At 40.2% G+C, this 54,649-nt stretch overlaps 2 protein-coding genes across 2 annotated transcripts; both read left to right on the top strand.

Moving 5' to 3' along the window:
- Positions 1-111: 111 nt before the first annotated feature.
- Positions 112-10,660, top strand: LOC124264979 (zinc finger protein 114-like). Its single transcript, XM_046699760.1, has 3 exons — positions 112-293; positions 8,984-9,224; positions 9,344-10,660. The coding sequence occupies exons 1-3, from the start codon at positions 261-263 to the stop codon at positions 10,561-10,563; spliced, it is 1,494 nt and encodes a 497-aa protein (XP_046555716.1). The 5' UTR covers positions 112-260; the 3' UTR covers positions 10,564-10,660.
- A 24,178-nt stretch (positions 10,661-34,838) lies between these two features.
- LOC124264974 (pyridine nucleotide-disulfide oxidoreductase domain-containing protein 1-like) lies at positions 34,839-49,772 on the top strand. Its single transcript, XM_046699755.1, has 7 exons — positions 34,839-34,941; positions 37,155-37,235; positions 40,891-41,010; positions 41,765-41,836; positions 42,396-42,452; positions 48,885-48,958; positions 49,581-49,772. The coding sequence occupies exons 1-7, from the start codon at positions 34,873-34,875 to the stop codon at positions 49,702-49,704; spliced, it is 597 nt and encodes a 198-aa protein (XP_046555711.1). The 5' UTR covers positions 34,839-34,872; the 3' UTR covers positions 49,705-49,772.
- Positions 49,773-54,649: the final 4,877 nt, after the last annotated feature.

Genomic DNA, 54,649 nt, shown 5'->3' with positions numbered 1-54,649 from the left:
GCTGTAGGACGCAAAACTTTTCACATACATGCATGTGCAGCCTGCGTATACCAGCGACTTAAAACGGAACAGGCTCTGCTGTACACATCAGTTGGAAACTGGCAGCAGCAATGTCGTTAGAAGAAGTCTTAGAGAGCGGTGCCGTTCCTGTATACCCCAGCTCCATCAGGGGCAATATTACCGTGTTTGCTGGGACAGATATCCCCACCCACACCAACGCAGGTCCCTACCCCACGGACACTCTTTTAGGACTGCACACCATGGATTCTCAAACTATTGGGCATGTTCTGGAGGTAAGGGCACAGGACTTGTTTCCTTATAAACTATAAGCATGTAAATTGACTTGAGGATGTACAATAAAAGCATATCAAATAATTTTCGTTACTTACTCCATGAACGAAAGTTTGTTATGAAGGGTTTCCAATGCATCTGACCATTGAAAAGGTCAAACTAAAGGTTCATGTTGCTCGTGTAATATAACTGATTTAGTCAACATTCAATGTTTAAAAAAGATCTCCAAACACATTTGGGGCAAACCCCAAAGGCTATACTATAGAATTAATTGATTGTTGAGTCCGTTAATCCTATGTTCTACCTGAAATTATGAGTTAAATCCAGGAATTTTCTCGTTTACAAACGGAGTTACAAAACATTCGATTGACAAATATTTTTGTGATACCCGCATTCGATTATGTTAAATCTTGCTTACATGCTCACCTGTTTGTTGAAATGCCATCTAAATCCAATCATCTTTGTTTTCTATCATTTTGAATAAGAATTGAAATCCTAGTGTGAATTAGACAAACATCAATAAAAATGATCTTTATAAGGAACAACAGTGTACTGCCGTTTAAACACGCTGACACAGCCGGCCCTTCCTTATGTTGGCAGTGTGGTCTAGGATTTTGTTTGAACCCCAACATGCATTTAGTCAGTGCCTAATGTCATACAATTTTTCATCTTAAATGAGACAACGTTCTGGTACTTAAAGCACAATATTTGTTTTCTGATCGCCCAGTAAATGATATATTTCTTGTGTGTAAAAGTTTATTACAATTACACTTTTCAAAGATATTTAAGCTTCGATCTTCGATATATGTAAACCTGTTACCGACTTCCATGGCAGTAGATCAGATATTGATGCATGTGCTCCCATTGCAGACAATCATGTTTCTATATCACACATCGATAAATGTGCATATATTGACGACTTTCCTGTTTATATATTACGCATCGATACATGTGCATCTATTGCCGACTTTCCTCTTTATATATTACACATCGATAAATGTGCATCTATTGCCGACTTTCCTCTTTATATATTACACATCGATAAATGTGCATCTATTGCCGACTTTCCTGTTTATATATTACACATCGATAAATGTGCATCTATTGCCGACTTTCCTCTTTATATATTACACATCGATAAATGTGCATCTATTGCCGACTTTCCTCTTTATATATTACACATTGATAAATGTTCATCTATTGCCGACTTTCCTGTTTATATATTACACATCGATAAATGTGCACCTATTGCCGACTTTCCTGTTTATATATTACACATCGATAAATGTGCATCTATTGCCGACTTTCCTCTTTATATATTACACATCGATAAATGTGCATCTATTGCAGACTTTCCTCTTTATATATTACACATCGATAAATGTGCATCTATTTCCGACTTTCCTGTTTATATATTACACATCGATAAATGTGCATCTATTTCCGACTTTCCTGTCATATATTACACATCGATAAATGTGCATCTATTTCCGACTTTCCTCTTTATATATTACACATCGATAAATGTGCATCTATTGTCGACTTTCCTGTTTATATATTACATCATCGATAAATGTGCATCTATTGCCGACTTTCCTCTTTATATATTACACATCGATAAATGTGCATCTATTGCCGACTTTCCTGTATATATATTACACAACGATAAATGTGCATCTATTTCCGACTTTCCTTTTTATATTACACATCGATAAATGTGCATCTATTGCCGACTTTCCTGTTATATATTACACATCGATAAATGTGCATCTATTGCCGACTTTCCTGTTTATATATTACACATCGATAAATGTGCATCTATTGCCGACTTTCCTGTTTATATATTACACATCGATAAATGTGCATCTATTGCCGACTTTCCTGTTTATATATTACACATCGATAAATGTGCATCTATTGCCGACTTTCCTGTTTATATATTACACATCGATAAATGTGCATCTATTGCCGACTTTCCTGTTTATATATTACACATTGATAAATGTGCATCTATTGCCGACTTTCCTGTTTATATATTACACAACGATAAATGTGCATCTATTGCCGACTTTCCTGTTTATATATTACACATCGATAAATGTGCATCTATTGCCGACTTTCCTGTTTATATATTACACATCGATAAATGTGCATCTATTGCCGACTTTCCTGTTTATATATTACACATCGATAAATGTGCATCTATTTCCGACTTTCCTGTTTATATATTACACATTGATAAATGTTCATCTATTGTCAACTTTCCTGTTTATATATTGCACATTGATAAATGTGCATCTATTGCCGACTTTCCTGTTTATATATTGCACATTTATATAAATGTGCATCTATTGCCGACTTTCCTGTATATATATTACGCAACGATAAATGTGCATCTATTGCCGACTTTCCTGTTTTTATATTACACAACGATAAATGTGCATCTATTGCCGACTTTCCTGTTATATATTACACATCGATAAATGTGCATCTATTTCCGACTTTCCTGTTTATATATTACACATCGATAAATGTGCATCTATTGCCGACTTTCCTGTTTATATATTACACATCGATAAATGTGCATCTATTGCCGACTTTCCTGTTTATATATTACACATCGAGAAATGTGCATCTATTGTCGACTTTCCTCTTTATATATTACGATCGATAAATGTGCATCTAAGGCCGACTTTCCTGTATATATATTACACATCGATAAATGTGCATCTATTGCCGACTTTCCTCTTTATATATTACATCGATAAATGTGCATCTATTGCCGACTTTCCTCTTTATATATTACACATCGATAAATGTGCATCTATTGCCGACTTTCCTCTTTATATATTACACATCGATAAATGTGCATCTATTGCCGACTTTCCTCTTTATATATTACACATTGATAAATGTTCATCTATTGCCGACTTTCCTGTTTATATATTACACAACGTTAAATGTGCATCCATTGCCGACTTTCCTGTTTAGATATTACACATCGATAAATGTGCATCTATTGCCGACTTTCCTCTTTATATATTACACATCGATAAATGTGCATCTATTGCCGACTTTCCTGTTTATATATTACACATCGATAAATGTGCATCTATTGCAGACTTTCCTCTTTATATATTACACATCGATAAATGTGCATCTATTGTCAACTTTCCTGTTTATATATTACACATTGATAAATGTTTATCTATTTCCGACTTTCCTGTTTATATATTGCACATCGATAAATGTGCATCTATTGCCGACTTTCCTGTATATATATTACACAACGATAAATGTGCATCTATTGCCGACTTTCCTTTTTTATATTACACAACGATAAATGTGCATCTATTGCCGACTTTCCTGTTATATATTACACATCGATAAATGTGCATCTATTTCCGACTTTCCTGTTTATATATTACACATCGATAAATGTGCATCTATTTCCGACTTTCCTGTTTATATATTACACATCGATACATGTGCATCTATTGCCGACTTTCCTGTTTATATATTACACATCGAGAAATGTGCATCTATTGTCGACTTTCCTCTTTATATATTACGATCGATAAATGTGCATCTAAGGCCGACTTTCCTGTTTATATATTACACATCGATACATGTGCATCTATTGCCGACTTTCCTCTTTATATATTACACATCGATAAATGTGCATCTATTGCCGACTTTCCTTTTATATATTACACATCGATAAATGTGCATATATTGCCGACTTTCTTATTTTTATATTACACATCGATAAATGTGCATCTATTTCCGACTTTCCTCTTTATATATTACACAACGATAAATGTGCATCTATTGCCGACTTTCCTGTTTTATATTACACATCGATAAATGTGCATCTATTGCCGACCTTCCTGTTTATATATTACACTAATAAGTATGATATTATAACTGAGGTAGTTAAATCCCAGAAACATTCATGAATTAAAGGGCAATTGCTCTAGGAGTAGGCATGTATCAGTAAATTATAATTAGTTGTAGAAATTAGAAACTATGTACAAACTTTTGATACTGTCAAATTTCGATCATGTTGGATAAACATGCAAACAAGTTTACACACAAACAAGTACACTTGTTTGCGTTTTATGAAATATTAAAAACTTGCTCCTAACAATGTATGTTCAGTCTATAAAGCATCAGAATCTAATGACACTAACTTTAGAGATATCTCTACACTACAGATTTTAAGGCAAGCTGTGCAGATATATTTGTCCCGGATACAAACTCTGTATGTTCAAACCAGGGCAATTATCAAAACTCTATCCTTTATGAAACTTTAATTATTACAGCAAATTTTTAGAAAGACTTATACCTGCTCTGTCTCAGGTAGATTACCAACTTGTCCCCAATATTATTGGTTAAACTCTCATGTGTCTGATTTTGGTTTACGGCATTTTACTTCAGAGTTGGCAACAGTGTTTTTATACCGCAAATGATCTCATGACATACCCTTGACTGTAGGTATAATCGACGTATGATATCTGGACCGGTATTGATATATAGTACTATAAAAATGAAATATTTACCACAGTACTCTTTTGTGAACTAATCTGTTTTTTCCCTTGTACAGCACATATTAAGGTGTGTGCATTATCCCTTTATTGAACTGTAAATATGCACCATAAAAATGAAAGCCTCTTACATACCTAAACTCTAAGTGTAATACTTTATTTCTTTAATATGAAATGAATATTGTGCGCCTGTTTCAGAATTGTCTGGCTGTGTATCTTACATTGACATAAATCCAGCTGCAGTTATTGACGAGCCTCCCTGGCTGAGTAATCATACATCGACTTATATCCAGCTGCAGTTATTGCCGAGCCTCCCTAGTTGAGTAATCATACATCGACATATATCCAGCTGCACCTATTGCAGATTTTCCCTGGCTGAGTAATTATACATCGACATATATCCAGCTGCACATTTTACCAACCCTCCCTGGCTGAGTAATCATACATCGACATATATCCAGCTGCGCTTATTCCGACCTTCCCCGGCTGAGTAATCCTACATCGACATATATCCAGCTGCACCTATTGCAGATTTTCCCTGGCTGAGTAATTATACATCGGCATATGTCCAGCTGCACTTTTTACCAACCCTCCCTGGCTGAGTAATCATACACGGGCATATATCCAGCTGCACCTTTTGCCGACCCTCCCTGGCTGAGTAATCCTACATCGACATCTATCCAGCTGCACCTATGTCGACAAATAAACCGGTGAATCTATTGCCGACTTTCCCTAGCCGACATTACAGTAAACTACGGTTATAGCGAACTAAAAGGGACCATTAATTCAATTCGTTATAACCGTATTTCGGCGACAATATACATAAAGTGGCGGGACAAATAAGCGTGTTCGTCATAACCATATAGTTTAAAGTATACATCGACATATATACAGCTGCATCTATTGTCGACTCGTATGGCGGTGTGTCATACACCAACGTGACTGTCTCCAGGTTTTGGAATGTTTTATGTAGATTTCCAACCCGTTAAAAGTCGGAAATGATCCCTCCCCACTCATAGTAAGATATCTGAACTGCTGGTAGTAATAAGTGTTTTGTCTTGTGACGTTATCGGCTTGTGCGGAAGTGATAAATAACTAACTGTTAACATTGTAGAACACGTAACAGAACGCCGACGGACATTTTTTTATCGTTGGCAATATGAGCGTTGACAATGATGGTTGAGTCTGCTGTGGCAGATGGGAGCGCCACTTGGACGACACCTACACAGGTAGCAAGCCCTTCACAAGTCCACGCCGCATAGCACAACCATCACCACAATGGCCGCCGAGTACCTCTTCACTCTCACAATCAGGGTTGGGCATTGTTCACAAGCCGACAACTAGTAGGAGACATATGACTTTAAAAGCATCAAGTTGTTTGAGTGTAGGAAATCAGCTTGATTGCAAGATGGTCAAGTTTGTATCGGTTGGACAGAGGAACTGGACCACCTGTTGTCTAGGTGACGGGAGGCGCTGGCCTTTGAGTGGCACGTGGCCGCTTTAATGACATGGACACTAGAGCAGCTCTTCTGTTCAACTGAGTGGATGTGTTTAATCCTGCGCGTGTGGGCTCAGATACACCTGTAGGGCGCACAACAAAGATAACGCCCATATCCACTGTTGTAGACGCCGACTTTACTTACATGCATCCATCCTAGTGGTCAGTAAACACTCGGTGCGGTCAGTTAAGTCACTCAGCTAACGAGAATAACACTGGACACAAACACACTGTAACAACAACACGTGGCAGTCTTGTTATGTCCGAGCTGACCAGTGGCTGGCCAGCCCCCGGAGTTAATTCAAGTGTATAACATCGTCACTTACTGGCTATTGTCTGGTGAAGTTACACAACATCTCACGTTCTTCGGATGTTTTGAACAGGCGCATAGTATTTGTCAGAGAGATCACGCTAATCTCGTTAAGTAGAAAGGTGGCAAATAGTAGTCATCTTTGATTTAACTTTGCAGAATCAGTTTGGATAAATCATTCAAAATAACCCCAAACTTACATTAGCGTGAGGTGCCCCAGTTTTATAATGCACTCTTTAGGGTTTGTGTTCTGTTCGATGTCGAACGACTGGGAACAATGCCGTCTTCATTAAATTAATCTACTTGCTATTATATATTGAACATAAGAGTGAAAACCTCATTTCGAGTTTTGCTCTACGAACTGTGTGCCTCTGCCAGGGTGTCGCTGACGTAAGCGGGAACACCGCCCGACACTTGTGTGGGTACACTTACGTGGCACAGACGCCATTAACGACAGACTCAGACATGCTGTAGTATACCACAGGTCCAATTGAAACTACTTGCAGTGTTTGGTGTTAAGCTGGACATTAACAACCATAGAGAGGCCCGTCATATACTGGCTGGCACTGCTACACAAGTGCCGCTTGGAAATGCTCACTTGTCTCTCTAGATATATATTATTTCGAGTATTTACTCTTCAATTTAGGCAGGTTGTATCCAGTAATTAGCTTTTGAGTTTCCAGAACCACCATAACGAGTTTCTGTAACCAATTGTTACTGCTTAAAATATACTAGCTACATAAAGAAACTGTGCGTTGTCATAATATTATCCCAGTTGATAAGTACGATAACAATGTCAAATGTACATATAAACTTTAATGAAGGGATCATGAGACCATAACAAGTCGGGAGAATTTCAATTGAAATGTCAATCACAATGTCGTCACGAGTCCACAAGCGGGACAGGGGTCAAACGACCATGTCACAAGCTCAATAACGGATATGTCCACCATCGGCATTGAGAACAGCAGTGCATCGACGACGCATAGAGCCTATCAAACGTGCAAGGAAGGCTTGTGGGATGTCACGCCAGATTCTCTCAAGTTCTGTTGCAAGGTCAAGGACGTTATCTGGCGGATGAGGAAGACGGCGTAGACGTCGATCCATCTCGTCCCAAACATGCTCTATCGGGGAGAGATCCGGTGAATTTGCAGGCCAAGGCAGTAAGTCAACGTTGTGGTGTTGCAAGAAATCCATAGCAACCCTTGCCGTATGAGGGCGGGCATTGTCCTGTTGGAATGTTAACCCAGGGCCATGACGTTGCAGAAAAGGAATTGCCACAGGTCAAAGAATCTGATCCCTGTAGCCCACGCCAGTTAAGTTGTCCTGAACAATCACCAAAGGAGTTCTTTGGCTGCTGTTATTTTACCCCAAATCATCACGGAACCACCACCAAAGCGATTCCTCTCCAAGACACAGGCCTGTGCATAGCGTTCTCCCACGCGTCTATAGGCACGTTGACGTCCATCACTATGGGAAATGTTAAACCTGGACTCATCTGTAAAAAACAACATTTCTCCACCAACACAAGGGTCTGCGGACATGATGTCGGCACCACATTTGGCGAGCTTGTCGATGACGTTGTGTCAGGATAGGCCGTATGGCGGGACGTCGTGGCCTGATCCCGTGATGACGGTAAACGTTGTCGAACTGTGTTGGGGTGGATACGGCGAAGTCCTGGGATGGTTCGGGCAGTCATCACTGCAGTCTGAAACCTGTGGCGAAGATGGGTCACCCTTATACATATGTCCTGTCTTGGCGTTGTTACACGTGGACGTCCAGAACGTGGCCGATCGATGACGTCAATTGTGTTCTGGTAGCGTCTCACCAGTGCAGAAATGGTGTTTCGGTGGCAGTGGAACTGTGCAGCCACTTGTCGTTGAGACATTCCCCCACAGACCATCCCAATGGCCTCTTGACGTTGTGCAGACGTGAGCCTTGGCATGCTATGCGTTTCAATGGCCGTATAATTTTTTTGAACGATCGCAAGGGCAGGGGTTGAGCTTTCCAAAGTGACAGTATTGTGTGGTATTCATTTGCTCTGTTTCTCTTTCCCGGAATGCACGTGCAACAACGTATTGCACGTCTCAAGGATGAACCCACTGACGTCACGGAACGTGGCACGTTCATGCATGTTGGATACTTGTCACTAATTTCTGAGTTTAAATCCTTATGTGTCTACACAGGTTTGATAAATTTAGATTTTAAATTTTTGTATGCACAGTTTCTTTATGTGCCTAGTATATATATGTTGACATAATTCGGCAAGTAAAACTACTACTTCACTGCCATGGTATTGTGGGAGATATATTAGTACGGTGGATGTCCCTGTTTCAGGTTGTATATAAAGATGGCCGAGTGATGTTGCCGGACCATGTCACCGACACTTGGTTGCTACATGTGCAGCCAGCACGTGACAGGCACGAGCAGAACGTTGAAACGTACCGAGATGTTAAAGGTCATCTGTTCTTGCGCTTTCTCCGACACATCAATAAAGGGGAGCAACTCTTGGTTTGGTACAGCGATGATCTGGCTCGGCAGAGCGGTATCCCAATCCTGTCTCCTGACAATATCAGAGGTGAGTTTCGGATAAGACTTGTCGCAGCTCTATTTTATGGTCCTTCTGTACCCGACTGACAGTCAATTGTCCCGTGTATATTCTTTCAAAACTTCATGTCTATATATATCTGTTGCCAGGTAACCAGCAATACATGTGCACTGAGTGTCAGAAGATATTCAAGTATCCCAATAGTCTTAAAGCCCACATTCGCTTCCGATGTAGTGACAAGAAGCCTGATGTTACAGACAGATTACATACACCTCCCGTGTTCACCGTTAGGTCCATGCTTAACCTGCCCTTGACTGGGGATGTCCCACAATGTGCCTCACTCCCTTCAATGGGAGCCTTCCTCACAAGCAGAAGTAAATCTGGTTCTTCAAAAGATTCCCTAGAAAACTGGTTATTGACAAGGGCCACGACACAGCTGCAGTTGCCAACGACGGAGCTTTCTGCCTTCAGACCCCACTATAAGGTAGGGGACGGCCACGCCGAGCCAGACAGACTGGAATCCACCCACACTGACCAGGGTGTCCTCAATCTGTCGGTGAGGGAAGCGCCAAAACATTCCCTCCCACAGCAAACTCAGACTTCAATGACTGGCGTGTCTCAGCCAATACAGATATTCAACCATATACACCCTCCAGCTTTCCCCATTGCTATTGACCACAGTGCCCTTCGGCTCTACTACCCCTATCTGAACCCCATGCACGAACAAACTAGACTATGTTGTGGCTCTCTACCAACCCACACATCCCTAACAGAGCAAAGGGAGGCGTGCGTGTCACAGTACGGTCGCCATCTGCTCAGGGCTACGTCTAACGCCAAACACGCAGGACAGGCTATAAGCCCACAGTGTTACCAAAGCCACATGGCAGAACCTTCTACAGGGAAAACCAGCGCGTCTTCCGTGCCATTCCCTTTCCCAATGCCGTCAGAAACAGAAGGAGAACCCCTCGACCTGATCCCAAGATCTCTCTTCACTAGTAAATCAAGAAAAGGCCACTTGTGTATTTACTGTGGGAAGCTCTACTCCAGGAAATACGGACTGAAGATTCATCTGCGCACACACACTGGGTACAAGCCATTGAAGTGTAAGGTGTGTCTAAGACCGTTTGGGGATCCAAGCAATCTCAACAAACACGTCCGACTTCACGCAGAAGGAGAGACACCATACAGATGCGAGTTCTGCGGCAAGGTACTGGTGAGACGGCGGGACCTGGAACGACACATACGGTCTCGCCACCCAGATAAAGCAGAGAAACAGCTGGAGGATAAGGTGCTAAGCGACGGAGAGCATGCCGACACCACGACCGTAGACGCTGCCGATACCTTAGACAGGGAGATTGTGGTCACATAAAAAGACGCACATTTGATGCACAGCTGTTGAAGAAAAGATTTGTAATAAAATCCGAATCTAGTCAACTTGTTCATTAGCTAATCACGGCGATGCTAGAGGTATTAACCACACTGTGATACGTAAGTCCGATTTCTCCCTTTTCCCACAGGAAACTGTCGGGAAGTGATATCTTTTTGATATTTCTGATCTTTAGTATTGAAACTAAATGATTTTTCTAATCTAATGCGTTCTGTCTTTCTTATCTGAAATAGATTAGTTGGTTGATATTGAATCACAAGGTGGTAGACACTGTCATGGATTTACTGCATACCTGACAAAGTTACAGAATCACTAGATGGGACACATTGTTAATGAATCACTAAATACAGGACACTCACAGAACAAACTGTCATAGAATTACTAGATAGTAGATATTGTCATAGAATCACACTCACAGAACATCTGGATGTAGAAACTGTCATGAAATCGCTAGATAGTAGATATTGTCATAGAATCACACTCACAGAACATCTGGATGTAGAAACTGTCATGAAATCGCTAGATAGTAGATATTGTCATAGAATCACACTCACAGAACATCTGGATGTAGAAACTGTCATAGAATCGCTAGATAGTAGATATTGTCATAGAATCACACTCACAGAACATCTGGATGTAGAAACTGTCATGAAATCGCTAGATAGTAGATATTGTCATAGAATCACACTCACAGAACATCTGGATGTAGAAACTGTCATAGAATCGCTAGATAGTAGATATTGTCATAGAATCACACTCACAGAACATCTGGATGTAGAAACTGTCATAGAATCGCTAGATAGTAGATATTGTCATAGAATCGCTAGATAGTAGATATTGTCATAGAAGCATACTCACAGAACATCTGGATGTAGAAACTGTCATAGAATTACTAGATAGTAGATATTGTCATAGAATCACACTCACAGAGCATCTGGATGTAGAAACTGTCATAGAATCGCTAGATAGTAGATATTGTCATAGAATCCCACTCACAGAACATCTGGATGTAGAAACTGTCATAGAATTACTAGATAGTAGATATTGTCATAGAATCACACTCACAGAACATCTGGATGTAGAAACTGTCATAGAATTACTAGATAGTAGATATTGTCATAGAATCACACTCACAGAACATCTGGAAGTAGAAACTGTCATAGAATCGCTAGATAGTAGATATTGTCATAGAATCACACACACAGAACATCTGGATGTAGAAACTGTCATAGAATTACTAGATAGTAGATATTGTCATATAATCACACTCACAGAACATCTGGATGTAGAAACTGTCATATAATTACTAGATAGTTGATATTGTCATAGAATCACACTCACAGAACATCTGGATGTAGAAACTGTCATAGAATTACTAGATAGTAGATATTGTCATAGAATCACACTCACAGAACATCTGGATGTAGAAACTGTCATAGAATCGCTAGATAGTAGATATTGTCATAGAATCACACACACAGAACATCTGGATGTAGAAACTGTCATAGAATTACTAGATAGTAGATATTGTCATAGAATCACACTCACAGAACATCTAGATGTAGAAACTGTCATGGAATCGCTAGACAGTAGATATTGTTATAGAATCACACTCACAGAACATCTGGATGTAGAAACTTCCATAGAATCGCTAGACAGTAGATATTGTCATAGAATCACACTCACAGAACATCTGGATGTAGAAACTGTCATAGAATCGCTAGATAGTAGATATTGTCATAGAATCACACTCACAGAACATCTGGATGTAGAAACTGTCATAGAATCGCTAGATAGTAGATATTGTCATAGAATCACACTCACAGAACATCTGGATGTAGAAACTGTCATAGAATCGCTAGATAGTAGATATTGTCATAGAATCACACTCACAGAACATCTGGATGTAGAAACTGTCATAAAATCGCTAGATAGTAGATATTGTTATAGAATCACACTCACAGAACATCTGGATGTAGAAACTGTCATGGAATCGCTAGACAGTAGATATTGTCATAGAATCACACTCACAGAACATCTGGATGTAGAAACTGTCATAGAATCGCTAGATAGTAGATATTGTCATAGAATCACACCCACAGAACATCTGGATGTAGAAACTGTCTTAGAATTACTAGATAGTGGATATTGTCATAGAATCACACTCACAGAACATCTGGATGTAGAAACGGTCATGGAATCGCTAGACAGTAGATATTGTCACAGAATCGCTAGATAGTAGATATTGTCATAGAATCGCTAGATAGTAGATATTGTCATAGAATCACACTCACAGAACATCTGGATGTAGAAACTGTCATAGAATTACTAGATAGTAGATATTGTCATATAATCACACTCACAGAACATCTGGTTGTAGAAACTGTCATAGAATCGCTAGATAGTAGATATTGTCATAGAATCACACTCACAGAACATCTGGATGTAGAAACTGTCATAAAATCGCTAGATAGTAGATATTGTCATAGAATCACACTCACGGAACATCTGGATGTAGAAACTGTCATAGAATCGCTAGATAGTAGATATTGTCATAGAATCACACTCACAGAACATCTGGATGTAGAAACTGTCATGGAATCGCTAGATAGTAGATGTTGTCATAGAATCACACTCACAGAACATCTGGATGTAGAAACTGTCATAGAATCGCTAGATAATAGATATTGTCATAGAATCACACCCACAGAACATCTGGATGTAGAAACTGTCATAGAATCGCTAGATAGTAGATATTGTCATAGAATCCCACTCACAGAACATCTGGATGTAGAAACTGTCATAGAATCGAATCGCTAGATATTGTCGTAGAATCACATTGTCGTAGAATGTAGAAACTGTCATAGAATCAGATAGTAGATATTGTCATAGAATCACACTCACAGAACATCTGGATGTAGAAACTGTCATAGAATCGCTAGACAGTAGAAACTGTCATAGAATCGCTAGACAGTAGATATTGTCATAAAATCGCTAGACAGTAGATATTGTCATAGAATCGCTAGATAATAGATACTGTCATAAAATCGACGAACAATATTCTTACATACCATTTACCTTATCTCAATAGATGACTTTAACTGTGGTTTAAGTTGCTGGCTCCCGAGTGGAGTGGCTGCGTATCAGCTCATTTTGAGTCCAGTTCACATTTGCCTAATACTTCCCCCACTATTCAGATAAAAGATTTGAGTTTTTAACATCACTTGGGGATTACATGAATATTTAAGGCACCTCACAGACAGATTGATAAGTTTATCATTTAAATGTCTATTTCACCCTTAAGCATTGCGTTTCTCTGCATAAAACACGCGTCTCTTAAATTGTCTCTTTGAGTTTAGGCATAAACTAGTGTTCAAAAGAAAGTATACAATGTGTTTGACCAAATTTGAAAAGAAAAGAAAAGCATATATAATAGAACATCTATTTAATTTCAATAGAGTATTCAATTCTACAGCAAATGTACAGAATTTCATTTCATACAAAGTCGAAAGTAGCGTTTGACTGACATTGAAAGACACGTGGTATCATAGTCTGAACTATTACACAAATCAACAAGGCAGTTTTTTTTCTGCAAAATGTCATTAAATGTTGAATCAATAGTGAGTGTGACCACCATTGGCGTTAATACACGCCAAAACACGTCGACGCATTGATGACGTAAGACGACGAATGACGTTAGGCGTGATACGTCGCCGTTCCTGTAGGAGACAGGTGACAGGAGCGGTGAAAGGTGGCGCTGTTAGCCTTCTGATTTGTCGATCCAGGTAGTCCAATACGTGTTCTATCATACACTAAACGCCAAAAGAAACGTTACCCTCCTTCCTAATGACGGAGGTACTTATCTTCAGTTGGCGTTGTGATGCTTGTAGGTCCACTTCTTGGTCTGTCTACGGTGACCCCAGTCAGTCTGAAGCGCTGAATAAGTCTTATAACCGTGATACGGTGGCATCCGAAGGCGCTGGCAACAGCATTGTATATCGACCCCATCTGCACCATCCCAATGGCTCTTTCACTCTCTTCAGCTGTTAATCGTGGCATATTTCTCGTACTTGTGTATCATATCATATATTCTAGGGTCTTTTCATCCCTATAGAAGCATTCTACATGTGAAATGGATGCAAATACTGCTTGAATAATACTGCGTTTTGGCGATTGATATTGCTATGTGTAAACAGAAAATGGAAAAATGTTAGTTTGCAAGCAAAAATGTCAACACAGATAATTTTAGATGTTCCTGAACATTTTTTCACAATATCAAAGACACCTTTTACTTGTTTTCACTAATTAAATCAGCAGAAGATGTAGTTTTAAAAGACTGAAATCATAGGAATGACTATTTCACAATTTTACACACTCTGCAACAGTTGTTTCTTATTTTAATAGTTGAAAAATGGTGACTTTAAAAGGTTTATCATTGTCCCAAAACAGAATTTTATTATAACCTTTCTTTTGGACATCAAAATCACTGTTATTGTTATATTTCGGCATGGACGAATATAGGACAATTTAACTCTTCTGAAAAAGATGTATTTCACCTCAATATGAATGCATTTGAGTATTTGTTTCGTGATTTGCATAAAGCTGTGTTGTTAAACGTCACATGCAACCAAATAATCAAACATAATTAAAACACAATTATCACTTCTTCATGACATATAATATACATGTACATTGCTGATTATGAAAAAACATATCAACAAAACTATAAGCGTACAATCGCAAATCAAAAGTGCCCTACACTATTTCCTCACTTGCCGTAACTATACTCGGATGTATTTTTACACTACCGGTTATAACCTGGATACCATTCTTAAGGGAAACAAAGAACTTACTCCCTGTGTAAACCAGAAAATAGTTGAATCCGTCCACGATTATATAACCAAGACACAACGCTTCAAATTTTCTCAGGAAAATAATTAAATTTACTCAACAACCTTCTCATGATTGATTTATATTTCTACAATGGCTTGTTAGACACACAAAACTGTAACTTTCTAACTTATGACTACTTAGAGAATAGTTATATTTCATGTAACCTGTATATATTTATATATATTTAAAAATATTATATTTATGCAATGGTCAGTATCGATGACGTAAAATCCTCCATTTCATGTTGTATTATACGTTGCATGGGAGCGGTGTTAATATAAGCAGTAATGCTTGTTCACCAATCCCAATTCATCTTCATGAATAAAAATATGTTTAAATCAAATCAAAAGTGCAATATTTTGTACTTGGGTTTACTTCCCAAGAAACGAAGCAGCCGGGATACCGAACCCAGTCAGAGCGGGTGGGTGTGCACTCAAGTGTAACGGCTGGTTCATTTGCAGATTCCCTCACGGCTCATTGTGTGTGTATATATAGAGATGTTGGGTTTTGTAAATACATGCTCTTCTTTTGTGTATAACATTTTGCAATCAACAGACATCATAACATGTCATGTGTACAAGTATCACACCTGCCTGTCTGTGTAAATACATAATGTGACAGAGACCGAACTCGGGCCATAAATCAATGCATTTTGTTTATGGTGTATAGCCTGATAGGTGTTAATTCAAATTGCATGTGGTCATTGATCGAAGTTGTCTATTGAATATTGTCATTAGCAGACAGGCGGCAGACACATAGGTGTCAATAAAACAAGACATTGAGTTTTGTCTGTGACAACGACATATCTATATCACGGTTAGAAATTCTGTCAATGCTAAATAATGACATTGCTTTTAAGTATCGAACTGAGAAAGTGACTCGGTAAGAAAAACGTGTGGTGAAAAAGACAAATGAAATTATATAAACAGTTAAATCGGTAATCTACTGTCATAACATATAAAAAGCTCGCGCCTGTAAAATATCAACAATTTTTTTTTTTTTAAATAGCTCACACCAAAGCCTTCACCGAGTATTCACCGGACAACCCGCTTCCAAGCTGCGCGAACCTATTTCACTGTGCATGTGCTATGAGCGCAGCCCAGCGCAGCGCAGCCCAGCTGTTGAAACCACTTTCCACCAAGCCCTTGGGGAAAATTAGTGAATCATTTGAACTCCGATTTCGCGCGTTTTTTTTCATCGCGTTATTTTTCAACTTTATAAGTTGAATTTGCATTTTTGCATTTGTTTCGGTAAGTCCATACCGAAAGGTATCAGAATCTGCAAAGTTGTGTTTTACGTTGCATGTGACCTTTAATAGCTTTCTTGTAAACTAAAACCTTCTAACATATCTTTGATAGTTTTTCAGTAATTCATAAGGTAGGAGGGTAACGTTTCTTTTGGCGTTTAATGTATTCAAGCTGGGAGAACATGCGTCATGTAGAAAGTCGTTTCGACTCGTTTGTCAGTCTTGCTGTAGAAGGCCTTGCGTTATCGTGTTGGTAGACATTGCCACATGGATGTTGCTGGATAAATGGCAACACAACAGGTCGCAAAACTTCATTCCGTAGCCCCGAGCATTCAGGCTGCATAATCATAATGAATAATCACAAGTCTCGTTTTGAGATCGCTCAGGTGTGAGTCAGTTCTATACCGTCAATATCCACATGCATTTCGCGTTTTATCAGAAAAAAGTCCTTTAATATTGTTTGCGAAGTTCGGGCGATTCGTTAACTTGTTTCGCCGTTTGTTCCCGGAAAGGATGGGTCTGTACGTGTGTGACATGGCTCAGTACGGCTTTATCTCTTCACTTTTATTTGTGTGAAACTTTATGCAATATTATAAGATTTATGACATTATTAATACAGTCTCTGACATCGTGTCACTACTGTACCATGTTTGTTAAAACCGCTGCGCTTAAGTCTTTTCATGCTGTACCGCTTGACATAGGGAGAATTAATCTTTAATTAAGTTGACGAATCAACAAATTATGATTGTTAACCATCCATTGTTTCTTCTTGAACTTTGAATGTACGTGAGGCAGTCTCTCAAATCATAACATTTTAAGTTATAAGTTTGTAAGTGTGGGTTCGAATACCGAGTGTGACTCAACCCAAACCAGTACTAGTATTTGTACTTTATTAAGAAAGTGTAATCCTAAATATAACATATGTTACGTTTGACCACTTTCTAAATGGCATTGTGATACATAGCTTTCGGCCGTGGGAGCCCTGCCAATGTACACTTATCAGAGGGGTACACAAAGTCCGCAGTCTAGACTACCAGCTGCCGCGGTCACGGTCGGGTTGTGCTTGTGACTTTGTGTGCTGGCGATTAGGTGTCTGACTCTGAGGGTGTGGGTTCGAATCCCGGTTGGGACTCAACCCAACTAGAATCTGTACTTAACTAAGAAAGTGTTATCCCAAATATAACATATGTTATAAGTTTTCGTCTTTCAAATGAGGGTTGGGCATGTGTTCTGATTCGTAAACCTTGTTCGAGTAAACTTACCAAGTTCCTCAGCCTGGACTGGTGAATATTGTTACAACGGACATGTCAGATGGACATGACTCTCAGACACATTCTTTATTGCTTCAAGAAGATTTGTACAACTGACATGCCATCTGATGGCACTGAATGAGAATTTCTGTGTACAAACTACAGACTAAACTACCGGGCAAAAGAACTTCACTTGACTATAAATAGAAACAAAGACATGCGTGAGATAGTCCAAGATAGTTAAAGAGCTCTCTTATAGAGCACTCTCTCCCAGTCACGTCGCTACCACCGATGTACAGTTCGTGTCTATTGCAGTCTGCGTTGACGGTGTAGACGGGTCCAGGCCATCCTACGGAAGAGGCCGTAGGCTCGCATACCAGCCATATCAAGTGTCTCAGTGCTGTCGCCGCCGTTGACGTCGCCGTCACGAATCTGTCCCGGGGGTGGATCTGAGGGATGTAGCGGTCTTCGACCTGTGTCGTGATACTTGGTCGTCTCGATCTTGGGTGGTCTTGGGCCTGACTTGACTTGGCCTGTTTGCTGATAGCGGTTTATCAATTTGCTGATGGTGGCCTGGCTGCAGTTAAAGGTTCTCTCCAGGTGACATTGTGAAGCCTCCATATTGGCCATGCCGACCGCCCCGTCTCGTTGCGCTTGCGTAAGTCTTGGCAGTTGCTGTGCGCTTGTTTTGTCCAACATCGGTATTTATGCCACGATCATGCACGTGCATGAATAATGTCCCACAATTACGTTTTCACGTTTTGAAAAATTGCACGATTCGTACAAAGTCTTCGGATAGCTGCTTTGATATCGGGACCATGTTGCGTTTTGGCGAATGTTTTCAACTGGGGTTCAAACCTGTACCAGCGTTTCTTTGGTGTTTCTTTAGACACTTACCTTAAATATAATGACTTTCTTATGGTCGGTAGTTTATAATGTATCACACGTTTGAAGATGCTTAGACACGGGTGTGTAACCTTGGACAGACATGATAGTGTGGAACAACCATGGCAATGTGCACCCTGACATTTACTTTCCCTAACACCAATAATGTGAAAATGCGTCCATCAAATATCCTCTGTGGATGACACTAATTATTGTATTAATGACAGTTGATACAAATATGTTATTTCATGAAAGGGATAATTGGAGTACTTGAAGTGTGGGGGGAAGTAAGATATTTTACGTGCGCTGCAAATGATGATTTTGTGATTGTCGCGAGAGATTTCAGGTAATCTCAACAACAAATACAACCCCCAATGTCAAAGATGTCAAAGATGTCATTCGCGTGCAATTAGCAGCACATTTGTATAACATGCACGTTACCTTTCAGTACTCACAGAAAGAGGAACACATAAGCACACAAACACACATGATTATATTTGGGAATGCACTGTCATTTGATCACTTTCTACATGACATTATGTATTCCTAGATTTCGGTCATGGGAGCTGTGCCAATTTACACTTACCAGAGGGGTACACAACGTATATGATCTAGACTACCAGTTGTCTTACTTCCATTTTTGTTGAAGCTCTGGTGGCTGAGGGGGTTAGACGGCTGACTTTGTGTGCAGGAGATTAGGTGCCTGACTCTGAGCTGGTGGGTTCGAATCCCCGATGGGACTCAACCTAACAAAAGTACTAGAATATGTACTTTACTGAGAAAGTGTAATCCCAAATATAACATATGTTACCTTGTCAAGTGCCGACTTCAAAAAGAACCAATACGTTTACTGCGAAAGCTGAGAATTCAGTGTGAAATTAACAAAGGAATGTTATACAATTAACAACTATATTGTAAATTTACCTAAGTTTACCTACCTACTCCAAATTAAATTAAATGGCAGAGTGAGTGAGTGAGTTTAGCTTTACGCCGCACTCGGCAGTATTCCAGCAATATGGCGGCGGTCTGTAAATAATCGAGACTTGACCCGACAATCCAGTGAAACCTAATTTCAGAAGTTTGTTTACTGTTACTGAGAATTACCTTGTTTATTGCTAGTATAATAACAGATCTTGTACTATATCAACTCTGAATTTGTACTGACCCTCACATTTGTACTGTCACAGTGATACTTTGGTACTGATTTATAGTGTTTGTTTTAATATTTTTAGTATGAAATTATATTACAGAACATTTCTTTGTTGTTTTGATGATTTCACACCTAGTTCTTTTACAGACTGATTGTCGGCCAACTGTTTCGTTTCAGCTTGGGTGTCAACATGTTACAATGTCGTTTAATCTCAGCTTTATATTTAGCTGAGTTCAGAATTTTCCAGAATAATTTAGAGTCTACTTTTCTAAGTTCCCCATTTTTGGTTGGCATTTGTTTTATGAAATTTCGAATAAGTCATGACTGCTTTTTGTGTATGCTATAGTTGCATTTGATTCCAGCTGTAACGGTGCAAACGACGACAGAAATTTTGCGCAAACGGCAAGATTTGGTCGTAACGGCGACAGTATATTTTAGATATGAACTTAATAAAGATATATTTCCGATAAATATTTAAATGAAAATAACGATACTCCTAATATGATTACGCTTACAGCTTAAAGAAGAATTACTCCACCAAGGTTTCTTGCGCCATGACATCCAGCACCGCGAGGAGAGGCATCAGATCTTCGCCACACACACTTCGTCAACTGGTTAGAGCTAAGCAGTGGTACATAGACAGGACTTTCAAGGTGGCGAGGGATCCTTTTCTACAACAGGAAAAGAACCTGAAGAGGGTGTCGCTAGCATATGCCGTGATGTCATGTCGCAAACCGAAGCATGAGACTCATTAACCTATTCAGACAATGACCTTTTCAGCCGATCCGAATTTTCGCGTGTGAAACTGAAAAGAGACACCACAAACAACTATGGTTACACTGAATTCCAATTCCTTGTTTCATAAGAAAATGCTATTTACAAGTTAATTTTAATTTTAAACTTTAATAACACCGTATTTCTATATTTTATGGTGAGGCGTAGGCAGCATGACCTTAACTAAGAATTCACAGACTGCCCCTGTTTGATGAGGTCGTAAAATGATTCACAATTCATCTGACTCACTGGTTACACCTGTTGTGCGTTTTTTGCGCTTAGTCAGTGTAGTTTTGTAACGTATAATGTGAATGATATAATATCAAGTCCGTACGAGACCGCCAAACTTTTCTAGCTGCAGAGCCTCGTTTTGAGATTTCCACAATTTCCAGATATCCGTCTGTCAGAGCACGCTGTACGACAGAGCACGCTGCACGACGTGGTTTGTAAGGATTAGAAGGGGCGTAGTGTTGCAATATACAAGTTCTTAGATGCATCAAATAATACTGATGTATATTTATGTATCCAGTTGAATGAATTGGTCTCAAAATTCTGGACTGGTTATTGTACTATGTTGGGCAATAGGACGAAACCCAGTCAGCAGGAAACGAGACTGTTGTGTAATCAATGTTTTGACTTGTAAGACTATGGACTTTCGTCGCACTTTGCGGCTCCTCCGGGGATCCCTGATCAACCAAGCGTGACAACTATTGTGATGGACTTTGAACTAGCTACTTGGGAGGCCGTCCGTGCTGTGTTTGATGAGCAGGTCCGCATCCGTGGCTGTTTGTTCCCCCTCATCCAAGCTATGTGGAGGAAATGCCAGCTCATCGGGTTGCAGGTATTCATACTGAAACTTATTGATTAATTAAAGACTAAAGATCTCATTATCCTTATCACTCACACCAAGATGTAAATGATTCGAACTACACCTCTCTTCTCAGGTTGCCTACAGGAGACATGGAGGTATCCACATTTTCATCAGGAACATCATGGCCTTGCCATTCCTCCCCGCCACAGACATTGGACGTATCTTCTACAAGTTGTGCGACAAAGCTGAAGGCAACACCAAACTTCAGAAGTTCGTAGACTAACGTTGACCGTCAGTGGATCCAATATGACATGTTAACTCCAACGTCGTGGTCAGTCTTCAAGGTGACCGTCCGCACAAATAGTCATGTTGAACGTAATAGTGTCTTCATATTTTTTTATTACAATTGATAGAAAAAGGAATATCTATACAAAAAGTTAAATGTTTTATACAGTTGATATTTAACTAATAAAACATGGTATCATTATATTCCAGGATGGCACTTGCGACTGAAGACGAAGACCAACTTTCACAAGCGGGGTATATACCAGCTGGCCGAAGTTTTGAACACAGAAGCCGACATGGTGAACCTTCAGACCAGACTAGTGCGGAACGGACTTCCCGCCTGAGGAGGAAAGCTACACAGAGTCAGAAGCGTATCTTTGAAGTCTGGAACGAGTACCGCGATGGCGATCTCAGTCTGATGTCTCTCCTGACAACATGCACACAGATCGACGGTCTAGTGGAGTGAAATGCAAAATAGGTCGTGTATATATTGTATATTTGTGTATGAAAGACAATGCATGCATGTTAGTGACTATAACTGAAAAAAATCTGAAAGGAAGAAGTGTTAATTTGCTATTGTGTGTTTACAATCTCAACAATAGACCAGTGAACCTACTATATACATCATATACGTAAACAAATCTTACTAGTTATTATTTTCATATTGAAATAATATATGTGTCGCCGTTATAGTCAAAATATTGTCGCCGTTACCGCCAATTTCTCTGTTGCCGTTCTACTGTGTCGCCGTTTCAGCTGGTCCCCGTTGCATTTATCCGCCGTTGTTTAATTTCAATTGCTTTCTTTTGAAAACTGTTTTCAGATAATATTTACTTCTTAATGCTTAACAATTTCTACCAAACCAAGGCTTATGACTGTTCCTTTTGTTTTAAAATTTCGTTTTGGATTTACATAACCATACATATTACCTGCCGTGGACAGTATACGTAGTACTTCACAAACTTTACTACTTACACGTGTAATAACATCAGGCATGTACATTGTGTATACAGTGTACAGCTCGTGTCTAATCCACGACTCTGTGGCAAGAGCTTTATTTCATGAAGTAACTTGGAGTCTGGCTAGGTATCTGGTGTTGGTGACGGACGCTCTTCTTACAAAGCTTAAGCTTATTGCTAGGTGAATGGATACCTTGGTCATCATGAAATCTACTATTGAGTGTGTACATAATAATATGATTCAATAAATCAAGTAATTGTATCTGTGTGAGCTGGGTCTACCATTATCTTTACTCACCCGTACTTAATCTATACCCAAGCTTTCTACGCATTCACATCATTCATAAAATTATACCTGTCGTTAAGTAAAATATACTTATCTGACATACTTCTGTCATATTTGACGAAATCAGGCTATTGGCTTGACTGGGCATTACAATCTCCAATTAGACACACAGATATATCATTCATTCTACCTTGTCCTCAAAGACTTAAAGTGTGAAGCCCATTTCTGGTGTCCCCGCCATGATTTTGCTGGAATATTGCTAAAAGCGGCGTTAACTAAATCAACTCATTCACTCACTCAAAGACTTAAATCTAAGTATCATCAAAATATCCCTCGGGTGGGAGGTACACTGTGTCGAGATAGGTACTTTCTGGATGTGAACTGCATAAAAGATCATTAGAGATTTCAACCTTGAAATCTGGTATCAGTGGCCGCCTTTGAAGCCCATTTACATTAAGGTAGAAAATCTTATGTTCAGAATGAGGTCTGCGTTCATTGTGATAGTCTCAGGCTGACTTGGAGTCGCTGGCACACAATCACTGGGGTAATCTGTCACTGTTCGGTCATCATCACATACCGCTGTGTTAGAGTTAGTATTGTCAGTAGTATGGGTAGCACATTTAAGTGGGATTTAGCTCACTTCACACAGCCGCTAATACTGTCACCCTTTATATCTACACTGGCACCTTCTCTAGGCTGACTCTCACCTTCCTTGGTCAAAGCACCGGCGTATACAGGAGAGTGAAGGAGCGTTCCGCCGCTGATATTGTCACCCTTTATATCTACACTGGCACCTTCTCTAGGCTGACTCTCACCTTCCTTGGTCAAAGCACCGGCGTATACAGGAGAGTGAAGGAGCGTTCCGCCGCTGATATTGTCACCCTTTATATCTACACTGGCACCTTCTCTAGGCTGACTCTCACCTTCCTTGGTCAAAGCACCGGCGTATACAGGAGAGTGAAGGAGCGTTCCGCCGCTGATACTGTCACCCTTTATATCTACACTGACACCTTCTCTAGGCTGACTCTCACCTTTTCTTGGTCAAAGCACCGGCGTATACAGGAGAGTGAAGGAGCGTTCCGCCGCTGATACTGTCACCCTTTATATCTACACTGACACCTTCTCTAGGCTGACTCTCACCTTCCTTGGTCAAAGCACCGGCGTATACAGGAGAGTGAAGGAGCGTTCCGCCGCTGATACTGTCACCCTTTATATCTACACTGACACCTTCTCTAGGCTGACTCTCACCTTCCTTGGTCAAAGCACCGGCGTATACAGGAGAGTGAAGGAGCGTTCCGCCGCTGATACTGTCACCCTTTATATCTACACTGACACCTTCTCTAGGCTGACTCTCACCTTCCTTGGTCAAAGCACCGGCGTATACAGGAGAGTGAAGGAGCGTTCCGCCGCTGATACTGTCACCCTTTATATCTACACTGACACCTTCTCTAGGCTGACTCTCACCTTCCTTGGTCAAAAGCACCGGCGTATACAGGAGAGTGAAGGAGCGTTCCGCCGCTGATACTGTCACCCTTTATATATCTACACTGACACCTTCTCTAGGCTGACTCTCGCCTTCCTTGGGCGTATACAGGAGAGTGAAGGAGCACCGCCGCTGATACTGTCACCCTTTATATCTACACTGACACCTTGAAGGCTGACTCGTTCCGGTCAAAAGCACCTGTATACTGTCAGTGAAGGAGCGTTCCGCCGCTGATACTACACTGACACCTTCTCTGGCACTGACTCTCTCTCCTTTCCTTGGTCAAAGCACCGGCGTATACAGGAGAGTGAAGGAGCGTTCCGCCGCTGATACTGTCACCCTTTATATCTACACTGGCACCTTCTCTGGGCTGACTCTCACCTTCCTTGGTCAAAGCACCGGCGTATACAGGAGAGTGAAGGAGCGTTCCGCCGCTGATACTGTCACCCTTTATATCTACACTGACACCTTCTCTAGGCTGACTCTCACCTTCCTTGGTCAAAGCACCGGCGTATACAGGAGAGTGAAGGAGCGTTCCGCCGCTGATACTGTCACCCTTTATATCTACACTGACACCTTCTCTAGGCTGACTCTCACCTTCCTTGGTCAAAGCACCGGCGTATACAGGAGAGTGAAGGAGCGTTCCGCCGCTGATACTGTCACCCTTTATATCTACACTGGCACCTCCTCTAGGCTGACTCTCGCCTTCTTTGGTCAAAGCACCGGCGTATACAGGAGAGTGAAGGAGCGTTCCGCCGCTGATACTGTCACCCTATATATCTACACTGGCACCTCCTCTAGGCTGACTCTCACCTTCCTTGGTCAAAGCACCGGCGTATACAGGAGAGTGAAGGAGCGTTCCGCCGCTGATACTGTCACCCTTTATATCTACACTGGCACCTTCTCTAGGCTGACTCTCACCTTCCTTGGTCAAAGCACCGGCGTATACAGGAGAGTGAAGGAGCGTTCCGCCGCTGATACTGTCACCCTTTATATCTACACTGACACCTTCTCTAGGCTGACTCTCACCTTCCTTGGTCAAAGCACCGGCGTATACAGGAGAGTGAAGGAGCGTTCCGCCGCAGATTTGCCTGAATTTGTCATGTGATAGATCGGCCTGACCAAGATGAACCCCTTTCCGTGACGCATACAGTTTATGTAGAACACGAGCTTTGCTTTATCTCCGTCAGCTAGCACTCGTACTCTCACCCTCTCGTCTGGACACCCAAACACGGCCACTATGCGAGTACTGTTTGAACTATGGGGCCCGGTTCTATGAACTCTAAGGAGAGGAACTGGAGAATCATACTTAAGACCTTTCTAGGAAAAGTTCTCAGGTATGTTCCCACGTGGCATTTCAGGTATTCCGAGAATATTGTGTCTCAAGGGTCTGGTTTTATGACAGCTCTTCCTTTATATCGGGAGTTTGTTGAAGCAGTGAGTCAATATCATAGAAGCCGTTGTCTATATTCTGTTTCTCAACGCACTGTTTTCTTCGGAGTCTCTCATGTGCTCTTGTATCTTGGATGTTTCAGAGAGGCTTAGTTTGTTTTACAGTCTAGTCTTGTTTATTCACTTTTGTTGTAGTGTGAAGGTCAGTTTTCAAAGTTAGTTTCTGATAAAGTTTATCCGTAGTCTGCAGTCGTTGTTGCATTCAATAAACCATGTTGGTCATGGTTCATGTGGTCAAACAATCTTCTATTCCATACGGGACAATTTGAATCTCCGCTGACGCGAGTCCATGCTTAGTGTCCACAAATCTGGTTTGACCCATTATTTTCATTATCAGTTATCTATTATTATCTTTATCAGTATTAAAAATCCATTTGCGAATTATTGGGTAGTCCTTGAAATACCATGTAGGCATTTTGACATTCCACAATACAACAACTAGTCCAAGATGTTAAAATTTGCACCGGTATTGTACACAGATTTCGTTTCGTACGCGAGGTGAGCGGACCTTCTCGAAAACACGTGCGATCAGCTCAGGCCTCGAGATACCACCATTTTATAGTGTAAAGATAAATAATAATTTTCGCCTAAGACGTTGCGGAAGCACATCTATATCACTCTATTTAAATTCCATCTGTCCCGACTGTTTTGGTATCAGAATCAGTGGGTTTCTTTACTGACAAGATTATACTTCGGTCACTTGATATGCAAATTAGCAGGTATAAATACACTCAGGGGCAAAAGAAACGATACCATATTATTGAGGCTAATTTATAAAAGATGACAAAAGATAAACAGAAAATCAATGTTGTAATTTGAGTGACTGAGTGAGTTTGGTTTTACGCCGCTTTTAGCAATATTCCAGCAATATCACGGCGAGGGACACCAGAAATGGGCTTCACAAATTGTACCCATATGGGGAATCGAACCCGGGTAGCGTCACGAGCGAACGCTTTAACCATCAGGCTACCCCACGTCCACGTTGTAATTTGAAGACAAATATGTGAGGAGTATGGAAAATCAAATTTATTAATCAAGGCCAATAATTGTTTGAGATAATTGCAAAAAACACATAATATTCAGATGTCCTGTATTCGATCACTCCAGTATGATGAGATAAGTCAATGTCAGTGACACAGGGACACTCCTGTGAGTCAATATCGAGTATGGTCACCACCGGCATCGATACAGGCTCTAACATGACGTCGAACTGATGAGGTCAGACGTCTGATCACGTGAGGAGGTATCCTGTTCCACTCCTCCCTCAAAGCTTGGATGAGGGTTTGTTTGTTCACTGGGGCGACCTGTCGGGCTCCCAAGATGGTCCCACAAATGCCCAATGGGTGAAAGATCTGGAGAGCGTGATGACCAAGGCAGGACAACAACGTTGTTGGCGTTGACAAAGCCTTGAACACGTTGAGCTGTGTGACATTGAGCGTTGTCCTGTTGAAATACAGTTCTTGGATTCTGTTGCAGGAAGGGTAGAACAACTAGCAGCCGAAGGACTTGGTCGATATGACGCTGTCCATTCAAATTCCCATCGATAACAACCAGATCTGTCTTTCTGTCACCACATATCCCTCCTCACACCATAAAGCCACCACCACCAAACCCAGCAACGTGCCGTCCGCTCTCCTCTGCGTCAATGCACTCGTTTCCTGCCGTCAGGCTTGTTCAGGAGGTATCTGCTCTCATCAGTAAATAAGACTGTCCCATTGTCTGCGCTGCCAACCTTGAACGATACCTTGATCTCACCCGTCGACGTCGATGTAGGCGCCTCAGTACTACACCACTGTAGGGTCTGTAGGCTCGGATACCATGCTGACGAAGTCTCCTGGACACCGTCCGTCGGCTGATACGATGACCCAGCGCAGTGCTGCTGATGCTGTCACAGTGAGGAATCGGTTGCGCAAATGCAGGGTACGCAAGTACCGGTCTTCAGCTGGGGTCGTGACCCGAGGTGTGCCACTCCTCGGCCTGTCCTGTGTCATGCCTGTCTGTCTGTAACGGGTCATCAGCCTGCTTATTGCATGTCGGCTACAGCCGAAGATCCTGGCGACGTGATTGTGGGTAGCGCTAAGCTGGATCATGCTGGCCTTACAGACTTTGCTAAACTGATAATCCCTACTGGCAGGATCTGATATACAAATGTACATTTGGAGTAAATACTATAGGTCTCATTTGACAGATATAAGAGATATTCATGATATTTTAGCTGAAACGATATGGTTTAATCATATATGTACAGACTCAATTTATAGTATTATCGACTTGTTCTGTAAAAGAGTGCATAACATGAGAGACCTATGTGAAGTGAAAGGGTCCTTATCCTTCATAGATTTGGAAAAAAATATCAATCTGAAGGGTACATATTTAGACCACTATCGGGTTGTTAATAACCTTCCTAAAGAATGAGAAATTGCGATAGACAATTCTAATTCTATATGGATCTATGATCTTAGTTAGAATTAATAACTTTCTTATGGAATGGATCAAACCTACAAAGGGATCTCGTAAGATATGTGATAAACCTATGCAAAATGAGTATCTCCTTATTTTTATCTGTAGTAAATGGCAGCAAATGTTTTAACTGACTTAAACTGGAAGGAAACATTTAGTCTTCCTAAACAATGCAGCAGAGATATCAAGCATTTTCAATATAGATTTTTGCATCGCATTATACACTCTTTCAAAACAAAAAGAAACTTGACATAGGAACAATTTGAATTTTTTTAAAATGCTTGGCACAAACCAATCCATGCTGAATCCCAACATGTTGGGGAACGGTTGCCGACGACAAAACGTTTAAGAAAAGAAACGTTGAACAAAAACGTAACGTTACACTTTCGTTTATAGTGAATCGCTAAAACGCACTCTACATAAAATGCACGTGCATCGTGAAATTGTGTATCACTCCGAGCTGAAGCCTATGACTGTAGGCTTTAAAAAGCCACATCAACGTTACTCCACATGCATTGCTTTAAGCCACTATTGATGACAAAAGAATGCCAAGACTGACAGAAGCTCAAAGACACAATGCTATCGGCCGTTTACAAGGTGGGGCATCGCAACATGAGGTGGCAAGGCATATCGGCGTGTCCACACAGACCATCTCAAACCTATGGACCCGATACAACAATATTGGGAGTGTTAATGACAGACCCAGGTCAGGTCGACCTAGAGTTACAACCGCCGCCCAGGATCGCTACATCCGGTTGACACGAACGAACGAACGTTACACTGATAACTGTGTACAGCAGCTCGATAGATTTGGTGGTGAAAGTGTCAATGGTGTGGACAAATATCTGTCATAATGGCCGGACAGCTCTTGTGCGCGGCACAATCAGGATTCGCAATAGAGACGAGATTTTGCAACGTCACGTCGTTCCCTAATTCAACGTCAACGGTGGATCTTTCCAGCATGACAATGCTCGACTTCACGTTGCACGTGTTTGCCAGGACTTCCTCCAGCAAAACAACGTTCAGGCGTTACCGTGGCCTTCTCGATCACCCGATTTGTCCCCTATTGAACATCTATGGGATACTCAAAATCGACGCTTGCGCCAACGTACACGGCCTCCTCAGACAAGAACTGCACGCAGCACTTCAGCAAGAGTATCAAAACCTTCCTCAAGACAGCATTCAGCACCTGTTTACTTTGTTTGGGCCGCCGCCGCCAGGCTGATATCGACGCTCATGGGGGTCACACCAGATACTGACATTTTACTGTGACCAAGTGGCTTTAATAGCCCTCTGTGGTTTTACCAAACACTTTCTAGAGAATCATGTTTTGGAAATTTGTAAAGTGGTGATTTTACTGTAATCGAGCAATAAAGTAACGTTTGAATCAGTTATATGCACTCAGTATATAAACTAAAAAACAACGTGTCAAAGTTCTATTTTTTTTAGAAGAGTATATATATATTACTAAATAGGAATTGTTTAAGATGAAGTTAATCGACAATAGTCTCTAAAAGATGCAATAACGAAAATTAATCGAGTGTAAGTGTCTATTTTGAATGTCCACTGGTTGGTCTTTTCTAGTATGAACTAACAATTTTAAGACAACATTTGTGTTAGGAGATTCAGATACATCTCAAATCCATCCTATTTGGTATTCGGGGAACTGCAACTTCAAACTGCTGAACCACATTCTTTTGGCCGGAAACACACACACGCACGCACGCACGCACACGCACGCGCGCGCACACACACATAGAGGTGTTAGAGATGAATCTTTGTCTTTTAAATCCTTCATTACTACTTTGAAAGATTTTTTTTTATTTTGAGTTGAAAGATATATTGCATGGACTGATGTGTCATGACTCTTCAACGTACAATGTATGACCTTTATGTAGAAATCTATGAATGTACCTACTTATGTGTATACAAAAAGGGGGGCGGTGGGGTAGCCTAGTGGTTAAAGCGTTGGCTCGCCATGCCGAAGAGTAAGACCCGGGTTCGAATACCCACATGGGTACAATGTGTGAGGCCTATTTCTGGTGTCCCTCGCCGTGATGTTGCTAGAATATTGCTAAAAGCGGCGTAAAACCAAACTCAGTCGGTCAGTCAGTCAGTATACAAAAAGCGGGAAAAACCCAACCTATCTTGACAATTCCTATACACTGTCTGACAGTTGGGAGATACGCCAGTTATATATAACCCCCATGTGTCCATCGAATTACCAGAACTGCAACAAATGCACTATGCCGTGTAGAGAGTGGTCAAAGGCAACATAAATATGTCATGTTTGTGATTACACTTTCTCAGTAAAATACAGATTCTAGTACTTTTGGGGGTTGAATCCCATCAGGGATTCGAACCCACACTCCTAGAGCGAGGCACCTAATACTCATTCTGCCAATGTACACTTGGCAGTGAGGTACACAACTACGTGATCAAGGCTGACATGTGTCATACTTGCCATTTTTGGAAGCCTTAGCTGCCGAGTGGGTAGAATCGCTGACATTGTGTGCTTTCAATGCGGCTGAGGGGCGGTGGGGTAGCCTAGTGGTTAAAGCATTGGCTCGTCACGCCGAAGACTCGGGTTCGATTCCCCACATCCGCACAGTGTGTGAAGCCCATTTCTGGTGTCCCCCGCCGTGATATTGCTGGAATATTTCTAAAAGCGGCGTAAAGCTAAACTCAGTCAGTCAATTCGGCTGAAGGGGTCGTTGCCGGCACGACCAAAACAACATGCAAAATTGACGAATAAACACTGAAGTGAATTTCTGCTATGTTTCTTGTGTACTGTTCTCTACTACAAAGTCTAACACGTGAAATATTATGTAATGCTATATATAGATACATATGAACAAATAATTATGCCCACTGTATATTGACCCTAAAGTAAAGAGATTGAGATTGACAAGCGTACTCGTCTTGTCGCCTTTATTTAAAGCGTAGGGGATTGCAGCGCTGTTCTAAGGGAGCTAACTCTATTCTACTGTAGGGCACGTAAAGGTGAAGTTGTGGTCAAAGGGGAGGTAACTCTTGTCCTGACTCAAAATATATTTATGACATAAAATTACACATGACAACGTGAGGCCTTAACGTTGTGAAAAACGTAAATGGGAGTCCACAGAATAACGTTGTGACAACGAAAGTATAACGTCGTGACAACGTTGTGACAACGTGAAATTGTTAACTGGGATAATACTCACTTTTAAATATAGGTATTTTAGCTTAATTAGATGCGTGTATGTATATGTAATTATGTGTAATGTAGGGAATCTGTACCATGACAGGCTCCTCTTAAACCGGTTAAATAATCAGCAAAATACATTTGATGTAAATATTATATTAACGTAAATCCATGGAGGTTGTGTAGTGTGAAACAATGTAATCACATCATATTGGTACGTACGTTATGTAGATATGTATGGGGATGTAGATATGTATGGGGATGTATATATGCATGAGTGTAATATATACACTCATGCTAAGCAATATTCCAGGTGAGTGCATTGACATGAAGTAGGTATAATACAATGTACTAGGTATTATTGTAGCCATGTGTGTTGTGTATTGACTTATACTAGGCGTCATTAATAAAGGATCAAATGATATACAGCACATGTAAAGAACATTTTCTTAGACCTAATAGAACTAAGAGTGACATCATAGTGTTTAATGTGTTGACAAACGTGACACATCGTGACATGGTGTACGGAACTTTGCCCACAGGAACTTTGCCCACAAGGAACTTTGCCCACAAGGAACTTTGCCCACAAGGAACTTTGCCCACAAGGAACTTTGCCCACAAGGAACTTTGCCCACAGGAACTTTGCCCACAATAATAATACAACATGATATCAATGATGTATTATTATATTTAACTACAGCCCAATATAGCACATTGATAGTTAAAAATTAATAGCACTTCATTGTTCATTCTAATATATTTAACGATTCCCAATGAATGTAGGACGTTCTTGAAACCTTTTCAGTGTAGTAGTAAGGTAAGTGTTGATTGTAATTAGAAAAGGAAATACTAACAAGCAGAGAAGCCTTGGTGAAATGCAATTAATGTTTGATCTCTTTTATGAACAACACATCCTGAGCAGGGTTTTAATGTGGGTGAGTATTAAAATTTATATTGTGGGCAAAGTTCGTCCCCTGTAAATTTGTTGTGGGCAAAGTTCCTGTGGGCAAGCTCCTTGTGGGCAATGTTCCTGTGGGCAAAGTGCCTGGATTCGTCGTGACATACAGACAAAAAGTTAAAACAGCACTAGCAAACATCAGTTGTATAGACCAACCCCCCAACATGAAAATGACAAACATGAAGCACTCGGTCATTCAACATCGTGTGTACCTCCTCGCGCGTCCAGGACACAAGTGCACCTTGTTCTCGTGCTCCTTATCAAGTTCATAAAGAAAGCTTGCGGAAACGCATTCCATTCCTCTACTAGAGCTCTGCGGAGTCCTGGGAGATCCACTGGTGCTGAGTGACGTGTGTACACACGTCGACCGAGTTCATCACAGGCATGCTCGATTGGGTTGAAGTCTGGCGAGCAGGCTGGCCACTCCATCCGCTCTACACCCTGCTGCCTAAGGAATTCCGTGACAATCCTGGCCCTATGAGGCCTAGCGTTGTCGTCTTGCAGTAAAGGGGAAAGAGGGTCAATCATAAAAACCATGCATAGCGCAGTGGAGTACGTTCGATAGGAGTTATCCCTGCCCAAACCATGACCGAGGAAGGAATCTGTTATGTAATGCAGTGTTAATCATGTGCCTATCATCTCCGACTGTTGTGACTCTGGGGCGACCTGGTCGACGTGCATATTCCACGGACCCAATGGCTTGAAATCTCTGCCACAGTCTACCAATAGCACTCTGACTCACATTAAAACGGACAGAAACCTGCCGATGAGTTTGACCAGATTCTAAACAGTGAGGTATATAGCCTGACCCCCACTATGGATAGATCGAGTGTCAATAAACGTCTCATTTTAAGCTGCAATTTCAAACAGGTAACTAAACATTTGAACGACAGTGAAAAGCATCAATGCATATTCCAGCTATATGGTGGCGGTCTGTAAATAATCGAATCTGGACCATACAATCCAGTGATCAACAGCATGAACATCGATCTACGCAACTGGGATACGATGACATGTGTCTATTAAGTCAGTGAGCCTGACCACCCGATCCCCTTAGTCGCCTCTTACGACAAGCATGGGTTACTGAAGACCAGTTCTAACCCGGATCTTCACCTGTCAGAATGTATCGAACGTTAAAGAACGTAATAATGACATTTCAACAGCCTGATGTGTTTTTCCATACTGTTAAGGAAGTTTGTAAAACATTCAGTTGTATATATTTCAAACAAAAAACGATGATTTTGCAACTCTTAAGGAATAGTGTTACCAATAGCTTGACCCCTCAATTATGACGCCGCGTATATATTGTGGTACTATGTATATCTACTTAATACAGATCCTTATTTACGGTTACTGTACGACTGACTGCTATATCTTCCAAACCCAGGTCCACACACCTGGTAGGTGCTGTATGTCTTATCTCCTGTAATAGTGTACCTATAATGAGCAGTCATTCCATCCGGATAACTACCGTATTTCGTCTAATAAGCGCGGGGTCTCACTAACAATTACGGTGTCTGATAATTAGACTCAGTAAGCGCAATTTTTAAGCGCGGGGTCTGGAACTCCGTTGAAAAAAACAAAAGCACTTTTCAGAGGAAATACGGTACGTCTGGAAGTCATTATATATACTGTTATGCTCTATACATCCATGGTATCATGTATATGTAGTGATTTGTATTGATTTGATCTGTATTTTATGTTGTAAACATTGCAGCATGTACTTGATACCTTACCTGTGGTACGTGTACCACCTGTCTAAATCTGGATGAATGATGCCTCAGCAGATACCAGTCAAATTGCCCCAGCTACAAAATGCCCTAGCAAATTTGGTCAAAATGCCCCGGATTTTTGGTCAGATAGCCCCAGGTTTGGTCAAATTGTCCCAAGGGGGTAGTCAAAATATCCCAATTTATTTAAAATGATTAGACATATGCAATAGATGCATAGTTTTTGTCAACTTAGAAATATATATTCTTCATATTTATTAAAGTTATTTGGAAGTGATATTTCTGAGCAAAAGGAATATTCCTGAAAAAGGTCCTCCGGGAAATGTATAGAAAATCAATGCTTTTTTAAAGTTATTATTTATTCATTACAGAAAACCCCCAAATCCCATATGTTATTAAACTACTACACAGCAGCGAGTCTATCGTGAAATGATACAGGGATGTTAGCGACAGATTATCTCCCCTTGAATGTTCGTCTGACAAGTATGGCTGTGGAAATATGTACATTTGCTATCGTCGGAGGGGGAATAGCTGGAGTTTCCTGTGCCGAGACAGTAGGTATATGTTATAATCGTACGATTATTGAAGGGCGACAAGAAGCACTTCCCTTCGTCACTGATTCCAACAAAAATTGCCTGTATATTCAATTTATGAGGTTCAAGGGTGGGGTTATAGCTAAAACGGCACCACAGCAGAACAGCACCAAATTTGTGTGGCGAAAACGGCACCATATTGGCGAAAACGGCTACTGATTTCTGGGCTAAAACGGCACAATATATAAAACAAAGTATGACGTTGACTCATGTTTTATTTCATTTCATTATAACATCAGCTAGATTATATCAACATATGAGTCATTCTGAAAATCCGTGCATATTTATGTCAGATGTTTGTATCCGACAAACTTAAGTCAAAATCAAACCAAAAAAATTATGGTAACTAACTTATCACAATATTTTTCTACACTTTACAGTAACAAAAGTAGGGAAACTATATTTTTATATTAACTTTACACCACCCAATTTTACTCAATGTTCATGTGTCACAACTCCAGTGGCTGATGTCACAGATGTGGCATTTGAATTTTGTCTTTTTCATAAGCAATAAATATACAATTTCAAAACTCCATGTTATATTGCAAAAGCTAGATATTTTAATATATATGTACATGAAATAAATATTATCTTTGGATTTTCTTTTCAAAATGATGTTACAAATTTAAATATGGCAGTGACACAATTTCAGGAAATGTCTTATAAAATGGTAAAATATGAAAAATGAAATATCATTATGCTTGCATAATATATGTTATGTATATTCAGAAAAATTATTATGTTATGTATACCCAAAAAGAAAAATCTCCATAAAACCAAAAACTAACAAACAATGGGTTGTTGTTATTTGCTTTATTTAACGTCGCTGCTTCACAACTAAGATATTTATTGATGAAACAATAAGGTACATTTGTCGTTTAAAACAATTTCATTTTGACACTGAGTTTGACACTGGGGCGATTTCAGTTGAGTAAATGTACTTAAAACATCAAAGGTTAGCGATGTTTTCACGCTAAATTCAGGATGCCCTTTCCAATCACTGTCGGCACAGTAGATGTATTTACTATCTAAACATTCTGCAATCACGATTGTCAGCTATGGGATGCCCACTTCCAATCACTGTCGGCACAGTAGATATATTTGGTTTAAGCACATTTTATTTAAGTCAAAAGAAACCTGGATGGTGAACAAGCCTAGTGGCTTATATAGATGCAACTCCATTACATTGTTCCAATAGCTGGATACATAATTGAAATAATTTGACAACAAAGAAAAATACTGTGACAAAATAACAGATAAATGATTGAATAATAAATATGTTAGGTATAGTGTTGGATATGCCTTAGCAGAAATGAGCAGCCATGAAGAAAATCAAATATATAAAACTTGCCTTACATTGAATATATCGTGAGATTTGATAATTACTGTAAGCGGTTACTTTTAGAAATGAACTGTTGTAATGAGTTCAGAATATCACTAATAATTGAGTTATTCAATGCGCCGTTACTGTATAAAGTAGTTTTCACATCGTATCCTTGAATATAAAATACATCCTTGTTCTTAAATTTTGATAGTTCCGACATAGTAGTAGATGTATTTATTATCTGCAATCCGATTATCTTATAACAAACTAGTTTTCCCCATAAGATTTTTAGTTTGTGCCGTTTACGCCATAAGATTTGTAGCCGTTTTCGCCAAGTCGAGGTTCCGTTTTGTCCAAATGGTGCCGTTTTCGCCAGGTGCCGTTTTGCTGTGGTTCCGTTTTAGCCTGCACCCCAAGGGTGTAGCGTATTCTAAGTTCGTGAGTATGCAAAGTTCGTGATGTCAACAAACCCGAAAACCGACTTTTGATGACCTCGAATGATATGAATGATAGCCTGAACTAAGGCCTATGAATAATAGCAGGAGAACATGTCTATGAATAATAGCCTGAAAATAGTTGCGTCTTCAGTTTTTATTTGAATGCAGTTAATGATGATGAGAGTTTTATTTCCAGTCATCAGCGAGGCAAATTGTTTATTGTATTTAAAGTCACATGTAAATTCACTATGGTAATTTCTCATTGCTGTAAGTCCACACTCTGGTTTCATGACTGGTCATAATCAGGTCAAATTCAAAATCACAAGGACAAAATGTACTAATTTCTAATGTCGGTCCACTAAATTCTTTGTAGATATGATGTGATCTTGCTGTTAATTACTATTTCATTGCAGTTGTCTGCATTATGCCCTGATGAGAAGGTGCTGCTTGTAACTGCCACTGATCTTGTCAAGGCTGTAACCAACTTCCAGAAGGTAGGTCTAATACATCATAGATATAGCAGCAACCAACTACAAGAAGGTAGGTCTAATACATCATAGATATAGCAGCAACCAACTTCCAGAAGGTAGGTTTAATACATCATAGATATAGCAGCAACCAACTACAAGAAGGTAGGTCTAAAACATCATAGATATAGCAGCAACCAACTACCAGAAGGTAGGTCTAATACATCATAGATATAGCAGCAACCAACTACCAGAAGGTAGGTCTAATACATCATAGATATAGCAGCAACCAACTACCAGAAGGTATCTAATACATCATAGATATAGCAGCAACCAACTACCAGAAGGTAGGTCTAATACATCATAGATATAGCAGCAACCAACTACAAGAAGGTAGGTCTAAAACATCATAAATATAGCAGCAACCAACTACCAGAAGGTAGGTCTAAAACATCATAGATATAGCAGCAACCAATTACCAGAAGGTAGGTCTAATACATCATAAATATAGCAGCAACCAACTACAAGAAGGTAGGTCTAAAACATCATAAATATAGCAGCAACCAACTACCAGAAGGTATGTCTAAAACATCATAGATATAGCAGCAACCAATTACCAGAAGGTAGGTCTAAAACATCATAGATATAGCAGCAACCAACTACCAGAAGGTAGGTCTAAAACATCATAGATATAGCAGCAACCAATTACCAGAAGGTAGGTCTAATACATCATAAATATAGCAGCAACCAACTACCAGAAGGTAGGTCTAATACATCATAGATATAGCAGCAACCAGTTACCAGAAGGTAGGTCTAATACATCATAAATATAGCAGCAACCAACTACCAGAAGGTAGGTCTAAAACATCATAGATATAGCAGCAACCAACTACCAGAAGGTAGGTCTAAAACATCATAGGTATAGCAGCAACCAACTACCAGAAGGTAGGTCTTAAACATCATAGGTATAGCAGCAACCAACTACCAGAAGGTAGGTCTAAAACATCATAGATATAGCAGCAACCAACTACCAGAAGGTAGGTCTAAAACATCATAGGTATAGCAGCAACCAACTACCAGAAGGTATGTCTAAAACATCATAGATATAGCAGCAACCAATTACCAGAAGGTAGGTCTAAAACATCATAGATATAGCAGCAACCAACTACCAGAAGGTAGGTCTAAAACATCATAGATATAGCAGCAACCAATTACCAGAAGGTAGGTCTAAAACATCATAGATATAGCAGCAACCAACTACAAGAAGGTAGGTCTAATACATCATAAATATAGCAGCAACCAACTACCAGAAGGTAGGTCTAAAACATCATAGGTATAGCAGCAACCAACTACCAGAAGGTAGGTCTAAAACATCATAGATATAGCAGCAACCAATTACCAGAAGGTAGGTCTAAAACATCATAGGTATAGCAGCAACCAACTACCAGAAGGTAGGTCTAAAACATCATAGGTATAGCAGCAACCAACTACCAGAAGGTAGGTCTAAAACATCATAGATATAGCAGCAACCAACTACCAGAAGGTAGGTCTAAAACATCATAGGTATAGCAGCAACCAACTACCAGAAGGTAGGTCTAAAACATCATAGATATAGCAGGAAACCCACTAACAGAAGGTAGGTCTAATGCATCATAGATATAGCAGCAACCAGCTACCAGAAGGTAGGTCTAATACATCGTAGGTATTGGAGCAGAAGGTAGGTCTAATTCATCACAGATATTGCAGTTGTTTATAGAGAATTTACCTGCCAGTCCACAGGTGAAGAGAGCTATGCAAGCCAATTTACAAAAAAACTGGCTAGAGATATATGGTAAAAAGTTATTGACATAATTCGAAATTCATATATCTTATTATTACTTGAAATATATATGTTACAGGGAATGTGTGAAACCACGGATTTCATGTAATCCCTAAGAGAGTAAGTGATTTCGTGAAATCTCTGTGGCCTCCAGGGATTTCATGTATTCCCTAAAATTTCAAGGGATTTCATGAAATTACTGAAATATTGGCTTAGGGATTTCATGAAACCCCTGGCAGTCTTTTTTGAAATAGAGAAGACTAAAGTTATGATGCAAGTACAGAGTATATGCTGATACAATTAATTTATTTGGACAAGATAGCCTGATCACCGGCTATTACTCTTCACTCCCATTTTAAAACATTTACAATGTCTTGATTTACACTGATCAGGAAATCACAGAGGCCCGGAGAGTGAACAAACCTTTGCAGGTACCGGATTTCACGCCTTTCTATACTTGTCATTAACTTGATGGTGTGCATAATAATACCAAGAATGTTCCTAGGGTCACCTCCTTCCTCTGTCCACGTTTGGCATTTCTCATGTCTGAGTAGATACTCAACACACTGGTTGATGAATGTATTCTGTTGTAAAGTGGCTGTTAAAAACAACGCGTCCTTCCTTCAAATATATGTATTTTGTTATTATTATTTTTTGCAAAATCATTCCACTTCATTTTTTAACTGTTTTGTTTCGATGAGACCGAGATACCGCCACACTAGAGTGGTCACTTATAGTTTCAAATCGCTATTATTGTTTATTACAACAGGGGTATATGCATGTAGGTGGAACAGTGAAACGAATGCACGTGCGGTGCGTGATGAGCGTTAACTTAGACTACCGTAGAAACCAACCCTTCTTGTTCTCGGAGTTTCATTTAATGTGCATACCCCCTTGTAATATAAACCAATAATAGCGATTTGAAACTATGATCGTTTGTTAAACAACTTTTATCCTAAGTTGAAAAAAATTATGAGATTTAAATGTTCAATTGGCAAGGTAAATTTATGAGGATTCACATCTTAATTTCACTTTATTTGATTTACTTTTTTGTTTAAAGTGAAATTCATCGGTACGTTTTCACTGCAAACAGACTATAGTGCGTGTGTGTGAAATATGATCCATGTTGGCAATCTATAAAATGTCTAGATATTACAGTCTTTTTATATTCACTAAAACAGATGGTTTACTTTTATGGAGTTCCAAAAATGCGTAAACATATAATGATAAATTCATTAGGATTATAAGACAAAACTATAAAGACGTTCGGTTGACTTCGGGTTTTTTCAGTCCTAACATTTTGTATCACTGGCATATGAAGTTAAACGTGGAATTGTGTTTATTTGTTACCATAATAATGGAGATGAAAGTATTAATGAGTGAAACAGATTTCATCTTTGTTGATCAATGCAAGCAAATACGTATTATACTTATACTATCAATTGTGCTTGCCGGTTTAGAGATTCAACCCAATCAAGAATTCTGGGATATCATCTGGGTAGTTGCAGGGGAAAAACAGTAACAAATGCAATAACCATCCCCGGGGAATGGCTCTGGATCAGTGTCCATTTTAGGTACAAACATTAATTTCACACATTCACTGATATCACAGGGAATGTGTGTAATGGAACACCACGAATATCAGTAATTTCATGAAATCCCTTGAAATTTTAGGGAATACATGAAATCCCTGGGGGTCACAGTGATTTCACAAAATCACTGACTCTTTTAGGGATTATGTGAAATCCCTGGTTTCACACATTCCCTGTAACATATACATGTCCATGTAAAATGGTATTTAAAAAAGAGATGCTATTGTAGTAATAGCAGACATATTGAGGTTGAAGGTTTGACTTGTTGCAGTTATCTCGAACCCTGGAGACATTTGATGTTGAGGAGAAACCATCCAGCACTGTGGAGGCTGGCTGTCCTAATGTGCAGGTTCACAAATCTACAGCTACGTCGCTGGATGCTGTCAGACATGTAGGAGTCAGAGAGTGAATTAATGTTATTTTAAGTCTCCGAGAGCAATATTCCAGGCAGTCATGACAGCTTTTATGCATGTTATATACCGCTACTATAAATCATGGCATCAAAGCAAAAATATGAGTGTACATTACATAACATGGCGACACAATTTTAGCTGGACTGAAATTCGGAAGTTAATTTATATAATAAGCAAACAAACATCAAAATTATTTACCCGTGATCGTTAATACCACTTCAGATGCAAAATCAACTGCCTATAACAAGGAATAGCAAGCGGAATTTCAGTAAGATCATCTGCTAGTGACAGGCAATATATAAATAGGAAGCCACATGATCACAACATGCCCTCACAGTGCGGAGTGAAAAATATGGCTCATCGTCGAAAACCCATACAAAAAATCCCCAGATGTTGAGAGTGGCAACAGTTTTGCTGATAGGATGTCATCGAAGCAATTTTTGGTAGGAAAGACTTGATATTTTTATGTGAAATAGATGAATATATCCTTTATCACTCAAGGTTAGTAAAAAACAACTTTAAATGATATTAAACATAAAAATACGTTTTTATCTTACTTTGGTCGAAAAACCCCAGACACCAGGATACATAAGAAAACACATGTAATGACATGGGAGGATTGAATGTATTTCTTTTTATACAAAAAGAAGAAGTTTCCCAGTATGTGCTAAGAGCTGTCAGTTGGGACTGTTGCTTGCCTCCACTAAGAAATATGTCATCTGTGTGAACCAGGAGCTGAGCTGTGCTGATGGGCTGACTGTCAGGTATGACAAGCTGTGTATATGCTCTGGAGGAAGACCAAAGGTACATCCACTCATCATGTTGTCTACTTACAGGTGCCCAAATGTTATTATATGACACTGGGCACAATGTGTAAGCCATTTCTGGTGTCCCCGTGCATTGATATTGCTGGAATATTGCTAAAAAGCTGGGCGTAAAACTAAACTCAGTCAGTATTATATGACACAAATTGAGTTACCATGGTTACCAGTTTGGTTGTAGACCCACCAACCCTGATTAATATCCATACTTGGCTTTCTTATTCCATACATGATTGATGTCAGATAGCTTATTTGGGAGATCCTATGAAACATGGTAAACATCTCATGTTGCCAGATATGAATGTGGTACTTTTAGTTTATGAGTTTTTTAGTGTACAGAATCCATGTGTGATAATTTGTCAGTTACAACTCCTTTTCAAATAATAAAAAACTGTTGAGCATAAAATATTGGTTTTGAAATTTGTTGTTATTTTGATTTTGTCTGTTCATTATCCCTATCTCTGTATCACTTTTACTAAATGCAAAATTGTTGATGTAGTCAGGGACATTGATAATTTATGTGAGTCCATGTTGTTCATCAGGTGATCAGTAGTGGCAACAAGCATGTCATTGGCATTCGGGATACAGAGAGTGTGAAGGTACGACTCAGTACTACATATTTCAGTACTATCATATATTCCCATATCTTCTATATCTGTGCAAAATAGCTGTATGATATCACTGATCAGATAGCTTAATTCCTATCTCAAAGTTGAAAATCATTAAAACACAATTGTTAAGTGGAATGCATTCAGTTTCTGTCAGAATCTGACCACCACCTTCTCCCCTCTTCATGTAATTGAAGAAATAATGCTGATTTATTACATGGATATCATATTAAGTATATCTCATTTATTGCCCAAGGGATTTTTGTGCGACATTGATCAGTGATGTCAAACGGTCAAGTTGTCCCCATGGTCACAACATGAATGTTACGTGTTTGCCAAGTTACTGTGTGTAAGTGAGGCCTGGTAATGCCATCCTTGAGCTGCAATGTCCCCTGAATATGAGGTCACAGAGAATGTAATTTTCTTGTATGTCATGTTTACTTCAAGGCGTGTTCCTGCAGATGTTTTAGAGTAATACACCAGTATTGGTTGTATCTCAAGGCATGTTCCTGCAGATGTTTTAGAGTAATACACCAGTATTGGTTGTATCTCAAGGCGTGTTCCTGCAGATGTTTTAGAGTAATACACCAGTATTGGTTGTATCTCAAGGCATGTTCCTGCAGATGTTTTAGAGTAATACACAAGAATTGGTTGTAATCTCAAGGTGTGTTCCTGCAGATGTATTAGAGTAATACACCAGTATTGGTTGTATCTCAAGGCATGTTCCTGCAGATGTTTTAGAGTAATACACAAGAATTGGTTGTATCTCAAGGCATGTTCCTGCAGATGTTTTAGAGTAATACACAAGTATTGGTTGTATCTCAAGGCATGTTCCTGCAGATGTTTTAGAGTAATACACCAGTATTGGTTGTATCTCAAGGTGTGTTCCTGCAGATGTTTTAGAGTAATACACCAGAATTGGTTGTATCTCAAGGTGCGTTCCTGCAGATGTTTTAGAATAATACACCAGTATTGGTTGTATCTCAAGGTGTGTTCCTGCAGATGTTTTAGAGTAATACACCAGTATTGGTTGTATCTCAAGGCGTGTTCCTGCAGATGTTTTAGAGAAATACACAAGTATTGATTGTATCTCAAGGCATGTTCCTGCAGATGTTTTAGAGTAATACACCAGAATTGGTTGTATCTCAAGGTGTGTTCCTGCAGATGTTTTAGAGTAATACACCAGAATTGGTTGTATCTCAAGGTGTGTTCCTGCAGATGTTTTAGAGTAATACACCAGAATTGGTTGTATCTCAAGGTGTGTTCCTGCAGATGTTTTAGAGTAATACACCAGTATTGGTTGTATCTCAAGGCATGTTCCTGCAGGTGTTTTAGAGAAATACACCAGTATTGGTTGTATCTCAAGGTGTGTTCCTGCAGGTGTTTTAGAGTAATACACAAGTATTGGTTGTTGCATCTCAAGGCATGTTCCTGCAGATGTTTTTAGAAGTAATACACCAGTATTAGTTTGTATCTCAAAGGCATGTTCCTGCAGGTGTTTTTAGGAGTAATACACCAGTATTGGTTGTATCTCAAGGCATGTTCCTGCAGATGTTTTAGAGTAATACACAAGTATTGGTTGTATCTCAAGGCGTGTTCCTGCAGATGTTTTAAAGTAATACACCAGTATTGGTTGTATCTCAAGGCATGTTCCTGCAGATGTTTTAGAGTAATACACCAGTATTGGTTGTATCTCAAGGTGTGTTCCTGCAGATGTATTAGAGTAATACACCAGTATTGGTTGTATCTCAAGGCATGTTCCTGCAGATGTTTTAGAGTAATACACAAGAATTGGTTGTATCTCAAGGCATGTTCCTGCAGATGTTTTAGAGTAATACACAAGTATTGGTTGTATCTCAAGGCATGTTCCTGCAGATGTTTTAGAGTAATACACCAGTATTGGTTGTATCTCAAGGTGTGTTCCTGCAGATGTTTTAGAGTAATACACCAGAATTGGTTGTATTTCAAGGTGTGTTCCTGCAGATGTTTTAGAAATAATACACCAGTATTGGTTGTATCTCAAGGTGTGTTCCTGCAGATGTTTTAGAGTAATACACCAGTATTGGTTGTATCTCAAAGTGTTCCTGCAGATGTTTTAGAAATACACAAGTATTGATTGTATCTCAAGGCGTATGTTCCTGCAGATGTTTTAGAGTAATACACACCAGTATTGGTTGTATCTCAAAGTGTGTTCCTGCAGATGTTTTAGAGTAATACACCAGAATTGGTTGTATCTCAAGGTGTGTTCCTGCAGATGTTTTAGAGTAATACACCAGAATTGGTTGTATCTCAAGGTGTGTTCCTGCAGATGTTTTAGAGTAATACACCAGTATTGGTTGTATCTCAAGGCATGTTCCTGCAGGTGTTTTTGAGAAATACACCAGTATTGGTTGTATCTCAAGGTGTGTTCCTGCAGGTGTTTTAGAGTAATACACCAGTATTGGTTGTATCTCAAGGCATGTTCCTGCAGATGTTTTAGAGTAATACACCAGTATTGGTTGTATCTCAAGGCATGTTCCTGCAGATGTTTTAGAAGTAATACACCAGTATTGGTTGTATCTCAAAGGCGTGTTCCTGCAGATGTTTTAGAGTAATACACCGAGTATTGGTTTGTATCTCAAAGGCATGTTCCTGCAGATGTTTTAGAGTAATACACCCAGTATTGGTTTGTATCTCAAAGGCGTGTTCCTGCAGATGTTTTAGAGTAATACACCAGTATTGGTTTGTATCTCAAGGCATGTTCCTGCAGATGTTTTAGAGTAATACACAGAATTGGTTGTAATCTCCAAGGTGTGTTCCTGCAGATGTATTAGAGTAATACACCAGTATTGGTTGTATCTCAAGGCATGTTCCTGCAGATGTTTTAGAGTAATACACAAGAATTGGTTGTATCTCAAGGCATGTTCCTGCAGATGTTTTAGAGTAATACACAAGTATTGGTTGTATCTCAAGGCATGTTCCTGCAGATGTTTTAGAGTAATACACCAGTATTGGTTGTATCTCAAGGTGTGTTCCTGCAGATGTTTTAGAGTAATACACCAGAATTGGTTGTATCTCAAGGTGCGTTCCTGCAGATGTTTTAGAATAATACACCAGTATTGGTTGTATCTCAAGGTGTGTTCCTGCAGATGTTTTAGAGTAATACACCAGTATTGGTTGTATCTCAAGGCGTGTTCCTGCAGATGTTTTAGAGAAATACACAAGTATTGATTGTATCTCAAGGCATGTTCCTGCAGATGTTTTAGAGTAATACACCAGGATTGGTTGTATCTCAAGGTGTGTTCCTGCAGATGTTTTAGAGTAATACACCAGAATTGGTTGTATCTCAAGGTGTGTTCCTGCAGATGTTTTAGAGTAATACACCAGAATTGGTTGTATCTCAAGGTGTGTTCCTGCAGATGTTTTAGAGTAATACACCAGTATTGGTTGTATCTCAAGGCATGTTCCTGCAGGTGTTTTAGAGAAATACACCAGTATTGGTTGTATCTCAAGGTGTGTTCCTGCAGGTGTTTTAGAGTAATACACAAGTATTGGTTGTATCTCAAGGCATGTTCCTGCAGATGTTTTAGAGTAATACACCAGTATTGGTTGTATCTCAAGGCATGTTCCTGCAGGTGTTTTAGAGTAATACACCAGTATTGGTTGTATCTCAAGGCATGTTCCTGCAGATGTTTTAGAGTAATACACAAGTATTGGTTGTATCTCAAGTGTGTTCCTGCAGATGTTTTAAAGTAATACACCAGTATTGGTTGTATCTCAAGGCATGTTCCTGCAGATGTTTTAGAGTAATACACCAGTATTGGTTGTATCTCAAGGTGTGTTCCTGCAGATGTATTAGAGTAATACACCAGTATTGGTTGTATCTCAAGGCATGTTCCTGCAGATGTTTTAGAGTAATACACAAGAATTGGTTGTGCTCTCAAGGCATGTTCCTGCAGATGTTTTAGAGTAATACACAAGTATTGGTTGTATCTCAAGGCATGTTCCTGCAGATGTTTTAGAAGTAATACACCAGTATTGGTTGTATCTCAAGGTGTGTTCCTGCAGATGTTTTAGAGTAATACACCAGAATTGGTTGTATTTCAAAGGTGTGTTCCTGCAGATGTTTTAGAATAATACACCAGTATTGGTTGTATCTCAAGGTGTGTTCCTGCAGATGTTTTAGAGTAATACACCAGTATTGGTTGTATCTCAGAAGTAGATGTTCCTGCAGATGTTTTAGAGAAATACACAAGCATTGATTGTATCTCAAGGCATGTTCCTGCAGATGTTTTAGAGTAATACACCAGAATTGGTTGTATCTCAAAGGTGTGTTCCCTGCAGATGTTTTAGAGTAATACACCAGAATTGGTTGTATCTCAAGGTGTGTTCCTGCAGATGTTTTAGAGTAATACACCAGAATTGGTTGTATCTCAAGGTGTGTGTTCCTGCAGATGTTTTAGGAGTAATACACCAGTATTGGTTGTATCTCAAAGGCATGTTCCTGCAGGTGTTTTAGAGAAATACACCCCAGTATTGGTTGTATCTCACAGTGTGTCCCTGCAGGTGTTTTAGAGTAATACACAAGTATTAGTTGTATCTCACAAGGCATGTTCATGCAGATGTTTTAGAGTAATACACCAGTATTGGTTGTATCTCAAGGCATGTTCCTGCAGGTGTTTTTAGAGTAATACACCAGTATTGGTTGTATCTCAAGGCATGTTCCTGCAGATGTTTTAGAGTAATACACAAGTATTGGTTGTATCTCAAAGGCATGTTCCTGCAGGTGTTTTAGAGTAATACACCAGTATTAGTTGTATCTCAAGGTGTGTTCCTGCAGGTGTTTAGAGTAATACACAAGTATTGGTTGTATCTCAAAGGCCACGTGTTCCTGGAGATTGGGAGATGTTTTAGAGTAATACACCAGTATTGGTTGTATCTCAAAGGTGTGTTCCTGCAGATGTTTTAGAGAGTAATACACAAGTATTGGTTGTATCTCAAGGTGTGTTCCTGCAGATGTTTTAGAGTATTACACCAGAATTGGTTGTATCTCAAGGCATGTTCCTGCAGATGTTTAGAATTAATACACCAGTATTGGTTGTATCTCAAAGGCATGTTCCTGCAGATGTTTTAAGAGTAATACACCAGTATTGGTTGTATCTCAAAGGCGTGTTCCTGCAGATGTTTTAGAGTAATACACCAGTATTGGTTGTATCTCAAGGTGTGTTCCTGCAGATGTTTTAGAGTAATACACCAGTATTGGTTGTATCTCAAAGCTGTTCCTGCAGATGTTTTAGAGTAATACACCAGAATTGGTTGTATCTCAAAGGTGTGTTCCTGCAGATGTTTTAGAGTAATACACAAGTATTGGTTGTATCTCAAAGGCGTGTTCCTGCAGATGTTTTAAGAGTAATACACCAGAATTGGTTTGTATCTCAAGGTGTGTTCCTGCAGATGTTTTAGAGCTGGACAATCAAATCACAAGAAGTATATACATGCTGTCTTCCTGTAAGGTTGACCAGTTGATGTGGTAAGGGTTTAGAATTCCACCTGGTGCAGCTGGAATGATCTTTCTGAAAGGTAGTTCTTGGGCTGGTATCACATAGTATCATTTAGGTCAAGATCATTAAACCAGATATGACTTAATTACGTTAACATCAAGGTAGCAAAAGGCATGAACTTGTTGTTTTAAGGGCATATTTCAATGGACACATTTTCCAAACCATAAGTGAAGGACTGGAAATGCAAATTGTTTTTTTTTATCAAGGCAGCCTAGAGCCATTGAACTCATAAATAAAACATTGTGCTTCTTCTGACATGCACTTTCATAGACCAGAAATGCATAGATGTTAGATCGGAAGTCATGTCATTTGATAAACTTTCTTCTTGGAAGTATTGCAGTTAATGGGACTTTCATGTGTTTCCTCAGACCACATGTCATATTTTAGAATGAAAATCTAGTGCATTTAGGTTCTTTCTATATGTTAACTGAAGGCAACATGTACATCTAAAAGGCAAGGTAGTGCAGATTTGTTGTGAAATGGGTTGGTTTCTTTGGCTCTGTGGAAATGGCTTTAAAGGTACTCTTTATGAAATATTGTATGTATAGATTAGCACCCTCCTCAAGGGTGATATGGATTTCAACGCTCGAGCCGTCCAGGCGTTTGAAGCGTTAATCACCCGCGAGAAGGTGCTAACTACTATACCACGTGGGCGCCGAATGGACTTGTACATTGCTTGTTGCACGTGCGTTTCCTGCACCGCCAAGGTTGTTATCCACATATCAACCTCTGCACGTGCAGATAGAAGGTTGATACACAGAAAATCAACCTGCCAGAACAATGGACATAACATACCCTAGTGGTATAAGATCTGAAAAGCCCTTGATCTGACACATGAACTGCCTTAGATCCTCAGACAGGGTATGCTCTCTGTATGCTTCAGGTGTTCCAACAGAGACTTACTGCAGCAAGACGGATTGTGGTGGTTGGCAATGGAGGCATCGCAACAGAACTGGTGTATGGAGTTGTACTTCTGGCCCTGATTTATTCGAAACAAACTTAAGTTTTTACTCAAATTTCAAACTGAGTTTGACAATTTGAAACAGCTGAATTCTTACCTCAACTGCATTTTATAAATAAAAAGCCCAAACAACTTAAGTAATCTATCCACCAAACTCAAATTGTCTACTATGTTTGAGCTTAATATCGATTTCAGATCATTCTGCGAAATGCATTTTGTCAAATTTGAGTAAAAACTTTAACTTAAGTCAAAACTCAGACTTAAGTTTGTTTCGAGAAATCGGGGCCTGTTCTATAAAATGTGTTACAACAAAGCTGATGACATTAGTGTCGTTTCTTTACAATACCAGTTTAGATGTTAGACTTAGACTTCCTACGTATGATATACCCATATGAAAATTCCCTATGCAATGTATTTAAAATATATGTATCTTATTGATCGAGAGATAAGCTATTAGTTCGATATAAGTATGAAAAATAGTTTGACTCTAAAATGCATTTTTCTGTGTGTCCATTCTGTATGTTTGTATCTACTTGATGCACCATCCCTCGTGTCACATAAAACTCTGGTTGTGTTAGAGCTGCAGTTGAAGGTATGTTGTTTGTTTCATGTGAACAGCTATGAGATTGAGGGTTGTGAGATGGTGTGGGCAATCAAGGACAAGTCCATAGCTTCCAGCATTCATCGATGCAGGGGCTGCAGAGTTCTTCCCTACCACAGCTCAACCAGGATGGACAGCTGAGCAACACTGGCCTGTGAAGACTCAGAAATTACATGCAAAGAAGGGAACCTGGAGTCACAAAGGTCAGAAGACAATGAAGCACTGCAAAGCTCTTTCAGTATATTTAGTTTCTTGACAATAATTCAAAAGAAATACTGATGGGCGATGCAACACATTTCGTATTTACAGATTGTCCCTTAAAACAGTCAGGCCTAGAAAGCTTGGGCCTTGTTCCTGGATAACAGCAAGTAATCCAATAGTTTTACACCCAATTAGATTGCCCCTCATGACGGTGAATGTTACGGCCGTTTGTCAGAGATTTACAGGGCCAGCGAATTCACCATCCTATACACATAAAGTTGACATGGACACAACAAAATTTATTAGCTGGTCCACAGAAAAAAGCCCAAATACTTTTGTAGAAATTCCAATCGCGTGACAATAAGTTATCACTGAGTTTGCTACTAGCGCTGGGTTATGGTATTATTTGCAGATTTAAATGCCTGTAACAAGGTGATGATCATGTGATGCACAATACAATAACGAGGTATATTTTTTCCTTATCCTGACTCATGCTTAATTGCTTGTCTTCTTCTTCTTGCGAACTGTAGTAGAACACTTGAATCCTTTTGAAGCTCCCTTAAAAAGTGGGCGATAAAATCACTCACCCCAGTTGCCTCCCTTGAATCCATCTTTTGGCCTTGAAAAGGTCACATGATGTGACAGCCATGCTTGTTCACTCTCCCTTCTTAAGCACTAATTGGGCCCGGTTGTGAAGCCCTGGGTCCCCTATCTGACATATATCCTTTGAATTTTAGGCTTTTATACTAAATTAGGCTGTATAAAGGGCTTTATCAAGGATTTACCAACAATATGGTTTTAGAGAATTTATTCTAATTTTGTCCGTTTTTTCGCGTTGTTGACAACATGTCTCAACTTGTTTACATTTCATGAAAACTTGCATTTCTTACAGGTTTTCGATTGTTGGCTGCTGATCGCATTTACTATGTCCCCTAACTGCACTTCTATATGTTCTTCCAGCCTCCGCTGTAAACTTTGTCAACATTTATCTCAAATTGAATTTTGTAATTATTTATATTCTGTTCATAGGCGTGCCAAGGACAATTGAGGCGGCAGTTACTAGTCATGTCTCAACAGGGTGAATCGCGTTAATAACGATGGAGTTGTTGTCTGTTGAGGTACATCATTCCAATTTGCTGCGGTGGCGTCTTCAGAGCAGCAGAAAGGGTGAAGAGGTTCGGCCTTAGGAAAAGGCCGTCTCGACTCAACCAATCCTCATCGCTTGGTCTAAAGAGACCAGGGCGCCCGTCTGCTCGCGAAAGACTAAACCCGTCTTCAAGAAGTCTACAGTCAAATTCGTCAGTGGGGGCAGTGAAAGAAGTCGAGATCGCTTAGCGCGGATATCAACCCACTGGGCCGAAGCAGACGTTTCACGATGAGCGCCGATCCTCATCCTGAAGTACCAGCGAGAAAAGAAGATGAGGTCTTCTTCTACACTGGCGTCTGCAACTATATCAAGCGCAGTCAGGCGGCCTATCTGCGCGAACTGCAACTACCAGAGAGGACAGGCGGTCCTTAGATGACACCTCAACATTGTTGTGAATCGGCGTCATCCTGTACAACAACAGCAGTTATCGGCGCAGAACCTTCAACCCGGGCATCTTTATGCAGCAGTTTACCCAGCAGATGATGGACCTGATGGAGCGTAGGTTAAGCTCAGGAGAAGACTACAGAGAAGAAGGCAGGTCTGCAAGGAGGTGCAAAACATAAAACCTCAAAGCGGGATGAAAGGGCATAACCTGCGTTAAAGAAAAGCGATTAAGTGAAGAACATCGGATGACAACACCGTCCGTGGCGGCGATCTGGCGAAGGCATTAGCAGAAGAAGGACCACTGGGTAAGACACTCTTGGACAAACAACTTACAGAGCACATGGCATTCAGCGAAAGAAACACAATTATGAAAGAACTCCGGCTACAAGACGAAATCGCAGGGTCTAATCTTCAGGGCGGCCACAGGTTGTCCTGGCCAAGATCTACATTGGTGCGTCACCTGCGATACAGATCACCTAGTGCATCTCCAATTAGGCATTCCACGAGTGCCTGCGGCGCGAGCTTACACATAGAATCTCCCACCTAGAGATCAGGACCAACAGCAACGAACTTTCGAGCGAGACACGCCGAAACCGGAAGATGATGGAGAGTCATCTTCTCCGATACAGAGATCAAATCATGGATGGCTAATGGTCTGGAGCTTGCAGCACCATCTAAAGAGAGAATAATGAAGCCTACCGCGTACATGATGTCTAACGGCGATTTTGACGCGCTAACGCTGCCACCCATAGATCCGGTACTGGGCGTCCCCAGACAACCTCAGCTCAGCCTTTAAGAGGCAGCGAAGTATCAGAGTCAAAGCATTCCACCGTTTAATGCTAAAAAGAGATTTTCACTACACAATATGGAACCCTTCATGAAGGCCCCAGAAGTAGATGAAAACTATAAACTCATCAATGGCCTTTCGCATCAGGACTTATAAAGTGGAGGACAAGAAGCTAAGCAACTAGACACAACCACTAGGCGGTACCTTCTTGAGGATTAGCCAGGTCAAGAGCCATCAATGAAACCCTAATTCGCGAAGTTTGCAAACTCTACATCGAAGATGATCGGATGATCTACTCAGCCTTATTAATAACCCAAAGAAAGACCAACAGTTCATGTCAGAACATTTAAGCGCCTACATGGTAGGGATTAACACTGCTATGAAGACAAGGTCTACTATCATCTTGTAAAATGGAGTGAGAAGTTCACCAAACCGGCTATTCAGAGCTCCATGGGCAGCAACAGAATATCTTCTTAGCAGAGGAAGGTGAAGGTGGCTAAGAAGAAGTTGAAGGAGTCAGAGAAGTTATGATGATCAAGTCCATCGATACACTGGCCAGCGTTATCAGACAGACATCATGGTGCTAATCTGGCAGCTAAATTTGCAGGAATTCAGAGAGCTAGAGACAAGAAATATGACAGCTCTACAATAACGTTTGTGTAATTCAACACAATCGGTTATTTTAAGCGCTTCATTGAGACTTGGAAACTGACTACAGTCTACAAGTATCAACGTTAAGCAAGTATGAAACTTCAGCTGATCATCTGTATAAAATGACGACTGCATTATCTTCAGTGAAGAAGAGAAAAGTCACAACAGCCAGGGAAACAAGTCAACCTGCATCGGTATTAATACGAGGCTTAAATCTTTGATGCTTTTCACCTCAGCCTGCTATACACGTGTTCACTCGGGTATTCCGGGAAGTTACGGACAAAGCCGAGTGTTGATGAGAGAAATCATCGACTGCACAAGATTTTACAAGGATCTTTTTCCTGCAACACCGGTGACGTCACATCGCGGGAATCTGAGATGAATCAAATGCTGCAATCTGATTGGTCCATGAGAGACAATGCCCTGTGCAGAAGTCAGGCACAGCTCACGTGTCAGGCAGTTATCTACAATCGTAAACAACTTTTCAACGTGGGAGGAAGGCTCCATTTACAGTCCAGTTAGCAGGGTACAGCGTGATTTGACCCTCTTCACGGGTCATAAGGACCTTACCTGTCTGCAGTTTGAAGATTGGTAATCTGACGAATTGCAGCAAGATACGTTTGATGATTTCTGCTCGAGGCAGCCAGTCTACTATAAATAGACTTCACAGCCATGGCAATTCCAGTACATCTAGAGACGACGAATTATGCATCATCACTGCACTTGTGGCGATTCTGACAACAGGCCCTTTTAACATATTATTGGAAGATTGAAGAAATAAACTTCAAGTCATGTTGCCAGAACTGGACAATGTTGCTTCGCTGCCATTACGGACATGGCAAGGGTACCTACAACGTAGGATATGAGCAGATTTTTAGGGAAGATGTTCATCTCACCGCAGAATCGCATTGTCGTCTCAAAGAATAGCTAGGAAGCTAGATACAAGCCATGGTATCACAAGCACTACTCTCTCCGTTACCACTACGAGAGTGGCAGAGTCTACTCGGTCTCCTCATGTCGGGCGCCAGACACCCAGAGAGGCAGTCTGGATCCATTCTGGATCCATTTGTCCTACCGAACGAACTGAAACCATACCTATTATGGTGGACACAGAAGTCGGTCTGTCTGCGCAGGGAACCTACTTAGCAGAGACGGATCCAACACTCATCTCTACGCAGATGTGTCCCACCAAGGATGGGGAGCTCACTTAAACAACAAAGTGGCATCGGGAAAGTGGTCGAATCAGGAGCAAAAAGCTACACATCAACATGCTAGAGTTGAAAGCGCTATAAACGCCTTACTACACTGGTCCAGCATACTAAGGAACGCTTCAACTGATGATCCATACGGACAACTCCACAGTGGCGTTCTTCATCAACAAACAAGGGTCCGAAAAACAAGGTCAAGTGGCATGTTGGACCTCAGCTTTCAACTATTCAGCATAGTAGACAACTTGAACATGTCGACATAAAAGCGTCAGCACATTCCCCGGAGCCAGGAAATGTTGATAGCAGATCTTTTCCTCTATCCCGATCCTATGAATCCGCCACCAACGGAGTGGATGCTACACCCAGAGGCATTCAAGGACATCATTCTGGACAATAGGATCCCCACTGGTAGATTTGTTCGCAACCAAGTTCAACAAACAACTACCAACATTCTTCTCTCCGGTCCCAGATCCTCAAGCATGGGCAACGGACGCCTTTGAGCATATCGGTGGGAAAGACTAAGCGGCGTCAGCGTGCCTCCAATCGGCACTATACCAAAGGTATTACAGAAAATCAAAATGACTTTAACAAGTTACAACTGATTTTGGTCGCGCCTTACTGGCCAGCGGAAGAGTGGTTATCCCCAACCTCATACAAGATATAGGAAATCCAATCCTACCAAACTTCCAAAGTGGTAAAATCTACTGA

Source organism: Haliotis rubra, unplaced genomic scaffold, assembly GCF_003918875.1.
Source record: "Haliotis rubra isolate DU_JTF1 unplaced genomic scaffold, ASM391887v1 Scf953, whole genome shotgun sequence".
NCBI classification, from domain to species: Eukaryota; Metazoa; Mollusca; class Gastropoda; order Lepetellida; family Haliotidae; genus Haliotis; species Haliotis rubra.
The sequence above is the reverse complement of the archived record's forward strand: the minus strand, read 5'-3'. Positions and strand labels throughout refer to the sequence as shown.

What these genes read in the sequence shown, in the direction of transcription:
- LOC124264974 (XM_046699755.1), top strand. Translation starts at nt 34,873, where the DNA reads ATGGCTGTGGAAATATGTACATTTGCTATCGTCGGAGGGGGAATAGCT. An exon ending in CGCTGGATGCTGTCAGACAT is followed by an intron (nt 41,011 to 41,764) that starts GTAGGAGTCAGA and finishes TGTGTGAACCAG; the next exon opens with GAGCTGAGCTGTGCTGATGG. An exon ending in GGCATCGCAACAGAACTGGT is followed by an intron (nt 48,959 to 49,580) that starts GTATGGAGTTGT and finishes TCATGTGAACAG; the next exon opens with CTATGAGATTGAGGGTTGTG.
- LOC124264979 (XM_046699760.1), top strand. Translation starts at nt 261, where the DNA reads ATGGATTCTCAAACTATTGGGCATGTTCTGGAG. An exon ending in CTATTGGGCATGTTCTGGAG is followed by an intron (nt 294 to 8,983) that starts GTAAGGGCACAG and finishes TCCCTGTTTCAG; the next exon opens with GTTGTATATAAAGATGGCCG. An exon ending in GTCTCCTGACAATATCAGAG is followed by an intron (nt 9,225 to 9,343) that starts GTGAGTTTCGGA and finishes ATCTGTTGCCAG; the next exon opens with GTAACCAGCAATACATGTGC.